General features: G+C 47.8%; 5 protein-coding genes across 5 annotated transcripts in view; all 5 read right to left on the reverse strand.

Moving 5' to 3' along the window:
- Positions 1–4,990: 4,990 nt before the first annotated feature.
- On the reverse strand, positions 4,991–12,120 carry LOC113878333 (keratin, type I cuticular Ha7-like). The gene is made up of 7 exons (XM_027519348.1): positions 11,692–12,120; positions 9,419–9,501; positions 8,288–8,444; positions 7,813–7,974; positions 7,599–7,724; positions 6,692–6,912; positions 4,991–5,111 (listed from the first exon to the last, which is right to left on the reverse strand). Exons 1-7 carry the CDS (start codon positions 12,118–12,120, stop codon positions 4,991–4,993), a joined length of 1,299 nt encoding a protein of 432 aa, XP_027375149.1.
- A 155-nt stretch (positions 12,121–12,275) lies between these two features.
- Positions 12,276–28,074, reverse strand: KRT38 (keratin 38). Its single transcript, XM_027519349.1, is given in 10 exon segments — positions 12,276–12,292; positions 23,973–24,064; positions 24,066–24,101; positions 24,707–24,906; positions 25,375–25,500; positions 25,589–25,750; positions 26,115–26,271; positions 27,302–27,384; positions 27,582–27,917; positions 27,919–28,074. Coding segments are annotated over 10 exon segments (1,365 nt in total).
- A 15,667-nt stretch (positions 28,075–43,741) lies between these two features.
- KRT32 (keratin 32) lies at positions 43,742–51,947 on the reverse strand. The gene is made up of 7 exons (XM_027519115.1): positions 51,517–51,947; positions 50,873–50,955; positions 50,532–50,688; positions 48,852–49,013; positions 48,646–48,771; positions 46,843–47,063; positions 43,742–44,198 (listed from the first exon to the last, which is right to left on the reverse strand). The coding sequence occupies exons 1-7, from the start codon at positions 51,853–51,855 to the stop codon at positions 44,069–44,071; spliced, it is 1,218 nt and encodes a 405-aa protein (XP_027374916.1). The 5' UTR covers positions 51,856–51,947; the 3' UTR covers positions 43,742–44,068.
- Positions 51,948–55,783: 3,836 nt separating this feature from the next.
- Positions 55,784–60,088, reverse strand: LOC113878201 (keratin, type I cuticular Ha5). The gene is made up of 7 exons (XM_027519116.1): positions 59,580–60,088; positions 58,694–58,776; positions 58,342–58,498; positions 57,913–58,074; positions 57,499–57,624; positions 56,861–57,081; positions 55,784–56,282 (listed from the first exon to the last, which is right to left on the reverse strand). The coding sequence occupies exons 1-7, from the start codon at positions 60,048–60,050 to the stop codon at positions 56,135–56,137; spliced, it is 1,368 nt and encodes a 455-aa protein (XP_027374917.1). The 5' UTR covers positions 60,051–60,088; the 3' UTR covers positions 55,784–56,134.
- An 8,086-nt stretch (positions 60,089–68,174) lies between these two features.
- Positions 68,175–69,782, reverse strand: part of KRT36 (keratin 36) — a 3,997-nt gene continuing 2,389 nt past the window's right edge. Inside the window, exons 4-7 of the mRNA XM_027519117.1 lie at positions 69,577–69,738; positions 69,351–69,476; positions 68,963–69,183; positions 68,175–68,563 (exon numbers count right to left, since the gene is read on the reverse strand). Coding sequence (XP_027374918.1) covers positions 68,392–68,563; positions 68,963–69,183; positions 69,351–69,476; positions 69,577–69,738 — 681 coding nt within the window. The 3' untranslated portion in view covers positions 68,175–68,391. The remainder of the gene's footprint in view (positions 68,564–68,962; positions 69,184–69,350; positions 69,477–69,576; positions 69,739–69,782) is intronic.

Genomic DNA, 69,782 nt, shown 5'->3' on the forward strand with positions numbered 1-69,782 from the left:
TGGGATTCCAAGATTATAAGGTCTCCATGGCCTCACACAGATTAGTAGTAGACTTCATGTACTCTCTTGATCTCCTAATTGAAGTACTTGCAGAGTTTATTCACTCAGAGAGAAACTGAGCAGTCCAGGACTATCAAACCCACAATTTTACTTAGTTAAGTTTTTTCAAAGCACGTTTAAAGAGCAGCTTCTCCATGCTGGGCATGGGATGAAACTGAAATGGAATAATCACAGTTCCTGTAGCAAATTATCATTTTATGAAAAACTCAAACTAACATGGGTTCCCCAAATATATGAGAAATGACAAGAAGATGAGGAGAGGAGATATTTTAAAGGTATACGGACATTTGGAAATTTATTTGTATTTAATGGATTTAGAAGACTGTATATATGATGTTAAGGACAGTAATCACTTTTTGAACTTCTACCAAGTGCCTGGCATAGTCCCAGGACTGTGGGATTGGGGGTTGAGGGCCAGGGTGGGTGGAGAGGGGATACTTGTGGGGGACAAGCAAATGATGTGGTCTCAGTCCCCCTGAGCAGGCAGTCAAGCCTATAACTAACTCTAATGTACGGTAATATAATTGAGCCCTTCACCTCCTCTCCAAAAAAAAACAATTCCTTCCTTCCCCCTCCCTCTTTTCCCACACTTGTTCCTGCCCCAAACTCCAGTCAGGCCATTTCAACCCAGTTCATGATTCTCAGCCAAGAGGTGACGGATGCAGCCATTTCAGATTATCTCCTTGTCCCCTAAAGGAAATTTATTGGTGACTCTACTCTCTAGGTGACTCAGAGGTTGGTTTCAAACAACTGATCTCACTAATCCCTAATCCCTTTAAGAATCTTTTCTTCAACCAGGCCTGGTAATGAGTTATTTTATTTTAATATCAGTTCTCATTTCTTGGTGGTTCTGAAGCATCCCTGTAGAATCTGTGGTCATTGAGATGAGTTTCAAAGCAGGTGAAGGAGGCTTCAAGGGATGGGGCATGGGACAGAAGATAGAAAAGAGGCAATGCTGAGTCAAGCAAGTGTAAGAGCTTCCTCTTTTTAGAAAAGGGAACAATATTAGCAGGGAGAAATAGAGGTGATGGGTGACCCTGCTGGTAGGTGGACACAGTGGCCACCCTCAGAATCAGAGAGAGATACTGGTGGTGGAGGCCTCTTGGCAGAGGGCCTTGAAGCTAATGTGAATGAACAAACCACATGTTTAGGATGTCTGACAAGCTGGGGGAGGAAAGGGGAAGGAAGGCAAGAGAAGTGTGGGTACAAAAACTAGCCTAAAGTGGGAGCCTCAGCTGAAGGAGGCCAGGAGACTCAGCCTGCAACGTGGTGGGCAGGGAGGACATTGCAGGGTGAGAGGATGCACTGGGAAGATTATCCTTTGGGGGATTCCCAGGCCCTGCAAAATCCATCTCAGCCAGCTCCCCCCAGACTTATTGCTGTTGTTCAGTCCCTCAGTCATATCCGACTCTTTGTGACCCCATGGACTGCAGCACACCAGGCTTCCCTGTCCTTCACCATCTCCTGGAGCTTGCTCAAACTCAAGTCCATTGAGCCAGTGATGCCATCCAACCATCTAACCATCCCCCCAGCCTTGGAGAGAGTCTAAATCTAAAGTTTTATCCAGAGGTACCTCAGTAAAATGCTTGGCAGTTTGGTTCAGGGTAATGCTCCAGGAAGGAGAAGACTTGGGCTTGAGTGCATCCCTAACTTTGAACTTCTTCTGCTGCAAAATGCAGATTGCGGAACCTGTTCTGTCTCTCTCAGGGTTTGGGGGTGGGGGCTCCAGTTGGATAACAGATGTGAAAGCACTTTGTAAATGGTAAAATGATGAACATACATACAGGGTTCTATTTCTCTTCTCCTTCTCTACCTCAATGGACAAAGTGGTCCTAGTAATGGCGGAGAGTGACTAGCCTTCTTTGATGATTTCCCACCATCACAATTGCCAGGCTTCTCATGCTATTTTCATTTTATGGCATAAGTTCTCAGATATGAAAGGATTCTCAAGCATAAACACTGTCTTATTCCCTTCAAGGAAAACAAATCAAAACATTGGTGCGATTACGGTTCTGTTGTTCTGCTGACACAAACTGAGATTTGGCCTCTGTACAGCACAATGGTTGGAAGAACAGTTGCTGCAGGAAGACTACCTGGATCTGAACCCTGGCTTCCCCACTGAGTAGCTGTGTGTCCTTGGGCCTTTAGCCTTTCTGTTATTTAGGCTTTCAGCTGTTATTTAGCCTTTCTGAGCTTTGGTTCCTCATCTGCAAAATGGGGATAACAATAATATTGGCTTCATAGGATTGCTATAGGGTTAAATGAGTGTATGTATGTAAACTTATCCCTAACTTAAATTAGTGCCTGGCTAATTAGTAAGAGCTCAGAGAGTGTAAGCATCAGTGATGATGATAATGATGAAGATACGTAATGACGATGATGATGGTAGCGATGGTGATGATGGTGATGGTGATGATGAAAAAGATAATTGTGGTGGTGGTGATGGTAGTGATGATGGTAATAAAGGATTGTTTGGTTTCCAGGGAAGCTCTTCACACCTTCCCAAGCATAATTATCTCCTTTACCCAGCATTTCTTCCCAAACCACTTCACACATTCACACACAGACACACACACAGACACACAATGTCTCATCAAAGCTAATATTTTAATTATAGATGACAAGGCATTGTATATGAACTTAAGAAACACAGGTCAGTCACCTTGAGGCCCCACTGACTCATTTCATGTCACCAGAAGAATCCTTCCACCACTGAATGACTCACCTCCTCTCCATCTCCTTACATGGGAAGAACAATGCTTCCCTCCTCTCTCATGGTGCAAGAGTAAGTGGCTTTATTTTGTTAAATGGCTTTGAACTTGTTGGATGAAAGGAGCTATATAAGTACAAAGGAGAAGCAAAGGTGTTTGGGCTGGGGAGCTAAATTAAGACTGATTGAGATTGCTCTTTCTTATTGGGACCCACTCTTGGATATGTGTCTCAGGGATGCATCGCCTGTGCCCACACAGCTCTACACTTGGGAAAAGAGCAGAGGCACAGGGGAGGGGAGGGGAGGGGAGGGAAGGGTGAACAGCCTCTGACCTTCCAGAGCTTCCTACGAAGCAAGTCCTGATGGCTCCCAAGCAAATCAGTCCTGTTTGCAGAGACAGTGGCCAATAGGTAGGTTTCCAGGCTTGAGAGCAGTTGGAGGCACAGCAGCCAGGTTCTGACTTAAAACCATGGAGATCCCTGAGACTTGGGACTGTGGTCACTCCTGCAGAGGATGGGCTAGACTTTGCAAATTTCTCAGCAAGCTACTCTGATTCAGAGAGTTCAAGGGGTAGAGAGGGAAGACAAGAACCAGCTGCTGGATTCAGTGTTTTGGCTCTGCTTGTAGTTTCACTGATTAATAAGACCTAGAAAGCAGAAAGTCATCAATTTGAGGGGCTAGAAGACCCTCTACAACCATCTTATCCAGCTCCATCAGACACCTGAATGACTTCCTCAGTGTCTTCACCATGTGGTTATAAAAGCCCTCTTTGAATGCTTCCAGTTATGGGGAACTCACTACTTACTACTTGGCCAGTTCTGATGCTGCTTTCTGGAGACATGCTCTTTTTAGCCATCACTGCCAAAATATGGAGCTTCTGGTTCATGTGTCTTGGAACCAGAAGACAGTTCTGGAGAATCCCAGGGACGGGGGAGCCTGGTGGGCTGCCGTCTATGGGGTCACACAGAGTCGGACACAACTGAAGTGACTTAGCAGCAGCAGCAGATTGATATAGCGATCAGCTCAGCAATTACCATTGCTCAACATGTTCACCACTAACTCAATGGGATCAAGAGTTCCTCATCCATGAGATCAGGGGAGTAAGGCCCATCCCTTCTGCAGTGATCTCACTTCCCAAATAAACCCCCTAACAGTGGTTCTTAAACTTGATTATGCATAGAATTACCTGGAAGGCTCAATGAAACAGACTGCTTACTCAGAAAGCCTGGGGGTGGGGCCCAAGAAGATGCATTTCCACCAAGTTCTCAAATGATGCTGGTATTACTGGTTGGAGGACCACAATTTTAGAACTACTGTCCTAAATTTTCTCATGTTTAATTTTTGCCTCTTCAAAGCTTCCAAAGTATGGACTTTGGATATAATTCAAAGAAACTGGGCTTCAAGCCTTGATTCAGCACCCCCGCTAAAAATGGTAATAGCCACTCCCTCTTTGCAGGGTTTTTGTGGGACCCTGTGTCCCAGTGTTTATAAAGCCCCAAGACGATGCCTTGCTCATAATGAGCATGTGATCACGAAAACTTACTTAAAGGAAAGTATTCTGGAGGGGCCAGCAGAAGTTCTGATCTGAGTTTTTCCTTTGCTCAAGGACCAGCTGGCTTCATCCAGATAAAAAGGTGGGGGCGTGGGGGGTGTTATTTAGTCTGTATGTTTGTATTTAGCTCTGCAGTTTGGCTCTGTGATCAGGCTTGATCAGGTCAAGAGCTAGGTATTTCTCCCCTGTGCCATTTTGCTGAACTTTCATATTTTAGCCACAGTCCTCACTGGCTTTGCCCTCTCCCAGAACCACCCTGTGAGTAAACCACAATCTCTGCTTCTACACGAATGCCTGGCTCAGGGAGCTCCACAGCATCACTCTCAGCATCACTCAGCATGGGATGAAGGAACAGACCCGCAGGCACTGGGCTCTTTATGCTGCAGAAATGAAGTTTATTAGAAAATTAAAAGCAAGGTCTGAAAGACCAGGAGGCAGCAGAAGAGAGAAAGTAGAGCAGTCAGGACACTCTGAAAGGAGGAAGGACAAATCCAAGGGCCAGGGCTGAGTGGCTGGACCAGAAAGCCCATCAGTAGAGAAGTTCTTCCTGCCTTCAGTCTCCCCATAGGCTGACTGGGGCAGAAAGGCCTGGGGTGGCAGGCCTGGGGGATGGAGCCAAGGCACTACAGGCGTTTGCCATTTTCTGGCTCCTCCAGGTGAGGAGTAATTCAGCATCGAGGTGATGAGCAGGACCCAGCAGGCCCAGAAAGGCAGGGATAGCAGGAGGTACAGGCTGAAGAACCCACACAGGTGCTGGAGACTGGGGTTGCACACGGGTTGCAGGGGAGCCTGTAGAGAGAGAAAAAAAAAAAGTGTTTAAACATTGGCATGAATTGTGGTGCTGGGGAAGACTCCTGAGAGTCCCTTGGACAGCAAGGAGATCAAACCAGTCAATCTTAAGGGAAATCAACCCTGAATACTCATTGGAAGGACTGATGCTGAATCTGAAACTCCAGTATTTTGGTCACCTGATGCAAACAGCTGACCATTGGAGAAGTCCCTGCTGCTGGGAAAGATTGAGGATAGAAGGAGAAGAGGGGATCAGGGGATGAGATGGCTGGATGGCAACACGCATGCAATGGACATGAACTTGGGCAAACTTTAGGAGATGGTGAGGGACAGAGAGGCCTGGTGTGCTACAGTCCATGGGGTCACAAAGAGTTGGACACAACTGAGAGACTGAACAACAAGAATGAATGAGAAGTGCATGAAAGTCCAAAATAAATAGGCACTTTAGAACTGGAAGAGCAGGGGATTTCTCTTGTGGTTCAGTAGCTGAGACTCCATGCTCCCAGTGCAGGGGGCCTGGGTTGAAGCCCCGGTCAGGGAACTGGATCCCACATGCCTCAACTAAGAGTCCTCATGCCACAATGACAGATCCCACATGCCACAGTTTGAGATCCTGCATGCCACAACAAAGACTGAAAATCCTATGTGCTGCAGCTAAGACCTGGTGCAGCCAAATAAATTTAAAAAGAATTGGAAGAGCAAAGCGGAGCTTAGGCCATACAGGTCCCTCTAAGCCTAGAAAGGGGAGGGACTGTTCCGAGTTCTCAGTGAGGCTACAGCCAGAGCTTAGAGCGCCTTGTGCAAAGCCAGTGTTCTCTCCTACGAGGAAAGGAACACAGCGGAGATAAAGGCAGAAAGCAGGTGGAGCAGGAACAGGCCAAGGCCAGCCACCCTCTCAATTTCAACACAGCCACTGGGGGCTTCCCAGGTGGCTCAGCGGTAAAGAATCCACCTGCAGGCACAGGAGGCCCAGAAGATTCGGGTTCAATTCCTGGGTCAGGAAGATCCCCTGGAGAAGGAAATGGCTACCCACTCCAGGATTCTTGCCTAGAGAACCCCAGAACCCAGAACCCCAGGAGCCTGGTGGGCTACAGTCCATGGGGTCAAAGAAAGTCGGACACAACTGAATGATGAAACAACAGCAAAGCATTTATAAACACAGCCCCGACCCTGTTCCTGACTGCTCGGAGGGGTACACCATCTGTCCACATATGTCACAGTCCTACTGAGAGACTAAAAACGAGAGAATAGGTACCAGTGCTCCACGCAATATTTTTAAATGCTGAAAGTGACGCTCCTGGGATATTCCAGAAGGAATTTAGCAAAACCTAAATGTACTGAAGCCTGAGTATGTTAGCCCCGGTGGGAGTGACTAGCACCTGGAAACGTAACATGGATGGCGTGAGTTTCAGAATTCTTACACACCTTCCTCCATGTCCAAGCAGCACCAGGCTTCCTGGGGAGCAAGTCTGTCCTCAGAGGTAGAATCTGCAATGCCACTCCCTCCTTTTAGTTCATTCCCACTAAGAGGTCTCTGCTTTTACACATGATATTGATATAAACAACATCAGGCTACGTACTTGCAGTCCTCGTTTTCCAGAAGGTTCCGGTATGTGGCAATCTCACACTCCAACTGGGCCTTGACATCCAGCAGCACCTGGTACTCCTGGTTCTGCCGCTCCAGGTCAGCCCGGATCTCAGACAGCTGCTCCTCTATGTTGCTGATGAGGCTCTGCATCTGGGCCAGCTCAGTGCCGAAGTGGGCCTCAGATTCACCCAGTGAGTTCTGCAGACAGTCCTTCTGTGATACCAAAGAAAGAGGGGAAGAGATTAAAAGTCACGGACCCTGTCCTCAACCCCTTCAGACCATGACACCCCAAGCCGTCATTAGGCTCAGAGAGCAAGTCCTCAGCAGCAACAACTAACAACACGCTGTGGCTCTTCATCATAGACCCTAGAAGATGTTTGCAGAACCTCCCTCACTGCATGAATGTTCACTTCCTCAGCATCCACACACACTAGAGAGTTCTTGCAAAGGCAAAGAAAGTGAAAGTGAAAGTCACTCAGTTGTGTCCAACTCTTTGCGACCCCCATGGACTATTCAGTCCATGGAGTTCTGCAGGCCAGAATACTGGAGTGGGTAGCCTTTCCCTTCTCCAGGGGATCTTCCCAGGGATCGAACCCAGGTCTCCCACATTGCGGGCAGATTCTTTACCAGCTGAGCCACAAGGGAAGCCCAAGAATACTGGAATGGGTAGCCAATTCTCTTCTCCAGTGGATCTTCCCGACCCAGGAATCAAACTGGGGTCTCCTGCATTGCAGGCGGATTCTTTACCAACTGAGCCATCAGGGAAGCCCAAAGGCAAAGAAGTCAAGGTTAAAGCTGGGTCCTTGGACGATATCTAAGTGAGGCATGTACTGAACCTGGGGACTGCCCATGAGAAGCGGGAGCCCACCTGAGTCTTCCACGCTCCCAGAGGAACTCACCAGCGTGTGCTGAGCCTGCAGCTCCACCTCCAGGGCGTTCACTGTGCGTCGAAGCTCCAGGATCTCCGACTGGCAGCACTGCAGCTCCTCTGAGCAGGACATGGCCTGCAGGCTGATGCCTTCAGACTGTAGCACAAACACACAGAGAAGTGATCGATCACCTCCCTGGCCAGATGCAGCCGGATCCCTCCCTGCTCCGCAGCACCTCCCTCACCTGAGTTTGGAACCACTGCTCCACGTCACGGAGGTTGGTCTCCACCATGGCCTCGTACTGGCCCCGCATCTCTTCCAACACCCTGCCCAGGTCCACAGTGGGCTCCACGTCCAGCTCAATCTTGAGCTTATCTCCCAGCTGACACTTCAGAGTGTGGACTTCCTACGGACACAGGAGGACATCCCGTTGGTGGGGCTCCTGCTGCCCTCCACTCAGAGCCTCACCTCCTACTTCCCATTCGCTCCAGTGATTTCCCTGCACTCCTCTGAGGACGAGGCACTGTCTGCATCAGTGTGGTAGTTTCTGAAGCCATTCAGTGGGTGGGCTCCCCGTGAAAGCCAGAACTGCCCTTTGAGGCTTAACCACAGAGCACAAGTATCTACCCCGAGCAGGAGGAAGAGCCTCATTGCTTCCTCTGAAGAAGCCTGAATTCACCCCAGGACATCTCCATGTGCCACCCAAAGGGCCCCAGCACCTGCTCATGGTTCTTCTTGAGGCAGAGCAGCTCCTCCTTCCGGGACTCCAGCTGGGCCTCCAAGTCAGCTTTGGCAAGTGTGAGGTCATCCAGCGCCCTGTGCATCCCGCAGACATCAGCTTCCACCAGCTGGCAGAGGGAGTGCTCCGTCTGGAACCTTCACCAGGGCAGACGCAGGGATTGGGGTTAAAGAGAAGAGGGCCCATGGGACACAACCCACAGGGTGACTCGCTGGCCTTCTCTCTGCTGTCCAGTCGTGAGTTGGCATTGCCTGGGTCGTGTGCTCACAGAAACTGCAGGGTGATTCTCACTCATTCAACACTAAGCACCTAGGACAACCAGGCAGAGCGGCCGGTCCTGAGGATACCAGCATGGCCCGCGGACACTGCTGCCCTCGAGGGAAGATGGCCAAAGGGGAAGCGGCAGAGTAGACCCTCATCTTCCATGCCCCCCAACTGAGATGGACCTTGGACTCTGTCCCAGATTAGGAGCCAAACCGCCAGGATGGGAAGAAGCTTCTTTCACCCCGGGGGAGTGAGGCGTCCACAGTGCCCAGAAGAAAGACAATAGACTGTAACGTCCTTCCTGCTGCCCCGCTGGACCCTCTCAGGGAATGTAAACCCTCTGACCTCCACATGGCTCCAGGCTCCCGATTTCTATCATGAATTACTAGAGCTCACAAATTGGTGGAGCTGCATTGCAGAGATACATCTTTTACCAAAGCAGCAGAATTTCCTACAAAATGACCTCGGATAGGAAATGAGGGGGCGAGTTCTGGTTCTACTGCTCAACAGCCATGTGACTTCCAGTTGGCAAGTTCCCTTGCGGCTCTGGGCCCCATGTCTTCAGAAAGCAGACACCAGCACTGCCCTGCCCGCCTCACCGGGGTCTTCTTACACAGAATCAAGTGGAGGAAGCATTTCAAATCACACTGTAAACTATAATGGCTAAACAACTGCAGAAGGCCAGGGGTGTTTTCTCAAGACCTTGAACTTAATGCCCTCTGTTTATGTCAGCTGTAACTGTTGGTTTGGGCCCTTGGTTGATTGCATCTCTGATGCCAGGTGCATCACCAGAGAGGCATCAAGGTAGGCATCTGGATCCTCCCCCAAGCGTGCTACCCCAACTCACTTGGTCCTGAAGTCATCTGCAGCTAGTTTGGCATTGTCTATTTGCACGACCAGCTTGTTGTTCTCAGATTTGACGCACAGGATCTGAGGAAAGAAAGCACACTCAGGGATTCATTTATTCCCAGAGTCACCTATGGCCTCAGTCAAAAGAAGAGCCATTGGCTGGGTTCAATCTACAACATCACCTTGACAACACAAACTCCCAAACGTGTGAGCAATGCTGCTGTGGCATGGAAGGGGCACACGCAAGAGGGTGCATGGCAAAGGGGAACGTGTAGAGCCAAAGGAAGCAAGAGGTGGGAGATAGTAGTAAACTGAACACATAGCTAAGACTTATTATTTTGCCAGATCTGAGGCTTAATCTGATATAAACAAGAAGAGCCAGAATCTAGGCCACAGAACAATGGGCTGGTTATGAAAGTTTCAGGTAAGATGGGATCCATTCTTTTTTAACTTTTTTTTCCTTGAAGTATAGTTGATTTACAATGTTGTGCCAGTCTCTGCTATACAGCAAAGTGACTTAGTTATACATATATATACATTCTTTTTTATATTCTTTTCCATTATGGTTTATCACAGGATATTGAATATAGTTCCCTGTGCTATATATTAGAACCTTGTTGTTTATCCATTCTCGATGTAATGGTTTGTCATTAGCCCCAAACTTTTAGTCCATCCCTCTCCCTTCCCGCCATTCCCTTGACAACCACTACTCTGCTCTCTATGTCTGTGAGCCTATTTCTGTTTTGTAGATAGGTTCATTTTGCCATATTTTAGATTCCACATATAAGTGATATGATATGGAATTTGTCTTTTTCTGACTTACTTCACTTAGTGTGATAATCTCTAGTTGCAACCATGTTGCTGGGAATGACATTATTTCATTCCTTTTATGGCTAAGTAATATTCCATTTTGTATATGTACATCTTCTTTATCCATTCATCTGTTGATAGCCATTTATATTGTTTCCCTGATTTGGATATTATAAATAGTGCCGCTATGAACACTGGGGGTGCATGTATCTTTCTGATCCTGAATTATATTTTTGTCTGGGTATATTTCCAGGAATGGAATTACTGGATCATATGATAATTCTATTATCATAATTCTATTCTGTTAGAATTAGTTTTCTGGGAACCTCCATACTGTTTTCCATAGTGGCTATACCAACTTACACTTAAGGTAGGATCCAGTCTTAATAAGTTGTCTCTACCACTGGTTGGTCAACCTCCTCAAAGTTCTTCTCTGAATCTAGCCATAGCTCCATGGCCCTTATTCTGACATTCTCTGTCTTTCTGTTTCCAAAACTAAGTAAGCTCTACAGAAGCATTCTATTTATAATTGAAGGGGAGAGCAGATATACATAACAGATCAATGCTACTGAATACACTGGCTCTTAAAGGACATAGAACATATATCCCTGACCCCTTTAACAGCACCAGAACTTAACTTGCACTGTTTTTGCAACTACAATTGAAGAATTGTAAGTTATCATAAACTCAGAATCCCAGAGAATCAAATGCTGGATCTTATCCTTTACATATTCACATTCACCTTCACTCAAGAGACTCTCTTCCCCCCAAGTCTGGGGTTAGCAGGTGCAAACTATTATACAAAGACTGGATAAACTGTACAGCTCAGGGAACTATACTCAATATCCTGGGATAAACCATAATTGAAAAGAATATTTAAAATAATATAGGGACTACCCTGGTGGTCCTGTGGTTAAGATTTCTGCAAGAGGTGCAGATTTAATCCCTGGTGGGGAAGCTAAGATCCCACATGCCTTGCAGTCAAAAAACCAAAACATTAACAACAGAAACAGTACTGTAACATTTCAATACTTTTAAAAAATGATCCACATCAAAAAAAAATTTTTAAGAATATTAAAAAGTATATATACATATGTATAACTGAATCACTTTACTGTACAGGAGAAATTAACAGAGCATTGTAAGTCAACTACACTTCAATTAAAAAAAAAAATCAGCTACAGCTAATCCCACCATCAGTCCAGGCCCTGAACATTTAGTGCAAAGGTCAGTCATGTAAAAGAGCCAGACAGTTAATCCTTCAGGCTTTGCAGACCATGTATCTCTATCACGACTACTGGACTCTGCCATTGGAGCATAAAAGCAGCCAGAGACAGTACCTCAGTGAATGAGCATGGCTGTGTACCAATAAAACTTTATTTACAAAGTCAGGCAAGAGGTTGACTTTGGCCTAAGAACTGTTGGTTGCCCACCTCTGATGGGAAGCATCACAAACCTCACCTTCTGCTGCAGCTCCTCGATGATGCGGAAGTGGCTCTGATAGTCCGGACACACGGTGGACTCAGGGCATTTGCTCAGCTCTCGGATCTGGCTCTCCAGCTCCGCGTTGTCCCGCTCCAGCCGGCGCACCCTCTCCAGGTAGCTGGCCAGCCGGTCATTCAAGAACTGCATGGTCTCCTTCTCATGGCTGTTGAAGAAGCCTTCGCCGAAGGTCCCGCAGATTCCGATGTTGCCTGGAATGTCGCAGGTGCCCGGCAGAGGGCAGGCAGCGTTGCAGCTGTGGGGCAGACAGAGGCTGGGTCGGCCGAGGGGGGTTGTGCCCACTCGGACTCGGTTGGCGTGTGCCAGGGTGGCCGAGAGGCCCAGGGGGGCTGCCCCGGCCTGTGAGAGCGGCCCACTGAGGAGAGAACTGCAGCTGATGGAAGTCATGGCCAAGACTCTTGCTTTGTCCACGGTTGGATTTGCTCGAGTTTGAAACCTCCCTCTTTCCTAGACCTTATATAGGCCTATCGTGGGCGCTGGTACAAGAAAACTGGCGTTTTCCTCATGAATATGTATATGGATTCTTAAACAACCGCTATTATTCAGTTGAGTTTGTCCCCTGTAAAGAGTTAATGAGCTCATGAAAGAGGCCATGACCCACACAGCCTCCCCTGACCGCAGGGTCCTAGAAAACAGGGAAAATGAGGTCGTCTTTGAGCTGCCACCTCCTGCGGCTTTTGTCTCTCACCCCTCTGTCCACTGATCCCTGTGAAGGCACGGAGAACCAGAGCCTCCAACAATGTCCTCAAAATTGCTCTCACTTCCATACTCTTTTCCTGCCACTGAATGTTCCCATCATGGCAAGTTTAAAATATTAATCCAGTGGGCACACTGAGGAAAGGAAAAAGTCAGGAGTTCATTTCAGCAGATTGGTGTGGACTATGCATTGTGGGACACTGCTGGAGGGAGGGAGTTCTATTTTAATAAGAAGGATAAGAAATTTAGTGATCTTGATATTAAAAAGGTAATAATAGAGAATGCTAGAAAATAATTTTTTAATTAAAAAAATTCTTAAAGAACTATGATGATTTTAAGTAGAAGAAAACACATGGACAGACCAGAAAGACTTCATGGAAAAGGGAATAGTTAAATTATTTTTCTATTTATGTATTTTTGGCTGTGCTGGGTCTTCATTGCTGCATATGGGCTTTCTTTGTTTGGTGAACAGGGGCTACTCTTTGCTGTGATGTGCGGGCTCTAAGAACACAGGTTTAATAGTTGTGGCGCACAGGCGTAGTTGCCCTGTAGCACGGGGGGTCTTCCTGGACCAGGGATCGATCCCATGTCCCCTGCATTGGTAGGCAGATTCTTAACCACTGGGCCATCAGGGAAGTCCAATAGGAACACTTAAAATGTGTTTTGGGGACTTCCATGCTAGTCCAGTGGTTAATACTTTGCCTCCAAACACAGGAGGTGTGGGGTTCAATCCCTGGTCATGGAGCTGAGATCCCACATGCCTCATGGCCAAAAAATCAAACATAAAACAGAAGAAATATTGTCACAAATTCAATAAACACTTTAAAAATGGTCCACATCAAAAAATAAAAATAAATGTGCTTTGAATGATGGCTTCCAGAAAGGGTTGGGGGGAAGAGCATTTCTCATACAGAATGAATGAACAGAATGAAACACGTTTGAGAAATGGAAAATAGTCTACCTGTGTGGGCACTTACTGTGAAGACTATATGCCAACACTGGAAAGCTGTGTTTGGTCCAGGTTGTTGGAAGCCTTGAATGCCAGGACCATTTCATATTTAGTCTTCAGTTAAGGGGAGTCAAAGACAGGACACTTGGCCTGGAAGCTGATTCTCCTCAGATCTAAGGAAAAATAAATATCTGGGTTCCTTTAGAACGAAAGTAACAGAAAAGAGATGGAAGTTTCCTATGTAAATATGAGGGGAAAACACTAGGCCAGACAATGAAAGAGAAACCTAAATTCCAAGCTGATTTTGGTGGTTGAAAACTGAATAACACACTTAAAAAAAAAAAAAAAAGTTTTATTTTGTATTGGGGTATAGCCCATTAAACAATGTTGTGATAGCCGCAGGTGAACAACGAAGGGACTCAGCCATGCATGTACATGTACCCATTCTCCCCCAAACTCCCCTCCCACCCAGGCTGCCACATACATTGAGCAGAGTTCCATGTGCTCTAGAGCAGGTGAAGGGACAGTTAGGGAGTTCGGGATGGACATGTACACTCTGCTATATTTTAAATGAATAACTAACAAGGACCTGATAACACACTTTTTAAGAATCCATGCGCCAAAGTCAAATGAGAAATTAAAGTATTTTAAACTAGATTAAAATGAAAATACAACTAATTTTGGCAATTTAGACGTTCCCTACACAAGTGTAAAGCATAATTTTTGGAATTGAGGGAAAAAACTAATGAATGAAACTAGGTAATTCAAGATTCTCAAGAACTTAAATTATGCTCCTGTGTATTGGTGTCCATAGGCTAATTAAGGTGGGCATGGTTAGTATTTTTTGATGTCTGTTCTCAGATGTCTCCCCCTGCTTTCTGGCATCTTCCCTTGTTAGATACTGGTCCTCTCATTGACTGACTTCTTCCTCATCTTATTTAAGAAGATATACATTCAAGAACTTTGATCTTTCATCTTTTGAAACTTCCTGTATTTTCTTTGAAAGTCACTTACCTTGGTTGTCTGTGACTCTAGGAGACTCTAGAACAAAATTTGAATGTCCTTGATCTTCAGACACACTCAGAGGATCAGAAGCTTTATGGCCTCTTCTATTCCTCAAACAAAGTGTCCTGTTGTTCAATAACCCCTGGAAAAGGGCAGCCAGCCAGCTTCCAGGCTATGCTAACGAAGATGCTACCTTGACCCCACTCCTAAGATGAATGAATTCACCACGAGGGCCCCTGAGGCAGCAGTACATATTTTGCTGTTGTTTAGTCACTCAATCTTGTCTGACTCTTGCGCAACCCTGTGGACTGTAGCCCATCAGGCTCTTTCTGTCTGTGGGACTTCCCAGGCAAGAATACTGGAATAAGTTGTCATTTCCTTTTCCAGGGGATCTTCCCAACCCAGAGACCCAACCCACCTCTCCTGCATTGGCAGGCACGTTTTTAACCACTGAGCCACCAGGGAACTTTAAAACATGGACTCTCCAAGCCCAAAGAGATCTCAAAGTCCTCTAGTCTAGGAGCCTTTAGCATTGTGTGTGTATGTGTGTGTGTTTTTTATGTGTGTTAGTTGCTTAGTCGTGTCCGACTTTTTGCAACCCCATAGACCACAGCCCACCAGGCCCCTCTGTCCATGGGATTCTCCAAGCAAGAACACTGGACTGGGTTGCCATTCCCTTCTCCAAAAGGAATTATAGAAAGAAAGAAAGTGAAGTCGCTCAGTCGTGTCTCACTCTTTGTGACACCATGGACTGTAGCCTACCAGGCTCCTCCATCCATGGAAGTTTCCAGGCAAGAGTACTGGAGTGGGTTGCCATTTCCTTTTCCTCCTTTAGCATTCTGCTGCTGCTGCTGCTGCTAAGTCGCTTCAGTTGTGTCCGACTCTGTGCGACCCCATAGACGGCAGCCCACCAGGCTCCGCCGTCCCTGGGATTCTCCAGGCAAGAACACTGGAGTGGGTTCCCATTTCCTTCTCCAATGCATCAAAGTGAAAAATGAAAGGGAAATCGCTCAGTCGTGTCAGACTCTTAGCGACCCCATGGACTATAGCCTACCAGGCTCCTCCATCCATGGGATTTTCCAGGCAAGAGTACTGGAGTGGGGTGCCATTGCCTTATAACCTTCCAATTCATTGTCTCACCTACCACTTTCAAAGATGGCCCATCCTGTCACTGGCCACTTGACTCCTATAGCTCATGGTTTCCTAGGCTTTGTGCAAGGCACTGGAATCAAGAAATAAATATCTTTCCATCTGTTTGTATCATCTTCAATTTCTTTCATCAGAGTCTTATAGTTTTCAGAATACAAGTCTTTTGTCTCCTTAGGTAGGTTTATTCCTAGATATTTTACTTTTTTTGGTTACCAAAAAGAATTTTCTGGTCTTTCACTGTTAGTATATACACTATAGGAAGGCAAGAGTTTCTGTGTGTTACTTTTGTAACCTGAAACTTTACCAAATTTATTGATGAGTTCTACTAGTATTCTGGTAGCATCTTTAGGATTTTCTATGTATAGTATCATGTCATCTACAAACAGTGATGGTTTTATTTCTTCTTTTCCAATTTAGATGCCTTTTATTTCTTTTTCTTCTCTGATTGCCATGGCTAGGACTTCCAAAATTATGTTGAATAAAAGTGGTGCCAGTGGACATCCTTGTCTTGTCTCTGGTCTCAGAGGGAATGCCTTCAGATTTTCACCAACTTACCATATAGCACAGGGAACTCTACTGAATATTCTGTGATAACTTATATGAGAAAAGTATCTAAAAAAGAATGAATATATGTGAACATATGAGGGCTTCCCAAGTGGTGCTAGGGGTAAAGAACCCGCCTGCCAAAGCAGGAGACACAAGAGACTTGGGTTTGATCCCTGGGTTGGGAAGATCCCCTGGAGGAGGACATGGCAACTCACTCCAGTATTCTTGCCTGGAGAATCCCATGGACAGAGGAGCCTGGCGGGCTACAGTCCATAGGATCGCAGAGAGTCAGACACAGTTGAAGCACCAACTAAACACACGTGCACGCATGTATAAGTGAATCACTTGATGTGTACCTGAAATTAGCACAACATTGTAAATCCAAACATTTTTTTGAAAAAAAAAAAAAAGATAAATACCAGCTAGCTCTGCTTTAAAGGGGCTTTAAACAATATAGGAGATTGTTAGAAAGTTCTTTATGCAGAAACAAATCTACCTCCTTCCATGATATTTCTGCCTATTGCTTTCATTTGTTCTTTCATTCATTCAACAAATATTTGTTGAATACCACTGCTGTGCCAGGCAGGTTTGGGTGCTGGATATTGGTGATATATTAGCAAGTAAGTCAGAGAGTTTGCCCTTTAGTTAATTTAGTTTCTAGGTCTACCCATGGGAGCTTACAGAAGATAAGTACAGTCCTTCTGCCACATGGGCAGACCTCAGCTCTTCATGAAAAGGTTGCAATTTCCCATTCCTGATTCTTCCTTTAGCAAGGTTCTAAAGCCCCTTACCAGTTTGAAGCTATTCCTCTGAATACACTCTGTTGTTCCTATACTCTGCAGTGGGGGCCCTAGAATGAAATTTCTGATGAATTTGGATTTAGAGGCAACCAGCAGATTCCCCAGAAAAACCTCTTGTCCAAGCCTCTCATGTGAACTATGCTGACGTCACCACCATACTCCTGGGCACCAGCTGGTTCTATATACGGTTAATGAGACCCCTGGGGACATTTCCCCATAACTACACCATGTACAGATGTAAGCAATATTCACTGAGGTGCCTTGTCCCAGTGACCTTCTCCAAATGATCTATTACTCATGAGCTCCTATCCCAGCAAAACCCTTCCCAAGCACCAGAGGCAAAGCAGAGAACTCCCACCTCTCAAAAAACTCAGAGCAGAAAGAGGAAAAGGTCATGTAACTCAGAGAAGGAGAGGTCATGGAGAGATAGAAAGGTAGAGGGACATCAAAGAGACTGGATCTGGAACCTTAAAGATAAGTAGATTTGGACAGGCAAAGAGGATTTTCAAAGAAAAAAAGAGGCAAGCACAGGCACTCTCAGAAGCAGAGCTATGCACACGGGCTCAAGAGAAGCACTGTGCAACCTCAGAAATGTGAGATTGCAGCCAGCAGGGGTCTGCCCCTGAATGACACGAAAACACAGCTCTGAAGACTCACAGGTTGCGCTAGTGGTAATGAACCCACCTGCCAATGCAGGAGAAATAAGAGACCCAAGTTCGATCCCTAGATCAGGAAGATCCCCTGGAGGAGGGCCTGGAAATCCACTCCAGTATCCTTGCCTGGAGAATCCCATGGACAGAGGAGCCTGAGAGGCTATACTCCATAGGGTCGCAAAAAGTTGGACACAATTAAAGTAACTTAGCCCACACGTAGAGAGTCACAGAGCATTTCTAAGGCCAATTTAAACAAACTCAGGCTAATTCACGGCTAAAAATGTGGTCTCCTATTTTTGTAACATCTGCACAGGTGATTCTCACACTTTCACCAACATCAGAATCACCTGGAGAGCTTACAAAATGTAGATTGCCAGGCCCCACATCAGAGTTTCTGATGCAATAGGTCTGGGGTCGGGCCTGAGAGTTGGCATTTCTAACAAATTCCTGGGTGACACTGGTCTGGGGCCAACACTTTGAGAACAGAAGGGCTGCTTTAGGAAGATAGATGAGCTTTGTTGTGACTATCATCCCGTGTACATGAAGCCCACTGTACCAAAACGGTGTTTCTGAGTGCAAGAGGAGCCAATGTTTGAATGATCACATTTAAAATCTGTTAGCCTGTGTTTTTGTCAATATAATAGGCAAGTTCTGTTTGTTTTCCTAGTTTTCTCTTCTTTACCGAGGTTTGTCTCATGAGAACATCTGAGATGGAAGAGAGGAGGGGCAAGAAGGGAAACCCATACAGTGCTTGTTAACCTTGTGGGTAAGAAACAGGTGCAAATGAAACAATGCTTGTGGAGGACAGACAGAGGTCAAGTTTGCACCTTCAGTTCAGTTCAGTTCACCTTGACAAACGTCAAGAAGCAACATTTATTTACATCTATTATGTGCTGGGAATCTCATCTGGCACTTAACATACAGGATGGCCTTTCTTTTCTCTCTCTCTGACACACACATACCCCTATATATTCAAAGTTGATATACTGTATTTGACTATCTCCTATGTGCTTCCAAGTAAGGTACACCATGTGCTTCACATATAACCATCTCTCTTTTCTAAATACATTATTTTAATTAACCTTTACCACTATTGCTTTCTTGCTGTTGTTTCTTTTGTGTATGTGCTCAGTCGTGTCTGACTCTTTGCAACCCTATGGACCGTAGCCCACCAGGGTTACAGAGGGTGCATGGACTCTCCCAGGCAAGAATACTGGAGCTGGTTTCCATTTCCTTCTCTAGGTAACCATATCTTAATTATAATCACACTGCAGAGTAGTTTCAAGCGTCCCATTGTAGAATAAGGAAAAACTCAGAGCAATTAGTTAACTTGCCTGAGCTCACAAACCTTGAAATATTAGCTCAAGTCTGCCTGACTCTCAAGTCCAGGTTCCTTGTCTCTGAACACCAAGTCAAAGCCACTAGATCTCAGCCACAGAATGTCCAACAGACCCATCTGATCATTCTAATCATTCAACAGACAGGTACCAATTTCCTGCTCTGGACCACACACTCATCTAAGCAGCTGGAAATACAGCAGGGGACAGAACAGAGTTCTCCGGTGGTTTTTGAGCAAAAGGGAGCAATGATGAAAATAGCAGTTCAGGAAACTTAACTAGTACTAGTACGCACCCTGGGGTAGGAACACTAAATCTCCATTTTGTGTGCTCTCTAGTACACAATGCAGCGCCTGGTACATAATATATGCTTAAGACATGTTAAATGGAAGAGTAAAGGGCTGGAAGTGTGTGCAGGATGAACTTGGCAGAGAAGGGATGAGGCAGGAAGAGGCTTTTAAAGAATCCAGACAGCATGTGATAGAGACCAAATCCAGCCACCTGCAGTGCCATCAGAAAGAAAGGGATGGAGAACAGAGATTACAAAAGAATGCTCCAAGTCTGGGCCATGTACTCTATATGGGGGTGGGGGTCAAAGGAAGGACTTCCTCAGAGGAAGGAGGACCCCCAAAAGTGTGCTTGAGGTCACCTCTGGGTTCCTGGGACAATAAGGTAATGTGAAAGGAAACTGAGAAGTCAAGGCAGAGAGCTGGCTTGAGAAGAAGAAGCTGAGTTCAAGTTTGGAGCCAGTGAATGAAAGGTCACCGCCCGGCAGGGGGTCAGAGATAAAAGCCTGGAGCCAGGAGAGATCAGTCTGGATTCTTTGGAGGGACAGGGAAACTCTTTGAAGATGCAGATACTGATATTTATTACACCTAGCAGGCAGGTACAATGGCTAGATTTAGCCCAGGGGCTCGTATTCAAGCCAGCAGTGATGGTCAATGAGAGTCCCTCCTCCCCTTGGTAAGACTGGAGGGGTGGCAGTCTCCAAAACAGGTGGCAGGAAGATAGTTTGCTTAGAGGGCATGGCATTTGAAACCAATCACAATCTGTATTATAACTGAACTGTCACTAGTTTGTATTTATATTTTTGAAAGTTAAAACAATTTTAAGTAAAAAGGTGGGGTTTTTTCCCATATATATTAATTGAAAAGGCATGGTTGAGAAACATGTAATTAGATAGGAAAAAGACAGAAAAATGATTCAACAAGATGAGCTCATGGAAATTATTGTAAGTGGGCTTCAGAAGAGGCAAATTTGATTTTGTTCTTAGGAAGATGTTGTTCAGGGGCTAAGTTGTAGCCAACTTTTTGTGACCCCATGGACTGCAGCACGCCAGGCTTCCCTGTCCTTCACCATCTCCCAGAGTTTGCTCAAACTCATGTCCACTGAGTCAGTGATGCCACCCAACAATCTCATCCTCTGTTGCCCCCTTCTTCTCTTGCCCTCAATCTTTTCCAGCAACAGGGTCTTTTCCAATGAGTTGGTTCTTCACATCAGGTGGCCAAAGTGCTGGAGCTTCAGCACCAGTCCTTCCAGTGAATATTCAGGATGGATTTCCTTTAGGATTGACTAGTTTGATCTCCTTGCAGTCCAAGGGACTCTATAAAGGAGAGGAAGACGAAGTGGAGCCTTAGAGTCGCATATCAAGGGCCATCCAAAAAAATGGTGTCCAAATGAAAAAATGCTCGTATTATGGAAAGTCTAGAAATCCACCTCAGTTTTCTTGTCCTCCCAGCATAGACAGTGGTGGGAGCAGAAGTGTGAGTTCTTTCCCAGAGCTCTCTGCGTGGGCCAGCATCCACCACAGGGACCTGCAGGCAGTCACACTTACTCCCTTCCACTTTGCTAGGATTTGGGGTAAATGCCATTTGGAGTCAAAAAACAGGTGATGAATGGAGGGGCCGGCAGAGACTTAATTGGTATTATTACGTGAAGTTTGGAAAGAAATATTACAGATGAGCACCTTGGTAATACAGGGCTGATAAACAGAAAACTAATGGCCTTACTTACGAGGTGGCTCAAAACTGGATGTGGTCCCAAGCCAAAGGAGCAAAAATCTCAGGGGAAAAAAATAATCAATCCACATGGCCCAAGTAAAATCAGATACTGAATTCAGGGCCCATATCAGTCTAATCCATGAGGGTAGTGTGATACGGGGAGACCAGAGAGAGGAACCTAGTGGGCAGGTGGGAGAATCACCTGTAAGAAGAGGAGGGCTTGGGATTTGGTACCAAAGGGAGCCCTGAGTCCTCTGGTTGCAAGAATGGATGTGAGTGAAAGCACAATGTCCAGGTGTCTTGGGCCAGAATGGTCACCACCTGCCAGCCTCCCCGGCCTGCAGTCCCCTATATCTGAATAGCCTTTTCCTTCACACCTCATAGCCCTGGGGTCCCACAATTAGAGTTCATTCAGGATGTGGCCTGGTCAGGCAAGTGGGGTACAGGCCAGACTTCCATGGCCAATCACATGGTGCTCATGGCCACTCCTTACAACTTCTGACATTTGAGTTACTTGTTAGAAGAAAGCCCACAAGAGCCCCCAGGACATTATTGTCCCCTGACTGCCCATAGAAAGCTTTTTGATTTTGGTTAGGCCACTTGGAGTGGAAAACTGAGCTCCCGAAGTGATAGTAGTTTATTTCATTATTGTTTATAAGTGGCCAAAGAATACAGCCAAGCTTCCAGTCCACCCACATGGGAATGTATGGCCCCCCGTGCTGCTAATGGGTTCTGTGACCACCTCTCTAGCTCCTCTGTCCCTCTAAGAAGAAAAAACTATCCCTGCAGTTTTCCCGGGAACCCCATAAACAAATATGCCACAAGCACCTTCCGTATGACAGGAGCACTATATGGATTATCCCTCAACAACAGCGAGAGGAAAGTACAAAGTTTCTAATTTTACCACTGAGGAATAGGTCTCAAGAGTGTGTAGTGACCTGGCCAGTTTCACTCAGCTAGTGTCACAGAGGTCGGACTGGAGCCCAGGTCTGTCTGACTCTGGAGCACATGCTTTCTCCCCCACACTATGGTACTGTCACCAACCAGGGCTCGTAGCCTCCTGCAATCAAATTAAATTGATAAGAGGCCAGACAAGAAATTCACGTAAGGCATTATGGGACTCCTGCAGCCACGGGAGGGAGCAAAACAAGTTGACAGGTTCCCTTATTCACTGCCCAAGGAGGGGCAAGCTGGTTCCTTAACATGCAGTGAGAATAGGGGTGTGTCCAGGGGCCACACCAGAGTGGCTTAGATGGTTGGCCCACCCCTTTGGAGGTGTTGAGTGTAGGGGCATTTGCAGTACCCTGCTTTCCCGACACCCTGTTTTTGTCACCAGCTCTTCAGAAGCAACAATTGGTCTTTTTGGTCTTTTTGCTTCTTGTTGTCTAGGCTTTGCCTTAGCTGGGCATGCGCGCAGTTATTTTTAGTCCCTTATAGTTTCTTTGTATTCTGTTGCCTGAGGAGACATTTGTCTAGGTGCATGGCTTCCCAGATAGTGCTAATGGCCGAGAACCCGCCTGCCAATGCAGGAGAATGCAGGTTCGGTCCCTGGTCAGGAAGATCCTCTGGAGGAGGGCATGGCAACCCACTCCAGTATTCTTGCCTGGAGAGTCTGATGGACAGAGGAGCCAGGTGGGCTACAGTCCATAGCATAGCAAAGAGTCAGACGCAACTGAAGCGACTTAGCACACATGCATGCATTGCAGTCGAGGGTCCCAGGTCCCAGCTTGTCTCACTACCATGAAGAAGAATCGACTCTGCACTGGTCATTGGACCAGGGTTCAAGAGGAAGCTGAGACCTGAGAGTTTCATTCTTCTGGACCCACTCAGCATAAATATGCCAAAAGCTAAATTGACTAGCTCCGCAAGGAGAGAACAGAGCCTCTCGGGTGCTTTTCCCTGTCTGCTCTCTCACTGTGTCTGGCTGAGAACCATCTTGGCCAGGGTCAGAGCCATGTCCAAAAAGCAGACAGCATTCATGCCAACTGCATTCCTCACTCTAGTACTTCGAAGGCAGCAGCAGAGGAGATAAGCCTATACAAAAGTGCCAGCATCTGTCTACAGAAAAATATAAACAAGAGGTGGGCCAGGACCAAGAAAACTGTCCCCGGAACCCAATCTGGGCTGCCATGTCTAAGAGAATCGATGAGGATCCCATGCCTTCATGAAAGTGTAGTAGTGCAGTGTTAGCTGCTCAGTCATGTCGAACTCTTAGCAACTTCACAGACTGTAGCCCACCAGGCTCCTCTGCCCATGGGATTTTCCAGGCAAGAATACTTGAGTGGGCTGCCATTTCCTCATCCAGGAGATCTTCCTGACCCAGAGATCGAACCTGGGTCTCCCACATTGCAGGCAGATTCTTTACCATCTGAGCCACCAGGGAAGCCTGCCTCTATGAAAAGGACCAATTCAAACAAGAAGAAAAAACTTGGCAACTTGGCCAAGGCAGCTCTCAACACGACCTCCCTCTGACCAGACTGGAACTCTGAGTTGTGTGATTTTTGCTCTTGGACAAAATACCAAGAGGCTGAAGATGCCAAAAGCACAGTAGGGACATGTTAGTTCTGAGCTGTTTTGAAGGAATTCGGGTTTGGCAACGAACACCGCTTCCCTTCACCAGTCAATTGAGATTGATGGGCAAGGTATGTACACATCCCAATGTCAGCAAAGGGCCTCCATCCAGAGGCTAAGACCCCAGTGCCCCAGAGAATTCCTGGCAGCGACATGCCAGGGCCGGTGACCACCCAAGGTCTTGACAGCCAGGGCTCTTTATCACATCACATACATTGCCAAACACCAGAAGCATGTCATACAGGAAGGAGGTTTATTGACCACTGAATACAGGAACACAATTAAATTTGAGGAGATTCTGAAGCACTGGAGTAGAACCAAAATCCCAGAAGAGACCCTGGGAAAAAACAATAGTTTTAGTGAAAGACCATTACAACATGGAAACAAAGGGAAAAAATACAGCTTAAGGAACAAACAGGAAACCACTGCTCAGAAGTTATCTGTTATCCTATGATTCAGTGAAAATGCCTCCAGTGGGTTTGGTCTTTTTGGAAGGAAGACTAAGCTGGTGAGGGCAATACTAGCCCCGGTACCAGCAGCCTGGATCTTCTGCACTGGGCACAGACCTTCAGAACTGGCTCTTAGTGCCAGTGCAGGCAGGCAGAGCACTGCTGGGATGAAGGGTTCTAGAGGCAGGCGTAGAGCAGGGATTACAGGGGAGTCTGCAGGGAGAGAGAGAGAAGAATGAGCTTGACCTGGGAGGTGAAAAGTATCTCAGTGATGGACAGAAAGGTAAGACCAAAAGTCTTAAGGACAGGTCCACCAGCAACAAATTACACAGCCCAGTGGAATCTACAGAGCAGTCCCACTTTCACTCTCACTGTATCTCTCCACATCCAGGAGTCCCTTGGTCAATGTGGCTTAGGGACCCTGCTATCATTCCTGAAACATTCTATCAGCATTGCAGTCTGCACGCACCAGGAGAGGTGAATGTTTCACTGAGAGAGCACGCACAGGGAAGCTTGTTCTTTACAACGAGATCTTGAACAAGCTCTTGAGTGCTCTGTGGAATGGCATGGCCAGAAATTGCCTAGATCAGCGATCCCCAACATTTTTGACACCAGGGACTTGTTTTGTGGAAGACAATTTTTCCAAGGACTGGGACTCGCGAAGAGGGGATGGCTTGGGTGGTAATGGGAGCGATGAGGAACAGCAGATGAAGCTTCATTCATCTGCTGCTCACCTCCTGCTCTATGGCCTGGTTCCTTATGGACCAAGAACCAGGATGGCCTGGGGCTTGGGGACCCCTGGCCTAGATCATACATACTTGCAGTCTTCACTCTCCAGAAGGTTCTGGTATGTGTTGATCTCACACTCCAGCCGGGCCTTGACATCCAGCAGCACCTGGTACTCCTGGTTCTGCTGCTCCAGGTCAGCCCGGATCTCGGACAGCTGCTCCTCCACGTTGACCAGCTCGGTGCCGAAGCAGGCCTCAGATTCACACAGTGAGTTCTGCAGACAGTCCTTCTATAATGGGAAATAACAGGGTGAGAGACCTAGCTGCCCCCAAATCATGCAGTGAAAATCCTGGCCATGCTCAGCCACATGGGACAGATTCCAAGAAGTCATAGGACACTCCTGAGCTCTGGATAAACCACTGTCAATACAGCCAAGACTTTTCACCAAAAAAAAAACCTAACTCGAATGGTGTCATGGTTACCCATGCATCCCCCAGGCCTGACATAGACATTCAGTAAAATCATGTAGAATGAGTGCCTAAACCACCACACCTGATGCTGAAGGAAGTGACTTTTAATGGAAAGCATCCTCTGGGTCAAAATAACCTTGAGAACAAGGCATCAAGTTTCAGAGGACTCAGATCCTGAGCTCTGACTTAACTGTTAATGAAACTGATTAGTGAGACATCTAAGGGATGCTGCTGTGAGCCCCGGGCCTGGGGCCCTCACAGCGTGGTGAGGGTGAGGAGGACCATACCAGGTTGTGCTGAGCCTGCAGCTCCACCTCCAGGGCGTTCACTGTGCGTCGAAGCTCCAGGATCTCCGACTGGCAGCACTGCAGCTCCTCTGAGCAGGACATGGCCTGCAGGCTGATGCCTTCAGACTGTAGCACGAGCACACAGAGAAGTGATCGATCACCTCCCTGGCCAGATGCAGCCGGATCCCTCCCTGCTCTGCAGCACCTCCCTCACCTGAGTTTGGAACCACTGCTCCACGTCACGGAGGCTGGTCTCCACCATGGCCTCGTACTGGCCCCGCATCTCCTCCAGCACCCTGCCCAGGTCCACAGTGGGCACCACATCCAGCTCAATCTTGAGCTTATCTCCCAGCTGACACTTCAGAGTGTTCACTTCCTACAGAGACAGAGAGACCAAGACCTGCAGTAAGAAAAGGGCATTGCAGAGAGCACCTGAGCCCCCTCCCCAACAAGCAGCATGAGATGCGACACCACACACACTGATGTGAGACGTCTTGCCCTGGGTCCAGTGGGAAGGACCCACCTGGAGACCTGCCTAATCTTACAAGGCATACCTTTAGAGAAGAAACCCCACTCTGCCACATCCCGTTGGGCCAGTCTGACTCTCAGGCCCAGATCAGTCCTTTATCCTGCTGCCACCTGAGCCTAGACTCTAACCCTGGAGACCCTTGGTGGGAGGCGCTCCCTTCTCTGCCCAGCACCCTCCCCTCCCCATGATGTCTGCAGCTGTAGGACCAGACCTGCTCGTGGTTGCTCTTGAGGCAGAGCTGCTCCTCCTTCAGGGATTCCTGCTGGGCCTCCAGGTCGGCCTTGGCCAGGCTCATGTCGTCCAGGATCTTGTGCAGCCCGAACAGGTCCGCCTCCACCACCATGCGCAAGGAGCGCTCACTCTCGTGCCTTCCATCACAGAAGGCGAAAGTCAACTGAGATGCCAAGGAGAGCCCCTCTCAGCTGGCCCTGCCCCCACCCTCTTTACCAGCTTGGACCCTCGTTTGCTCATTTGGCTCAGCACTGGCCTTGGAGATGACTTAGACACAGTGCCCACTCTCAAACAGCTCACCGTCTAGTGAGACATTCACAGCACTTAATCATTTTCACCACTGTGAAATGACGCAACTTTGGTTCAGAAAGATTAACTGACCTGCCTAAGATCATGTACCTTAGGACCCAACACAGGGTTCATGCTATTGTATGAGCTCTTAGTTAACTAGGATAAGCAATAGCCAACTGCCTGGTCATTGATTTGCTCCTTTATCCCTTATGTTGGAACATTTTTCCATCTCTATTTTTCATCTTTGTTTAGTGGAAACACCTGGCACCTGAGAGCTCCATAGATTGCTCCATAGGTAAACCTGGACCCTGGCTTATCTCTAAGAGGCTCCCTTAACTTATATGTGAAATTCAGTGGCTGTCAATGGCTCAGTTTATTCTAGAAATCACTTTATTTTGCTCCTGGTTAATGAAGTCAGACTGCCTTATCACAACCATTTTAGGAACCATAAATGAAGACAGACTAATACCAAACTATAGATACTCAATTCAATCTACCTTCTATTAGTTTGGTTTGTAAAAGTGAGAGAACCCCAGCAAAAAAAAAAAAAAAATTTAATAAGGAAGAAAAAGGACAGTAATTCACTCATCCAGCAAGTATTTGGACATTGGGACTCACAGTGGAGGAAGGAGTCACTCTGAGCCCTCCTTCAACCTTACTTGTTAGTCACTCAGTCGTGTCTGACTTTTTGTGACCCCATGGACTATAGCCCGCCCGGCTCCTCTGTCCATGGGATTCTCCAGGCAAGAATACTGGAGCAGGTTACCATTTCCTTCTCTGGAGGATCTTCCCCACCCAGGGACTGAACCCAGGTCTCCTGCATTGCAGGCAGATTCTTTACTACTGAGCCAACAGGAAAGCCCCAACCTTACTTACTTGATTCTAAAGTCATCGGCAGCCAGCTTGGCATTATCCACTTGGATGATCAGCCTGGTGTTCTCAGCCTTGCTGCACAGGATCTGAGCAAAGCCAGGAAGATAGTTCACATAACAGAGCATCACGCTCCAGGTTCCTGCTCTACGTGTGATGTCTATGTTCATGCTCAGGAGACTCCAAGAACCCAAAGCTCCTTCAGCTCTTGGTGGGTGTTTGCCTTCCATGCCCTTCTACCTCCCTTGGTCCCAGCACACCCCACCCAGGCTGCTCCACACCTCACCTTCTGCTGCAGCTCCTCGATGATGCGGAAGTGGCTCTGATAGTCTGGACACACGGTGGACTCAGGGCATTTGCTCAGCTCCCGGATCTGGCTCTCCAGCTCCGCGTTGTCCCTCTCCAGCCGGCGCACCTTCTCCAGGTAGCTGGCTAGCCGATCGTTCAAGAACTGCATGGTCTCCTTCTCGTGGCTGTTGAAGAAGCCTTCACTGAAGGTTCCGCAGATTCCGATGTTGCCAGGAATGTCACAGGTCCCCGGCAAGGGACAGGCGGTGTTGCAGCTGTGGGGCAGACAGAGGCTAGGTTGACCCAGAGGGGTTGTGCCCACTCGGACTCGGCTGGGCATGTGCCAGGGTGGCCGAGAGTCCCAGAAGGGCAGCATTGATCTCTGCCCCAGGCTGGTCTCCAGTGTCAATGGAGGAGACGCAGATGTTTCTTGCTCCAGGAATGTTGGTGCAGCCCAGAGAGTGGCATGAGCTGATGCAGGAGGAAGTCATGGTGGACTGAGGATACACAGGAGGTTCAGAGCCACTGAGAAGGCTGAGCCACTGCATCTGACAACCCTCTTCCCTCCCGGCCCTTTTATACCCCATCCCAAGTGGGTGTGGGCTCCATGCTTTGACCTCCCTACCTTGATTCTCTACCTACTGTTGTACCGTCATCCTGTTACTCAGCTGTTGAGTTTACCATTAAGAGTTCCTCACCTCATTAGAGGAATGTTGATGAATCTGAGGTGCCTCCTGGCTCTTTGATATCAGATGAGCTGTTGGTGGGCTGTCAGAAGCTTTTCATTATTTTTAAAAGAACAAAAGCCCTTTCAGTCATCAGATGGTTGGCCTCCTTAGTGGTATGTCCACACTGAACACATGACTATTCCTGTAGGTCATCAGAGCAACAAGAGAGACAAACTTCTGTAACTACAGTGGCACTGACCTGGGCGAAGACTCAACCAGCCTTCCCTATCCAGGGAAGAAACTGGTTTTGGCAGATGTTATGGGCTTATTGGTTATCGAGAAGTTTTCTATTTCTTCTTTCTTCAGTTGTTTGCCTTTCTGCTCCACTCTAAGGGGCAGTAAGACTTCTCTGAAAAGTCCATTCATTCAACACACATCTCCTGATACATCCTATGTGCCAGGCTCATACCTGACACACAGTTGGTTAGGCACGATATCATTTCTGTCCTTCAAGAAGCACTATAACTTGGGTAGCCATGGGTGTTTTCAATAGTGTCTGGGAAATCATTAGTATAAGGGTGACTCTGAAAACCTGATCTAGACCAAGAAAAGTGAGCACAAAAAAACAATAACAAAGATTATTGATAATAATAATAATCTTTTTGAATCTCATATAAGAGATTCAAATAATCTTTTTGAATCACATGAACTTGACCATGAAATGCAAGAGTCAAAGTCACTGATGTCTCTCTTCCAGTCTTACTTGCTTGATTCTAAAGTCTGTTTTGGAGCACTTATCATGTGTCTTAGGGGATTTATCAATTATATTGTCTATATCCTTCCTACATTATGTGAGGCGGGTATTCTTATCTTAATTTTACAAAAATAAATAAATAAGGCTTTTTAATTTTTTTTTTTTTTTTTACTTTACAATATTGTATTGGTTTTGCCATAAATAAGGCTTTGGGGACCAGAGATGTGAAGTTGTTTTTCTCTGATCAGGCCAATTATAAAGTGTCAAAGCTCTCCTCAGTATGTTTCTTTCCACTCCAGAGCCTCTTCTTATTCCCCTTGATCCCCCACCCTAGCCCCCAACAGGAGAACAACTGGGTCATTGCTAGATGAAGAAGGATTAAAAGGCTCAGAAACTGAGCAAAAAGTTGAAATTAAAAGAGAAAACAAGAATCTGATATTCTATATTGTTCTTTTTTGGTCTATATTGTTTCTCCCAGAAAATACAAATGCTGGGGTACCAAAGCAGTAGGGGTTCTCCAAGGACTATGCAGGAAAATGCCCAGGGGAAACATTCCATCTCCAAAATAGTTATACCTATCAAACACACCACTAGCTCTTAGTACCAGGGAACCAAAACAGCTGATGGCTAAGGTCTCAAATTTTCTCAAAATTTTTGGCAGACTATAGGCCCCTGGTACTAAGAAAGATCTAACATGGGCCCCCGAGGTGGTTGTAACTAGATCTTTGAGAAAATGAGTATTAGGCAGGGCTCTGAGCATTAAACAAGCACTGAACAGACATCTCTATAGGGACTACATACATAGAATAGAGACTAGATATAGAGACATCTATAGGGACTAGATAACCCTCTCTCTCTCTCTCTCTCTCTCTCTCTCTCTCTCTATATATATATATATATATATATATATATATATATATATATCTGCTTTCCAGATGCATGTGTGCATGCTAACTCACTTCAGGCATGTCCGACTCTTTGCAACTCCATGGGCTGTAGCCTGCCAGGCTCCTCTGCCCATGGGATTCTCCAAGAAAGAATGGGTTTCCATGACCTCCTCCAGGAGATCTTCCCATCCCAGATATAGAACCTGCATCTCTTTCGTCTCTTAGGTCTCCTGCATTGGCAGGTGGGTTCTTTACCACTGAGCCAGGTGCCTCAGTGGTAAAGAACCCACCTGCCAATTCAGGAAAATGAGGGTTTGATCCCTGGGCCAGGAAGATCCCCTGGAGTGGGAAATGGCAACCCACTCCAGTGTTCTTGCCTGGAAAATTCCATGGACAGAGGAGTCTGGCAGGTTGCAGTCCATGGGGTCACAAAAGAGCCAGACTAAACAACAACAACAAAATGAATTTAAACCTATCTCCTGTAAGGTTTTTATTAATTAGACTCACAATGTCAGGTATTCACATGTCAGAGCTTCAGACTATTCTGAAATGTGTCTTAGTAGGTAAGAAAGAATTCACTTCTAAAAGTCCTTAACATCTTCAAAAGCAATTTACTAACTAAAGTGACTTGGAAGGAAATTCAGGAAAAAATAAATGAGAATGAAACCTCTTTACTACTTTGCGTTCTATCAAGAAGAAATACAGAATTCAGAAATTCCATCTACATTCCCCCGAAAAGTCAGCTCTGGCCTAAGAGTCACTCAGAGTTCATCAATGAATAGCCCTTTCCAGACACCATAGGAGGCATCACCAGGCCAGGCCATCCCATCCTTCAGAGGTCTCTGGATGCAATCTGCATAGGTTACATCTTCAAACACTCCTTTGTTACTCTCCTCCACTTCATTGCATAGCAACTCGATTCCCTATAAACCAGAGAACTAGACTTTTAAAGTCATTTCATTTGACTTGCTAAATAGAAGGTATCTTGACCTTATGCTCTGACAGGATTCATTCCATTGGCTAAAATGCATAGTATCTTTCATCTCAAAGCACACTTATTACTGCATTACATCACTTCTGAAGATTTGTATGTCTGGATGATGCTCCTCCCTGCTAGAGTTTGATCATGGTCTTGACATGGGTTTCTACTGGATACACTATCTTGTATAATGACACTGACGTTCCCTTGTAAAGTTGCTTGGTTCCACTGATCTGCATTTTTCTCAAAGGAAATGAGTATGGGTGAGAATCCTAGCTCTCATACCTAAGACTGCCTTCCTTCCCAGTTCTTTAAAAAGAGTCCCTGTGGCCCTTGGTGATCAAATGTGAACCAGGTTCCGTAACAAGAAGTGGTGAACACAGAGCATGAAAGAGGAGAGTATGGCCCTCCTTCTTTCACCTATGTGCACGAAGTTCTCTGCACTGAGTCTAACTTTAGGAATACTGATATCCACAGCCAGGAAGTCTACTGCAGACAGAAGTGAGGAGCTGTGTCTTTGGGGTGCTATCTTCAGATACAGTGTTGATACATGGGGATGCATCTCAACCAGTGGGAGAGAAAGATGTGGAGTTGCCATCTAGAACCTGGAAATGTGCCTCACCCACAAACCTACCTTTTCTATGCCTGCCCTTTGCTGCAGGAAGATGCATGAGGGCATCCAGGGGGTTGTTCTCTGAATAGGGACATCACCATCACACATTGTGATGGATGTAAAGATAAAAGACAACTATTATATGGAGAGCTTTGCATGCCATGTCTGCTAGGTATTAGGAAATGGTGTCAAAGGTAATCATAGGTCAAGAAAGCCATGAAGACTCAAGAGAAGAGGCTGAGCATAGCAGCCTATTATAATAGCATATCATACTATTATTCTAAGTATATGACACTTGAGACTTCAATGATGGAAAAGGCGCTTCTTTTTCCAATTAGATAAAACTTTGCCATCTGATGTCTTAGGTCCAAGCCCCATAATCCACAAAGTTTAGTCATTTATCAATGTTGTTTTTCCACCCACCATGAAATAGCCTAGACGCTAGGAGTGTATCAACAAAAGCCATGGTCCCTTAGTTGAAGGGGAGACATTAGTAGCAAGTCTCCACCCTGGATCCATGGGGGTGGTGCCACACTTCTGAAGTCTTTAGACATGTCATTGTCTTTCTTCCCATTATTCTGTTCGTAGCCCAAGAGCAGATCAAGACTGAACCTAGCTTTCTTTGCAACTGTCTAGAGAAAATATGCCTGGTTTTTCTTTACTTGTCCACTTATAATATTTCTGGCTCCTGATGTATGGGTTTTCCACATGTTAGGCAATTCTCTGCAACACCAACTAGATGTCCTTATAATTCAATTCAATTCTGATACTATCTACCTGGAGTTAAGTGTCAGATCCTGAAAATTAAGGGCTCAATCCCACAAAACTTCTCCCACTCCAGACACTAATTCCAAGTCCCAGATTGTTACCTGTGCTTCTGACCAAACAACTAGAAATCAGAGTTCCCACAGCCTCCTCTGTGTGTTTAATAAATTGCTAACATGGCTCACAGAGCTCAGGGAAACACTTCCCTTTACTAGTATATTATAAAGGATATGATAAAGAATACAGATGAAAAGGTACAGAGGCTAAGGAAGGTAGGAAGGGGTTCAAAGCCTCCATCCCTCTCCAGATCACCACTCTCCTATCACCTCTGCATGTTCACCAAACTGAAAGTTCTCTAAACTTCACATTTTTGGGATTTTCATGGAGGGTTCATCATGTAGGCATGATCAATTATTAACCATCTCCAGTCCCTCTCCCTTTCCCAGAGCATGGGGATAAAGTGGAAAGTTCCAAGCTTCTAATCATGGGTTGGTCCTGCTGGTGACTAGCCATCATCCTAAGTTTTGCAGGGACCCGACAAGAGTCACGTCATTATAACAAAGAACACTCCTATCACCCAGGAAATTCCAAGAGATGTAGGAGCTCTGAGTCAGTAACTGGAGTAGAAGATCAAATAGTAGAACAAAAGATGCTCCTGATGTTCTTATCACATGGAAAATCACAAGAGCTTTAGGAGCTCTCTGCCAGAAAACAGAGACAGAGATCAACATATATATTTCCTGTTACTTCACAGCAACAAAAATAGAAAATACCAAAACCTCCATTTCTGAGCTGCCTGACCTCAACCACATTACCTAACCTTTAAAAGCAGCCAGTTTGTCCTACGTTGTCGTTCAGTCGCTAAGTTGCGTCTGACTCTTTGCAACCCCATGGACTGCAGCATGCCAGGCTTCCCTGTCCTTCACTATCTCCCGGAATTAGCTCAAACTCATGTCCATTGACTCGGTGATGCCATCCAACCAACTCATCCTCTGTCACCCGCTTCTCCTCCTGCCCTCAATCTTTCCCAGCATCAGGGTCTTTTCCAGTGAGTCAGCTCTTCGCATCAGGTGGCCAAAGTATTGGAGTTTCAGCTTCTGCATCAGTCCTTCCACTGAATATTCAGGGTTGATTTCCTTTAGGATTGACTGGTTTTATCTCCTTGCTGTCCAAGAGACTCTCAAGAGTCTTCTCCAGCACCACATTTCGAAAGCATCTATTCTTCGGCACTGAGCCTTCTTTGTGGTTCAACTCTCACATCCACACATAACTAGAGGAAAAATCATAGCTTTGGCTATATAGACTTTTGTAGGAAAAGTAGTGTCTCTGGTTTTTAATATGCTTTCTAGGTTTGTCATAGCTTTTCTTCCAAGGAGCAAGCATCTTTTAATTTTGTAGCTGCAATCACTATCCAAAGTGATTTTGGAGCCCAAGAACATAAAAATCTGTCACTGTTTCCACTTTTTCCCCATCTTTTGCCAGGAAGTGATGGGACCAGATGCCGTGATCTTAGTTTTTTAAATGTTGCATTTTAAGCTAGCTTTTCCACTTTTGTCCTATGAACATTTACAGTAATATTTATACACAGGGCTACTGGTAGGAATAAAGGACACCAAGTGGCAGACCTCTAGCATAATACCTAGCACACAGTAAGCACTTAATAATGTCAGTTCCCTTCCTCTTCAGGATCTCCAACCATCACCATCACCCCCTTAAAAATGTTTCATGTTTTCAGAAAAATAAAAATAAGAATGGCTTAATATATGAATGGATGTTCACTGATGATTAAGAAGTAGAAACTAAAATAGTAAGGAGAAACTACTTTCTCCTTATAGGATTAATTTAATTGGATAGTGCACAATGTTGGTCAGAGTGTGGGAAACAGGTCTTATGGAATCCTGGAGATGGGGATGTTAACGGGTGCAGTCATGAGCTTGCACCTCCGCTCACAGGCAGAGGGAGTGGTGGTGCCTGTGAGCCTCTGATTCCACCCTCTGCTCCTCCAGGTGATCTGTCCTCCTTGCCCTGGCCAAGATGATTGGAGAAAAGTCTCCAGAAGGTGGATTGGTAGAGTTGTGGTGTCCCCATTAATCAATGCTCCAGGGAGGGAGGAAACGCAGAATTGTGTTTCAGCTAGACTAAAAATAGATTTTTGACATAGATCAAAGATTTCGATGGTGGGAAATAGAAAGGTACTGGAAATGGCTTTATTTTGCTTATTATAGATCCATTATTACTAGATATCCTGAGTCTGAAACACCTAGAGGGCAATGACTATCACGAATGAATGAGCTCGTGGGCTCAACCACACTCCCTGTGAAGCCTTCCTGAGCCTCCCGGGCAGGTAGCACACCCCTGTCTGCACACTCCTTCCATCCCTGAAAATTATGGGCGTGCCCCCCCACTACTGAGTGGGGAACTCTTTGAGGTCAGGGAGTCTATCTTGTTGCTTCTCTTCCTTCATTTCTGTATCCCTAGAACCCAGCACAGAGCCTGGTCATAGTCTATAGAGAGACTAAGTACTCGATGGATGTGCATTTAAGTGAGTAGAGAATGAGAAACATCCTGTGATCACTCGAAGGTAGTTGTATGTTGAACCAGTGAAGTAAAATCAGAGATTCTTAACGTGGAAAAACGTATACACCCACCAGGGGTGCACCAGTAAATTAGCTTTCCCGGAGGGGTAGGAAGCCCCAATTTCTAGCTTACGCCAATTTCTGTGCTGCAAATACTTCCGTAATAGCCAATATCAGGTACCCATATGATATCCCTGAATGTGGAGCTGGGAAGAATCCATAGGAGTCAACTCCATGTACCACTCAATGCCACTTGCCCAACCCAAATTGACGGCAGTATATTTCTTACATATTCGTTTATTTTATAAACCTACATAGAAGTCAAGTCAAAGGTAGATCACATTGAATGCACATTCAACAGATCTGCCCTTAGAAAAACAGAAGGCAGTGTAGCCATGGGGCCGGCTACAACTGTTTCATCATTTTATCACCTACTGACGTGCCATGCTTCCCTTAGAGTCCAAGGTCCCAGCTGGGCCTGGAAAGGGTAGAATCCACTGGTTGGTTTGCGTGTCTCAAGAAACAGCCTTGCTCTGATAGTGCCATGTGCTCTATGCAAGGGCCGTCTTCTGCATTTCTCAGATTTTGACACTGACCCATGAAATGTACTAAACCAAGTGAGGCTTTGACAAGGGTAAGGCAGGGATGCACCAGCACAGAGAGGTGCTTTTTGATAAGAAAAGCTCCAGAGCTATGTTGGTTTCCACACTGCGCTAAAAAAAAAACCCAGGGTCTGGACATTTTCTAACCTAGCTTTGTCAGCCTCCAGGGCAGTGATTCTCAAAGTCTGATTCTCTGGCCAACAGCATTAGGATCATCTGGGAACTTGTCAGGATACACATTTTCAGATCCAACTCCAGATACACAGAATTCAAAAACTCTGGGGTTGGAGCCAAGCAATTTGTGTTTCAAACGCCCTCCAGGGGATTCCGAAGGATGCTCAAGTCTGGTAACCACTGCTCTAAGAAAGGGCAACTCTCCTGAATGTGGCAGTTAGAAACATCTGGAGCAAGTTCTCCCCCCTTAAAATCCCATCAAGAACAACTTCTAACCTTAACTGCGCAGTAAGATCTTCTAGGAAACATATAAAGATTCTGATACCCAGACCACACCCAGACCAATAACTTCAGAATCCCTGGACATGACAGGGACATCAGTATTTTTTAAAGCTCTCCAGATGGTTCCAGTGTGCAGCCAAGGTTGAGAAGCAGTGACTTGGAAGAACAAGAAAAGAGACCATGGAAATGTGATATAATGAAAACAAGCACTTTGAAATCAAGCAGAAGTGTAGGTTCTGGCTTTAAGCCACAGAGCTTTCATTTTCTGTTGTAGGAAATGAAGATTATAAAATCTGTCCTGAGAGTTACTGGGGAAGAATCATATCCCAGAAAGCAGAATTCAGGGGAAGCAGAGAAAATAATGGTATAGTAGAGAGAGCGAATTCTTTATTTACCATAACAGGAAGACTAGATAGCATCTAAACTTGAAGACTCCAAAGTTAACCATATTCACATATTATTCAGCATTATAGAAATGTATACACACCAGAAGAAAGAGCTAAAGGCTGAAAACAGTTGCTTCTGGGAAGACCAATTGATGGGAGAGGTGAACTGCTATATTTTGATATATGCATTTTAGCAAAATTTGAAGTCTTAAACTATTTGCAATGTATTAATTGGATAAAATTAAAATTAATTATCTTTAAAATACAAACACTACTTTTCCTAAAACAGTAGAAAGCCACAAAGAGCTTATCTGCAATTCTGAAATCTAAAAAATTCTGAAGACTGGATGTTTCCTCGTAACTCCCTTGTCTTCATATGGTGTTTATTTAACCCACTTTGTATCACTAGCCACACCCTTCATAGGAGGAATTAGTCATGTTTTACAAGGTCTCTCCCGCCCCATCAAAGGTGAGGGAGAAAGAGCTCAGCATGGGAGCACAGACACTGGGACTCTGTGAGGAGCTGACTCTCATTCCGAGGGGACTGGAGTGTCGAATCCGACGTATGGATGAGTCTGTGACTGTAGACCCACCCCCTGTGGCACATGGGAGCCCACCTGACACGTCCTCACCTGCAGAGAAGGGTCATTCCCTGAAACAGAAGAGGCATTTCTGGACCCCCAGAAGTCTTGTTTCTGTAATGGAGCTCCTGGGAGCATCTTGGGCTGGGTACTGCTTCCTGCCCGCAGAAGGAAATGGGAGCTAGAAGAAGGTAGGTCTTAAGACAAGCTTGTTTCCTGGAAGGACCAAGTGACTAGGACAAGACAGCAGCAAGCCAGCTTATCTAGACTTGGGATCCATAGATCCCCGTTGTTAATCCTCAGCATGGGCCTGAGTCTCCTGTCAACCACCACCCTCTACCAGCAGTGGGGGTCCTTTGTCCAAGTCCTAGATGGGATGCTTAGTGACAGTCCCCCGGGCAGGCACGACCAAACCACTCGGCCACTTCTCCCCACAGAGGAGAGCCTCCTTCGAGGGCAGACAGGGCGGGATTAGGGTTTTGTTCTCATTTAAGAGGCATCTCTGTACAGGGTCTGCTCCCAGCAAGGTCACTCACTAGCCAGATGGCCCAAAACTAGTCAGTGAGCTCTCTCTGGTCCCTGGTTTCTCATCTGAAAAGGCAAGTTCTGGAACAGACCATGAACTTGAACTCCTGGGCACAAATCAAGGAAGAATTACACTGTATGTTTTGCAACCCAAGACTAGTACATATACATAAAGATTCAATTTCCCATAAAAATGCTTCTTTTCTAATTTCTATTGTTTCATTTCAATCTGTGTGTATGTGTGTATCTCAAGCTGATTAAAATCCAGTAAAATGACTTCATAGACCACCAGTGACTCACAGCCATCATTTAAAAAACACTGGACAAGTGCCCACTGTAACTCAGTGAAATAACCCAACAACGGTAGATTCAGATTCAACATGCAACCTCACTAAATTATTCATTTCATTTATCAGCTAGGATCCAGAAGAGAGAGATGCAACTCCCTGTGTGCTGCAGAAAGAAAGTGGCTCCGCTAATAAAACTTGAAAATCAAGCCAAGCCACAGGGAATCCCCCCGGCCCCCCATCAGAGATGAGCCACTTGCGAAATCGGCTTCAGTTGCTTCCCACCCTACTCTCATCTGCAGTGACAGGAGAGTCCCCACCGACCCCTGGGTGACCATTAGAAGGACCAGGCAGACCTGGCCATAAACCGCAGGCTCTGGGAAGATTCCTACTAGCCTGATTACTTTCTCAATTAGGTCCCATGCAATGCTGGAGGCTGAAGGTCTCCCTGGATCTTAGCCTCTCTGGGGCAGACACCTGCCCCAGCCTCCCTGCAGTAAAGACAGCTTTTCACAGAGCCTGAAGAGCAGGGGTTCCTGCTGCACTAGAAGCCATGGTCCTAGAAAGCCCAGCTACGGATTAGTGACCAGGGCCAAGCAGGGCCAAGCAGACAGCTAATTTCTGCTATCTAGCAAAGAGATCCAGTTATACATATACATATATATATCTACATTATTTTTAATATTCTTTTCATTATGGTTTATCATAGGATATTTCATTTTAATTCCACAGGAATAATTTTTTAATATTTATGTATTTGGCTGTGTGGGATCCTCGTTGCGTCATGAGGGATCTCTCACTGCAGCACACACTCTCCAGCTGTGACGCCCAGGTGTAGTAGTTACAATGCACAGGCTTAGCTGCTCTTTGGCATGTGGGGTCTAAGTTCCCCGATCAGGGATCGAACCTACGTCCCCTCCATTGCAAGGCAGATTCTTAATCACTGGACCACCAGGGAAGGCCATATCTTAGGATATTAATATGGTTCTCTATGCTATACAGTAGGACCTTGTTGTTTACCCACTCTCTATATAAAGGCAAAGCAGATTTTCTTTAAGCAACATTTACCGAGCACTTACCCTGTAGGCATCATGATAGGCCTTTTCACATGCATTCTATCCCAACAAGTCTGTGAAGGAGGTAGAATTATCCCCATTACCACAGGGGAGAAGGAGACAGAGATGCACAGAGGTTAGGCTATCTGCCAAAATCACACAGCACGTTAGTAATAGAATTCGAACTCTAGCCCACGTTTTCTAAAGCCAGTCACTGATTATTTCCATTATGGCAAGATGCTAGTTTGTGTGTCTGTCTGGTTACTTATTGATGGCTAAAGAAGAGGACTATTTGGAAACACACTTATCTCAACCAATTTTTCAAGAAGATAGACATCAAACGATCTTAGGAACTTCCTGTTTTGCCAAACTGAGATCACTGCATTTATAGACTAAAATTTATGAAACCCAAAAAGAGAAATGTTTCATTGTGACTGATTCTCCCAGTTCTCACCTGGCATATCCTGTTTTGATCATATTGTGAAAGCTTTCTTAACAAAGTAGGCAGGGTACCATTAAGCATAATTCAGTCCACAAATCACCCAGCCTCTTCATCACTGTGTCTGACTCCTGGGCCCTTCTCTCTGCAAGTATCACCTTCTGGCCAGGCTTCTTGAATGGCTCCTTTGCCCCAGTGGGCCCCCACTCCCACCCCATAAGGAGGCCTTGTTCTAGGACTATGAGTGGTGGCAGATGTGAGGCCCAGTCTCCTTAATATTTTCAGGGAAAGTTGCATCTTTGAAACACAGGTCCTTTCTTTCCTAATCCCCACTCAGGGAGTATCCTGCTACCCGTGGGAGTTTCTCCCAAACATCAATTATGCCAGAGGCTTTATTACTTTGCTGTGGCCCTGCCAAGGTTCTTCTATAAACCTGAGTTAATTAAATCCAGAGGATTTGATATGAGTTCCTCTGAGAATCCCCACATGTGTAGCCTTGGGTCCAGTCTCCAGGAGGTCCTGGTGCTGGTGGGCAAAAAGCCTTTCCAGAGTTTATGCCTGGGGCTTCCTCATCCATCAGACAAGAGAGATGGGTTGGGTGGGAGGATCCCTTGTGGTGTTTCTAACTTGGAAATTCAAAGTGTTAGTTGCTCAGTCATGTCTATGTGACCCCATAGACTGTAGCCTCTGTCCACGGGATTCTCCAGGCAAGAATACTGGAGTGGGTTGCCATGCCCTTCACCAGGCATCTTCCCAACCCAGTGATCAAACCCAGGTCTCCCATAGTACAGGCAGATTTTTTACCATCTGAGTCACCAGGCAAGCCCATTGGAAGGACCATCCAAACGCAAAAGATAGTGGCCATCTGTGACCAGCAGGGGATAGCACTCCCAGCCCTGGGCTGTGGGCCTTGGTTTCATATTAAAAAGCTTGAATGAGCATTTGAGTGGTCAGACAGGTCTTGGCAAGTCAGAGTGACACACAGGTGTGGAAACAATGACCAGGTTGGATTAAACAATATGTGACGGGGGACAAGGAACCTACAGAGGCCCCCAGAATGTCTAGGGGCCTGGACTCCTGGTCCTCAACTCCCTGTATGATTACTTCTGCTGCAGCACTGGCTACAGCCTAAGGTCCAGGCACCTACTGAGTCAGATGTCAAAAGGATAAGGAGAGACAGAAAACAACAAAGTCTGTAAAGCGATTATCCTTCAATAAAAAATAAATTCATTTTAAAAAAGGATGAGGAGATTCTGGGTTTGGTGGTTTCTTTGTTTGTTTTTAATTTTTGGCTGCTCTTCGCGGCTTGCAGAATCTTAATTCCCCTACCAAAGATCAAACCCATGCCCTCATAAGTGAAAGCGTGGAGTCCTAACCACTGGACTGAAAGAGAATTCTCAGGTAGTTGCTAGCTCTTTTTGAAAGGAGAATTATATTCCCGGGAAAGAGTTTCAGCACCTCAGGGGGGAAATAAGTCTCTATTCTTAGAGATGTGAAAGCAGGAGAAAGGGGAAAATATTCATTAACCTGAAAAAATAATAAAACTAATTTTTTAGTTTTTATTTTATTTTTATTTTAAAAACTTAGCGCTTGGAGAAAGCATACAGAGCTTAGAGAGACCTGCTAGGCTTGGTGGCGAAACCCTTGGCTCCAGTTTCCGCCTTTTGGTTGTATATCTGTGAGCACATCTTTCCATTCCCCTAGGCCTTAGACTCCCTGTCTGTACATGGGAGAGATTGGACCAGCTCATCTGTAAGGCTCTTTGTGATTCTGACAGTTCAGGACTGTGGCATCCAGTAGAACTTTCTACAATAGTGGAAATATTCTATTTCCTGCACTGTGGTACCACCAGCCACATATAGGTATTGGGCACTTGAAATGTAGCTAGTACAACTGAGGAATTGAATTTTTCCATTTTATTTCATTAAAACTTAAATAGCCACATGGAGGTAGTGGCTACAGTATTGGACAGCAAAGGCCCAGGATTCTAGAACTGAAGAAGATTTGGTTCTGTCCAGTCTGTTGTGTTTATCAAGCTAAGCACATTCTAGACAAATTTTGTACAGCAATAGAAAGTAAAAGGGCCTCCCTGGTGATAGCAATGGTAAAGAACCCACTTGCCAAGGCAAGAGATGTAAGAGATGTGGGTTCAATCCCTGGGTCAGGAAGAGCCCCTGGAGGAGGGCATGGCAACCCACTCCAGTATTCTTGCCTGGAGAATCCCATGGACAGAGGAGACCGGCAGGCTATAGTCCGTGGGGTAGCAAAGAGTCGGACATGACTGAAACGATTCAGCACGCACACATGGAAAGTCAGAAGGAAGTCTTGTTTGCACTCAGTTATTGGAGCATCCAATTAGGTAGAAGCCCCTGTCCCTTGACATTGCAGCTCACTGAAGTTACTCCAACCAGTAACCACAGCTGGCTAAGCAGTGTGTTTGTGTCTCCTGCCAGGCTTATGACCCAGTCTGCCAGGCATGCATGCAGGATCATGTCCAGAGAGTCCCAGACAGCTTCAGGATCCAATCCATTTCTCATCACTTCTTGGCAAGTCTTGAGGGCAGATCCTTAATAGAACTATCACCTCAGCTCATTAAAGAAGGACTATGTATTTGGAGGATGAGGTTCAGAAAGGTATTCAAGATTCCAGCTCTCTCCTCTTCTTCCACGGCCAATCTGTTGCCTACTTGGCTCCTTCACTGAGTTGCTCAGATTGACCCTTCATTTTTCCATTCCCACTGTCCTTTCCTTAGTCAAGACCCTGTTAGTTTCTTCCACTCACTTTTCTCTGCCTCTCAGCCACCTTCATTATATTCCTTGGTGGAACTTTCTAAAATATCACTCCATTCATGTCATCCTGGGGCCCAAATCCTGCAGCCCTCCCACTGCCTTCAGAATAGAGTCCAGGCTCTTCGGAGGGTACCTGAGGCCTCCCAAGGGCTGATGCCTTCCTACCATTTGAACTTTATTCCCACCAGTCTTTCCCATGAGCCTGCTGCTTCAGTCAACAGGTCCATTCAAAGCCTCCTGGGCCTAATTCCTGTTTTCCTACAGACCCCAAATACCTATTCCTGTCCTTTGCTCTGTAGACATCCTAGTCAACTTTCCAGGCCCATCTCAAATACCACAGGCTACATGAAGCTCTTCTGCTCTCCCTCAAGCTAGTACCTCTCCCAATCTTTGTCTTTCTAGGTGGGAATTTGGGGGTGTAGCAGAGTGGCTAGAATAAGGCTGCAGTGGAGCTGGGTTCAAATCTTTGTCCGTGCCTATAACCTGGGGCAACTGACTAAACCACTCTCTGAGCCTCAGTTTTTCATCTGTAAAATGAACATGATGGCTGACGCCTACCTTACAGAGTGTTTGTGAAAACTGCATAAATCAGTTCACGCAAGGTACTCAACACAATACCAGGTGCACTGTGCGTGCACGCATGTATGTGTGCATGCTCAGTCACGTCCAACTCTTTGTGACCCCACAGACTAACCAGCCAGGCTCCTCTGTCCATGGGATTTTTCAGGCAAGAGTATTAGAATGGGTTGCCATTTCCTACTCCAGGGGATCTTCCTGACTCAGGGATCAAACCCACATCTCCTGCAACTCCTGCGTTGGCAGGTGAATTCTTTACCACTGGCAGGAGGAGAAGGGGACGACAGAGGATGAGAGGGTTGGATGGCATCACCGACTCAATGGACATGAGTTTGAGTAAGCTCCAGGAGTTGGTGATGGACAGGGAAGCCTGGCATGCTGCAGTCCCTGGGGTCACAAAGAGTCGGACAGACTGAGTGACTGAACTGAATTCAACTGAACTGAGCCACCAGCGAAGCCCATCAGGGGCAATATAAGTGTTCAATAACTGGTAGTATAGTTATTATTTTTTTTTTATTGGTTCATTGTGAAAGGAGTGTGGCCTTACACACACTGGTAAGCTCTCTCTAATTATATGTGTCTGGACTGTGAAAATTGCTTTGCTTGCTTTTTTTCTATCCCCTGCTCTCAGCTGTGTTTGTGATTAGTGGGGACAGAGAATATGAATTGCTTGAGTATCTCTGGGACCTGAAAGTCTATATTTGAGTCCTGGGTGCACAACTTACAAGCTGTGTGACCTTGGGCAAGTTTCTTAAGCTCTCTGGCCTCAATAATGCTACATTTTTCACAGACTGTTTCAAGGGTTAAATGAAGTATTAACAAGGTTCTGGAGGACTACCACAGTGGGTTTGTCAGCCCCTAATATGGGACCTGCATAAAGGTTTTTTGAATGAATGAATGGTCCCATTGTACCAGGTATAATGAGATTTGGGGGTGGGGTTATCAGATAGTCAATTAACAGTAGTCTGGCATAGGATTCTGGCATCATGACCGCCCCCTTCTCTTTATTCTTTTATTACTTGGCTCTGGATGGATGGCCTGGTTTTAACTGGTTTGTGGCATGCAGGTCTTTTTAGTAAATGCTGTTCAAGTCCCTGTAGAAGCAGAAAGGGCATAAAAATTAAAAAAAAAAAAAATTGGCCACATTCTTCTGGAGCCCAACTGAGCAGAATTGGCTGGTGGATACAGCAGCATACGTGACAAGGAGAGGGAGACAGGTGTACAGGTCACTGGGTGAGGCTTTATTTACTAGTTAACTAAGAACAGTGCTCCAAAGTGCAGCACGGACCGCCAGAAACACCCATGAAGAGAGCCATTAACCCATAGAAATAAGAGCAGCCATTTCTAAGAGGCGGGAGCTAGAGCGCCCCCTGCAGTATCAGAGTGCAGTTGCTGACAGCTCACTTCCTGGTACTGCTAGTGGCCTTCCTTGCCCCCAGGGGTTGGCCCTGCTCTTTTGGTGGCCGCTGAACTGCAGTCAGGCGCAGCCTCAGGAAGCACCAGCCACCCAGTTGGCATCCCTCAGGATCCAGCATCGCTGAGGGATTTCAGTGGCAGCTCGGGTGGCAGGGCACACAAGGCACACAGACAGTGCGGGGCACGCAGAGGGTCCGGGGCACACTGGGGGCAGGCGCACAAGGAGGCTGGGAGGGAGTGGAGCATGGGTTACCCGGCAACCTGAGGAAGAAAGGCATGTGGGAAGGTTTAGAAAGAAGCCCAGCTCGGCAACAAGTCCTGTCAATTCTGCATCCCCCACTCGCACCTTTGTGCCTTCCAACGGCTCCCAGTGGCCACCATCTCCACTGTTTTCCCTATCTTACTTCATTGTCTTCACCTATGTGAACCCAACAGCTTCTTAACTGGTCTCCCCAACCCCCCACTCACCCCTCCTAACCATCCAAGCATCCTCAGTTTCTTAGCCAGAGTGATCTTCTAGCATGCCCCTCCCCTGACCAAGGAGAGTGGGGAGACAGAGGTTGAGATGGTTAGATAGCATCACTGACTCAGTGGACATGCGTTTGAGCAAACTCTGAGAGACAGTGGAGGACAAGAAAACCCGGCATGTTTCAGTTCAAGGGATATCAAACAAGTCTTAGCGACTGCACAACGATCTCTGTCCAAAACCTTAGTGGCTCCCCCTTGTGCCAGGAGGAAGAGCAGCCTCCTTCAACTCAACTGCCACAGCCTCCCTGAAGCCTCCCCTGATTTCTGACAAATCTCCCCAGGGCACCATGTCCCTCCTTCTGGAGATTTCTGTCATTGTTCTACTCTGGTCTGTCTCCCCACTAGCCAGAGAGATCAGCAGTCCCTGTGTCCACCCTGCATACCTGGCCTAGAGCTGGCACTTGATAAGAATATTTAGAATAAGATGAATTCATCAATTGCTAGAGAAGGAATACAAAAGGATGATCTCAGAGACTGACAGGTGTGGGTTCAAAACCAGCAACAACACACTGGATATAGGATGGAAGCAAATAGCCCAGAGACTGGATAGGCAGCCTAAGGACCACATCCAGCATGAAGTGTGTTCCATTTGGCCTGGATTTTTTTTTTAATTTAATTTGAAAGCACTGGGTTGTTTTTTAATTTGTTGAAAATATTTAAAAATCATGAGGACTTAACATTTAAAAGAGAAGCAGCTTCCCTTGAATAATGGGAAGATCCAACAATACTGAATCTTCATCTCACGTGGTAGAAATGGCCCTGAGGGGGCAGCACTATCCTCATTGGACAGGATAGAGCTCCCTGGTTCTCCACCATCCCTCAGTGACCCACATCACTCTGGTATGTTCTTGGCCTAGTCCTTGAAAAAGATTTGACTCTGCAACTCTTTGCTCTGGAGGACAGGATTATAAATGATAGAAAAGCAGGGCTGAATGTCTACCTACAGTCATCAGCCCACCTGGTATCTAAGGCCCAGAGATATCCTGCATCCAGACAGCCACCAACCCTCCCAGTTCTACCTGTACCACAGCTGGGAGTGGATGGCTCCACTGCCTGGATTCAGACACTCCCCATTTCTTATTACCTCCCCCCCATTTCTTATTGGAGAAGGCAATGGCACCCCACTCCAGTACTATTGCCTGAAAAATCCCATGGACAGAGGAGCCTGGTAGGCTGCAGTCCATGGGGTCTCAAAGAGTCAGACACGACTGAGCGACTTCCCTTTCACTTTTCACTTTCATGCATTGGAGAAGGAAATGGCAACCCACTCCAGTGTTCTTGCCTGGAGAATCCCAGGGATGGGCGAGCCTGGTGGGCTGCCGTCTATGGGGTCACACAGAGTTAGACACTACTGAAGTGACTTAGCAGCAGCAGACCATACCCAAGGCCTCCTGAATGGCTCCCCGCCTGCTCCTCCTCCTTCTTTCCACTCAGTCCTTTCTGCTGCCATCTTCTTGAAAAGTAGCATTGAGCTCTCATTGGCTTGATCATTTTCTGAGCATTCACTATACCAAGTACCAGGTACAGGGAATGAAAATATCTTCTCTTGGGCTTCCCTGGTGACTCAATAGTAAAGAATCCACTGCCAATGCAGGAGACATGGGTTCCATCCATGACTGGGGAAGACCCCACATGCCACAGGGCAGCCACAACTGTGAGCCACAACTACTGAGCCTGTGCTCTAGAGTCTGGGAACCACAAAAAGAGAAGCCACTGCAATGAGAAGCCATGCACTCTGCAACTAGAGAGTCAGCCCCGCTCGCCACAGAGAAAAGCCTCCACAGCATCAAAGACCCAGCACAGTCAAAAATAAATAAAAATAAGCATTAAAAAATAAGTATTTTTTTTCTTGTCTTTGAGTTCAAGGGAGTTAGTCAGTTAAGCAAATTTTATCATTTCCTCCTCAAAAAAGTAAGGCCTCCCAATGGTCTATTAAATAAAATCCTCCCTCCCCAGCATGGACCTTAGTGGTTCTCCATTGAATGAGGCCCAATTGACCTTTCCTGTCCTCCCTCCCTCCACAGCTTATCACATGAAGTTACATCATCCTCCCAAGTGTCAAAGACATCCCCCCACACACACCCGTATGATCTCCAGTGGCCCGTCTGTCTCCCTGGAGATGGAAACGACCTGAGAATAGATGCTCTGTCATCATCCATCTCAGTTCCCCTGTGCCACCTGGCACAAGTGGACACTTGGAAGGAGTTTGTCAGCTTGGAGCAGAATGGTCCCAATGGGCCAGGGGTGGGATGGCACCATGAATACCTGCCTGATGTCTTCGGATCATGCCAGCTTCCTAATCACTTCTTAATCATGGCTCTATATTATGGGCAATTACTTCCTATAATCTCTCCCAAACCTCACACATGCCACGTACTTGCACTCCTCGCTGTCCAGCAGCCCCCGGTACGTGTTGATCTCCGCCTCCAGCCGGGCCCTCACATCCAGCAGCACCCGGTACTCCTGGTTCTGCCGCTCCAGGTCACAGCGGATCTCAGCCAGTTGGGACTCTACGTTGGTGACCAGGCCCTGCATCTGGGCCAGCTGGGAGCCGTAGCGGGCCTCTGTCTCTGTCAGGGTATTCTCCAGGGAGTCTCTCTAAGGCAAAGGGAAAGAAAATAACTAATAAGAATGGGCCTATTTTCCATGGCCTGGCTCAGAAAGAACCAAGAAGCAGTCACTGTGAAAGAGACAGTATGGAAGTTTCTCACAAAACTAAAAACAGAACTACCATATGACCCAGCAGTTTCACTCCTGGGTATATATCTGAAGAAAACAAAAACACTAATTCAGAAAGATACATGGACTCCAATGTTTACAGCAGAATTACATACAATAGCCGAGACATAGAAGTAACCTAAGTGTCCATCGACAGATGAATGGATAGAAAAGATGTGGTCCATATATACAATGGAATACTACTCACCTATAAAAAGATAATAAAATAATGCCATCTGGAGCACCATAGAGGGACCTGAAGAGCATTAGGCTAAGTCGTATGTCAGATACTGTATGATATCACTTATGCATACATGCGAAGCCACTTCAGTCTTGTCTGACCCCTTGTGACCCCATGGGCTATAGCCCTGCAGGCTCCTCTGTCCATGGGATTCTCCAGGCAAGAATACTGGAGTGGGTTGCCATGCCCTCCTCTAGGGGATCTTCCCAACCCAGGGATCCAAACCACATCTCTTATGTCTCCTGCATTGGCAGGGAGGTTCTTTACCCCTAGTGCCACCTGGGAAGCCCATATCACTTATATGTGGAATCTGAAAAATACAATAAGCTAGTGAATAAAACAAAAACAAAGAGGAATCACAGATATAGACAGCAAACTAGTGGTTACCAGTGGGGAGAGGAAAAGAGTGAGGGACAATACAAGGGTAGGGCAAAAAAAGATTATTATAGGATTATATGAAATCATGTGTGTGAAACTATTGAAAATTGAAAAGCACTATAGAATTTAAAGAAACTTCCATTCAATTAAAAAAAAAAGAGAGAGAGAGCCAGGGAGAACCTAGGCAGGGATGTTCTGCAGAACTGAGGAAACTGAAGCCCAGAAAGGTCAAGGGACTTGTTCAAGGTTAAACAACTAGAGACAGACCAGGATTTGAACCCACGTTCATGTGACCCTAAATTCCATATTCCTTCTTCAACCTTAGGCTTCAGGCCTTAGATCTGAGGTTCACCAGGCTCCTCCCCTACAAGCATCACTGAAATCAGTGGTCTTCAACCCTGGCTGCACGTTAGAGTCACATGGGAGCCTCTAAAAAGCACCCAGGCCCAGGCCCCACCTCCAGAAACTCTGATTAAATTTATCTGGGGAGGAACTTGGGCAGGGAGCACTTTTAAAGCTCTACAGGTAAGGGCGAAAAGCATGGGTTTGGAAGAGCAGGCTAAGCAGAGATCAAGCCTTCTTGGGGAGAGTAGTTGACAGTGGTCACTTAGCCCACATCAGATTTGAACCATGGCCCATTTATCTCTGAGCTGGGTCTTGGGAGAAACATTCCTCCAGGAGAGGTCAGCTGGGCAAGCAGCAGTGGCGGCTGAATCTGGACTTCCTCCCCATCCTCCCCTCCTCCTCCTCCTGCTGCCCCTCCTCCTTCCTGGAAGCCTGCACCCACTCTCCATGCTGCCTGGCATCCAGAGCTGGGGGAGAGGAGCCCATCAGCACACTTACCAGGCTGTGCTGGGTCTGCAGCTCGATCTCCAGTGTGTTGACCGTTCGTTTCAAATCAATGATATCTGACTGGTAGCTCTGAAGCTGCTCGGAGCTCATGACCACTTGCTGGTTAAGCTCTTCCATCTGCAATGGGGGAGACAGGAGAAGTCTGGGAGTGCCTCTCGGGGACCCTGGGGAAGCCAGCCCCCCTGCGAGAGACCCACCTGCTTGTTGAACCATTCCTCCACATCCCTGCGATTGGTCTCCACCAGAGCCTCATACCGACATCGCATCTCTTCCAGCACCTTGTTCAAGTCCACTGGGGACACAGCATCAACCTCAATGTTAAGGCGGTCCCCAAGCTGGCATCGGAGAGCACCAACTTCCTGAAAAGATGCAAGAGCACCGGGCAAATATGAAGTCACGTGATCCTGGCACACCTACCCAGGGAGATATGAGAAGATGAAGCAAAGGATGCTAAAAATCTCCACGTTAGAGGGGCCCTGTGAGGACTGCGGCCACTCTGAAGCATCCCAAGGGTCTTTCAGCTCCACCTGGACCTCTCTTTGATGGGAGAGGCTTCCTGTTGCTTTGGCAGAAGCTGAGAGCAGCATCAGGGTTTGCCTGATCCATTTGGACTAAAATGGGACAGCTGTGCCCTGTCTCCCCTGCCACCATCCCAGCCTGCATTTGTCTGGGAAGGAGAGCAGCGGGAGCCTGGCTTTACTTGGTTCAAGGCCCCAGTTACAGCAGGCACCTCCCGGGCTTGGCAGCCAAGGAGAGAAAGTTGTCACTGAGGCTGCCAAGACTCGGTGATAGCTCCTCATTAGCGGCCTCTTGGGGCAGCTCCCAGTTCTCTGATTTAGATGGGATGAGTCAGGTGCCTTCAGGCATTCGGCGAGTATGTGGTAACTGATGGTTACTTTTCACTTCAGCCTAGGAAACCCAGCCAGGATTCAGACACTTGTGCTTTCGCATCCCAAGTCAAGAGGTTGAGTGTCAACCCAGGGAACAAGGGAAGAAAACACCAGAGCTCAGGTAAGCTTCACAGCACACAGGTGCCCAGGGCAGAGGGGTTTCATACCAAGGACCTACAGTAGATGAGGAAGAGTCAGAAAGCAGAGGGTCAACCCATGCCTTTTGGATGAAGTATATTATGTATAAACAGATGAAAGGAAGAACAAGGATGGGGAGAGAAAGCAGAAGAAAACCACTGCCTCTCCCTTAGAAGAGGCGGGGGCCACCTCACAGTCCAGCCTAGCAGAGATAGACAGCCATTTCATGTCAATTCTGGAAAATAACCCCTCCTCATCCCTACTGGGCCACTCTACTGCCGGTATGTAGTTCTTGTGAGAAAAGCCACCACAAGTACTTGGCAATCACAGAAGTCCAAGAAATGCAGAAGGGAAGGTTGTTAGCATTTCTTAGCACCAACCAAGAGACAGGCGTTTGAGAACCTGTGCGTGCGTTCGAAGTCACTTCAATCATGTCCGACTCTTTGCAATGCTATGAATGCAGCGCACCAGGCTTCTCTATCCACAGAACTCTCCAGGCAAGAATACTGGAGTGGTTTGCCAAGTACTCCTCCAGGGGATCTTCCCGACGCAGGGATCAAACCTGCGTCTCCTGGGTCTCCTGCATTGGCAGGCTGGTTCTTTACCACTAGCGTTACCTGGGAAGCCCTTAAGACCCGTAACCTCACAGAATTCTCGCAGCAGCCTTGTTGATAGAGCCAGCCCCATTTTACAGATGAGGACACTCAGAAAGTTGTAATAAATTGGGCAAAGTCACAGATACAATCTGTGGCCAGCCTGGGAATTTCAACCCATGTCTAGCCAACCCCAAACCCCAGGTTCTCCCCACTGGGCTCCCCAGGGCCACCTTGGTTGGACTTCAGGCCTCACCTCCTCATGGTTCTTCTTGAGACACATCAGCTCCTCCTTCAGAGACTCCACCTGCATCTCCAGGTCAGCCTTGCACAGGGTCAGCTCGTCCAGGATCCGGCGCAGGCCGTTGGTGTCAGCCTCCACCAGCTGCCGCAAGCCCAGCTCCATCTCATACCTGTGTAAGAACACGGTCAGCCACTGAGGGCTGAAACTGAATACCAGACCCAGGGATGACCTGGAGCCGCTGGCACTTTTCCAACTGTCGTGAAAATAACAGAATGCTGTCCCCAAGCACATGCCAGGAGAGAGGGCTCTCCCTCTACCCCCACACCCAACCCCATCCCCTGGGCCAAACTCACTTGCTCCTAAAGTCATCTGCAGCCAGCTTGGTGTTGTCAATTTGCACGACTATCCTGGCATTCTCTGCCTTTGAGTACAGAATCTGGGGCCACAGCACACAGAAGGGATCGATCCAGGACAAGAAGAAGCAAAAAGAACCCAAGTGAGTCCTGCAGCCAACCCTGCCAAAACCCCTGGGACTCTGGGGGATAGTCATGGAATCTGAATGCCTTGCTTTGCAGGCAATGAGCAACAAGGAAGGACAGACTTTATTAGACATGACATAAGGGTCCTTAACAAGCCTTCACGTTTACTGAAAATTCACAACACATCAAGGGCTATGCTAAGCACTTTACCTGTATTTGCCCATAGAATCTTCTAGACATAAGGACCCTTATTATTCCCATTTTCCAGATGAGGAACCCGAGGCCCAGGGAAGGGACATCCTAGAGTCAGGTAATGAAGCAATGACAGAACTGAGACTAGATCCCAAGCCTCTTTCCACATGAAGGACTCTGGCTGAGCACTCGAACTATGAGAAAATGCTGCGCCCTAGGGAGGTTTCTTTTCCTTGAACATAGCTAAAGAAATGAATGAGATTCAAATCTGGATCTCAGCTCTTTGGGTCGCCCTCCCAGCGAGTCTGTTCACCACTTGCCCTTACCTTCTGCTGGAGCTCCTCAATGATCTGGAAATAACGAAAGTAGTTAGGACCCACAGTGGGCTCTTGAAACTCACAGGCCTCTTGGAGTTGTCTCTCCAGCTCCACATTCTCCCGCTCCAGCTGCCTCACCCTCTCCAGGTAGGCAGCCAGGCGGTTGTTTAGTAACTGCAGGGTCTCCCTCTCATTGCTACTGAAGACACTTTCATAGAACAAACTGTTGGAACCCATGGAGCTGAAGATGCTGCTGGTTGGGTGGTAGGTGGTGGACACAGACAGAGAAGGTACACACGTCCCAGGCTGGCAGATGTAACCCAGATACCACTCTGGCCGGCAGCTCATGCAGCTGGAGCCAACAGAGGAGGACCAGGGTCAGCTCTTGATGGAGGCCAGGGAGCAGTCAGATGGCTTGTCAGAAAGGCTGCAGCTACCTGAATTGTAATGTGGTCTGCCAACCGCATTCTGCTCGAGCCTTTTTATACTCATGGAGTGAGGGGCCTTTTGCTACCAAATCATTGTGGAGGGGTGTTGATGTTTTGACTCAATCCCAGAGGAAGCCACTAATTAATTTGTAATTTGGTTTCCAATAAGGAGTTCCTTTCCTCATAAAAGAGGCCAAGCTTGTCATTTGGCTAACGCGGGACTCTGGTCTTCTATCATTGATCAGGGGAGAGAGCTCCAGGATATATCTTCAAAGGACCAACTCCAGGCCCCAGCCCTCATTTCCAGGCCAGGGCTGCCGGGCCTGACCCTGGGCTGCCAATGACCTTGTCCCCTACGCCCCTGCCTTCTCCAGCCCAGAGACAGGCCACAGTTCTGGGACAGAGGCTTTTAATGAGAGCATCCTTTGTGGGAAGAGGAAGCCTGGCCCCTTAAGGAGGAAATGTGTGGGTGACAGAAGCTGCATGGATCCTGGCAATGGTATAAATCCAGGGAGGAAGGAAAAACAGCCTCTGAGTCTCATTCATGAGCATCATCTTCCTCCCAAGGGAAGAAAAAAATTAGAGGAGAGAACGAACTCAGCACAGGGACATCATTTCAGCTGGACACTACTGAGGAAAAAAGAGGTGAGAACCCTACTCTTGGGAAAGGAGGTCAATGTCATGAGTACCTCTGTGAGCAGAAGCTCAATTTAGACCTTCTCTGGATCCTCCCCTTTCTTTCTCACTGCTCCACATACAGAGAGTTCGATTACTGTTTGTTGAAGAGGCTGAAACAGGTTCTGCTCTCACTTTCTGCAAAAGCTGGACAGGCGGTGGGGTGGTTTACTTTGGGACCTCAGAGACCAGAGGCAGAGTGAATCAGCTTTCTCAGGAAATGACACTGCAGCACTGGGATGAGTGGAGCCAGGAGAACAGAAGCAGGTGTCTCTGATTCTAGAAGTCCTTGAGCACTTCCCAAGAAAGCAACCTAAGGAGAGACCAGTGGTTTTTAGGCCCGAGTGCAAAACTCATGGGCTCACACACTTTGTGTTTAATATGTGTGTGTTATGTAGTCACTTTTTATTCAATGCACCTTCTCAATATAATATTGAAGTATAAGTATTTGTCTTATTTTTCATGTATTTCTAGAAGAGTTGGTAAAGGGGCAGGGAAGGAAAACTGCCACCCAGCCCTATTCCCTGAAATATGTTGCTTAAGAAAAGTCAAGATAGAGACCTATCTCCCTGTGTGACTTGGGAAAGTCACTCTACCTCTCTGGGCTTCAGTTCCCTCCAGAAAATTGAAAGGGTTAGATTAAATCATCCCTCAGTTTAATTTTTTGCAACAACCATAAATTCTAGGTCAAGAAGACAGAAGGAAGGGTATTATAAATACCAGCTACATGGAATGAGACACATCAGACCAGGCTTCAAAATCATCCCCAGTGCTTATGGAATGTGTGCAAGTACCGGGTACTGTGCTGGGTGTTTGGCATTAAATTGTCCATCTGATCCTCACCCCCAGGGTTTCCGTGGTGGCCCACTGGTTAATAGTTCACCTTCCAATGTGGAGACACATCCATGGTCAATCCTGGTTCAATCCCTGGTCAGAGAGCGAAGATCCCACATGCTTTGCAGCCAAAAAACCAAAAACTGTAAATATAGTTTGTAAAAGATGCTAACATAAAACAGAAGCAATATTGTAATAAATTCAATAGAGACTTTAAAAATGGTCCACATCAAAAAAATCCTTTTAAAAGTCCTCATTCTCAAAATATAAGATATAGTTATACCCTGAAGATATTGCAGGTTTAGTCTCAGACCACAGCAATCAACAGGTCACAGGTTAATGATGCAGTTTCTCGAGTTCATCCCAGACCAGCTGAATCAGAAATTCTGAGAATGGGACCCAGTCATCCATGTTTAACAATCCTCCAGGTGGTTTTGAGAACCACTGAGTGATTGGAACATAAATATCTCTAATTTTTTAAAGTATAATTTCCATTTTATTGTTTTTTCAGAGAACAGTATTTCTTCAGTCTTTTAGGGCTTAGCTTAGCTCCACAGGTCTAAATGGAAGTGGAGGTGCTTGGTCCTTCCAGGTTTCACAAGAAATGATGCCTGACTACCCTGGTGTGAATGGCGCAACTCACAATGTAATGAAATTCCACATCTAGCTTGGGAAGTGCATAGGTGTCAAAAATGCTCACTTCAGAAATGTCCTTGCTGGTACCATGTTTGGAGCTTCCCAAGTGACGCTAAAGAACCCACCTGCCAATGCAGAAGACATAAGAGATGTGGGTTCGATCCCTGGGTTGGGAAGATCCCCTGGAGGAGGACATGGCAACCCACTCCCGTATTCTTGCCTGGAGAATCCCATGGACAGAGGAGCCTGGCGGGCTAGAGTCCATCGGGTCGCAGAGTCGGACACAACTAAAGCGACTTAGCAGGTACACACAGCACAAGGTGAACTCTACTGGGTACTCTTAAGGGCTGGGGGAGTCTCAGGATCACCTCAGTCAGCATCTTTCATCAAACTGTTCTCCACCTCTGGCACTGTCACAAGTGATGTCTCTTGACATCACTGAAGTTCCTTAGTGGTGCTCTTCACATCTTTTGAAGAGTATGTGGCTATCTGGGAACAACTTTTCTTCCTTTATGTCTCAAGGAGTTTAGCCTTCCTCCTTCTCCATTTCCAACTGGGATTGGCAGAGCTTGCAATTTGCCTGGTCTGTTGAAGAAGGACATTCTGGGCACAAATGAGTCTTTGGTCCAAGAGACTGAGAGCTCCCACTTCCATGTGGAAATTCCTTGGGACCCAAAGGCATCATGTACCTCATCAGAGGTCAAGAGAACTCCAGAGCATGATGAGTCTCTTAGGAAGAAGACTCTCTGAACTGTGGGAGGAAGCACAATGGCAGGCTCACTCCCCCATCTCCTGATTTGGATGAGCTGTGGGGTTTGGTTTGGTTTTTTGTTTATTGATTTATTTGGCTATACCAGAGATTAGTTGTGGCACTCAGGATCTCTGATCTTTGTTGCAGCATGCAGGATGTGGGATCTAGATCCCTGACCAGGGATCGAACCCAGACTCCCTGCATTGGAAGCACAGTCTTAGCCACTGGACCACCAGGGAAGTCCCTAGGCTGTGGGGTTTTAAGAGAGATGCTGAACTGGAAGGGTTGTGTGAGGGACTGAAGATAACGCATTTCTAAAAGCATGGGACTCTGGTGTGAGATTCCATACTGCTGCTCTTATGGCCACAGGCATGAGGCCAATGAAGTGGCCTAAAATGCTTCACATTATACTGATATCAGTGTTAACCATCTTCCCCTGGAACCCCAAGTCGACCATGTATACTAAGGGGGTAGGAGGGGCTTGTAACACATGTCACCACAGTAGAACCTTGGAAAGACAACGTTAGTCGCTCAGTCGTGCCCGACTCTTTGGGATCCCATGGACTGCAGCCCACCAGGCTCCTCTATCCATGGGATTTTCCAGGCAAGAATACTGGAGTGTTTTGCCATTTCCTTTTCTGGGGGATCTTCCTGACCCAGGGATCAAACCCGGGTCTCCTGAACTACAGGCAGACTTTTCTGACTGAGCTACCAGAGAAGCCCTTGGAGAAGAATCTTAAACAGGAAAACTGAGCTAAACATCCCACTGTAGACTGCTAACACCCCAAAGAGGGACATAGAGACCCTGTCATCCCCAGGGTCATACATGGCCAACCTCCCCCACTCATCTGCCTAAGAGCCACCCCTCTTCACCCAAACCAACAGAGACCCAAGCCAACAATATCAGACCAGAGCTGGTTAGGCATAGAGAACCAGAGCAAACGTGCTTTATTGTTGTACAATAGAAGCCCTTTGCTGCATTTCAGATACCACTGAAATAGCACCCTTTTGCTGCATTTCAGATACCACTGAAGTAGCACCCAGTAGGAAAACCTGACCCAGGAGGCAGCCTGAGAACAGAGGCGCTGGCCCCCATCAAAATGATGAGGAGCTGAGGCCTTCGAGGTCTTTGCCACTAAGGCTTCCAACCCTAGTAGCAGGCTTTGAGAAAGATAAAGTATGTAATTGTCTGGGCCTAGGCTAGGCACAAAGTTACAGGGGATTGGGCTTTAGGGTTACAGTTGAATTGAGGCCAAGTCCAAGCCCTGGATACAATGGCCTTGGCTTTCTGGACTAGTCACACTCAGAACCGGCTTCCCGGGCAGGGCACACAGATGGGGCGGGGGCTACAGGTGGTGCGGGCTGTGCCAGGCCCACAGGAGGCCGCAGGAAGACAGGGGAGGCAAGACTTAGAGGGCGAGTGGTCCGGGGCACACGGGTTACAAGGGAGCCTAGGAGGAAAAAAGAAAGTCATATCACTATGATTTTCCAACTGCTGTTTTTCAATCACTGGGAGCCCCTTAAAAATCCCTCAAGTCCTGGGGCTCAAGGATTTTGCACATGAGCCACCTGTTCTCCTTGATGGCCCTGCAATTAACCTTTCTCTGCTCCTGACTCTGATGTTTTGCCTTGAACTTGCATTCAATCACACTTGTCAAAGAAAGAAGCAATTAGAATGCATCATGTAGTTCAGCTATGAAAAATACAATGATGTCATAATGATGAAAACTCTAAATATTGATTTAACAAAAATGAAATACATAATAATAAATTACATTCAAGAATTAATTTAATAATTTTTTTCAAATTAATGAATGAAGAAGAAAAATAGTCTTCTAATCCTGCCCCCTCATTTTACCAGTGAGGAAGAGGCCCAGAGAGTAAAGGAAATTGCCAGGGTCAAAGGATGACTATATAATAAGACCTAAACCAAAACCCAGGGCCACTGAATTCAAATACCAGGCTCTTCCCAGGCCACCACGCTGTCTCTCCAGGGCTTCATAGACCAGAGAGCATGCAGGGTACTCACTTGCAGTCCTCGCTGTCCAGCAGCCCCCGGTACGTGTTGATCTCACACTCCAGCCGGGCCCGCACGTCCAGCAGCACCTGGTACTCCTGGTTCTGCCGCTCCAGGTCACAGCGGATCTCTGCCAGCTGCGACTCCACGTTGCCGATCAGGCCCTGCATCTGGGCCAGCTGGGAGCTGTAGCGGGCCTCTGTCTCTGCCAGGGTGGATTCCAAAGCATCTCTCTGTGAGGGCAAGGATTGTGTAGGAAGGAAGAATCACTTCAAGCCTGGATGAGCCACAATCAGATATCTCATCTGAGATGAGTCAGTTAGCCCTTTAGCTTCCTGATATAGAGAGGAGCTCCCCTGTTAATATTTCTGAGTCACTGATAATTACTCAGAATGAATCTGTTCTCACAAATACAGGAGATGCTGCCAGGACAGGCCAAGTGCTACTAGTTACCTGTCTTTTACCCCCTGGGACCTTGGTGAACGGGAGTTGGGCCCTCCTTCCTCTTCTCTGCACAGAAAATCCCTGACACTCAATAACTCGACCCTCTGGAACCTGCCCACGTGGTCAGAGCATGGCGGCTGGGGTGGGCAGGCCCCTGCACTGCTAGGCTTGGTCCAGCCACTGCCCCAAGCCAGCCTCGGGCTCACCATGCTGTGCTGGGCCTGCAGCTCAATCTCCAGGGCATTGACCGTGCGTCTCAGCTCAATGATCTCCGCCTGGTAGGACTGCAGCTGCTCCGAGCTGGACACCACCTGCTGGTTTAGTTCCTCAGTCTGAAACACACACACACGGGACCCAGTCAGAAATACCGGGGACTCGGCTTCAGAAGTCGACAGAAGCCACTTAGAATCATGAGCCAAGGACTGTCCAGATCACCCCGTCCACCCCATTCATCTCACCCTTGAGATCACTGTCACCTTCAGGACAGCAATATGCCCGAGGTGCACAGTGAAGTTGAAACAGGGCTGGGACTCAAACTCAGGTTTTTGATTCAGAGCCTCAAGGTCACTTCTGTGACCTACCATGGGTCTCTATTGCACTGACAGTTTCCAGGTACCCACCTGGGTGTTAAACCAGTCCTCAGCCTCCCGGCGGTTATTTTCCACCAGGGTCTCATACTGGCACCTCATCTCATTCAGAACACGGTTCAGGTCAACGGGTGGGGCAGCGTCCACCTCGACGTTGAGTCGATCACCCAGCTGGCAGCGCAGGGAGTTCACTTCCTGTAGCACAGACCAGGGTCAGCACTAACTTTCCCAGGTGGATGCCTCCCCCATGCCTACCTGCTCCCCATGTTCACTTGCTCCCCGTGCTCACCTACCCCCCAACCTCACCTTCTCTCCCAGTTTCACCTGTTCCTCATGCTCACCTGCCCCCCATGCTCTTCTGTTCTCCATGCTTACCTGTCCCCCAGCCTCACCTTCTCCCCCAGCTTCACCTGTTCCCCATGCCTACCCTGGCTCCCCATGCTCACCTGCCCCCATGCTCACCTCCTCATGATTCTTCTTGAGGCAGAGCAGCTCCTCCTTCAGGGACTCCACCTGGGCCTCCAGGTCGGCCTTGCACAGGGTCAGATCATCCAGGATCCTACGTAGGCCATTCATGTCTGACTCCACCAGCTGCCGCATGGATACCTCGGTCTCGTACCTGGTAGGTACATAAGAGGATGCCTGAAGCTGTTTTTTCCTTCTATTATCTATGTCGGATCCCACCCCAGACTGGCCTGGTGCTGTGTGTCCTGCCTTATGTCTCGGTGATTCAGGGCAACCCAAAACCTGAGTCTGGACGCCACCCATGTCCAGCTGTACCAACCCCAACCAAAGGGCAAATGGGACAGCTCACTTGGTCCTGAAGTCATCTGCAGCCAGCTTGGCATTGTCAATCTGCACCACCAGCCTGGCGTTCTCAGACTTGGTGCACAGGGTCTGGGGAAATAAAGAAGTGACTTCAGGGAAAGAAAAGGCATTCTGCTGGCAGGAGCTCCCCATTCTGCTGCCCTGCTCAGCTGGCATGGGCTGTCTTTGGAGGGAGAGGGTCACCCATCCCTGGGCTCTTGGCAGCTGAGGCTCCATGAAGCTTATGGGCGTGCTGTAGGGATCACAGCGGGAAACCCTAAGGTCCCTAGCAACACAGGGCATCTCAGACCTGTAACCTGGGTTAGAGACAGGGACACGCTGCAGGGAAGACCTGACACGGCGGCTTCTTCCTGTCTTCCTGTCTCCCAGGACTGGAGGGGTCTCTCAGTAGGTCATTAGCAAGAACATACTCTATGATTCCCTGGACACAAATGCTCCCTTCCAGGAGTTGGCTAGGACTTTCTGGGGATGCGGGCTGGGCAAGAAGGAAACTTATGAAAGGCTCTCCCAGAGTTAGTTATAGGAAACCTGGTCTGCACCAAACACTTCAAGCCCAATCCCCTTACCTTAGAAAAGAAAGAAAAAAATAAATTCAAACCCAGAGCTTGTGGTATTACATTAAAGGTCTCACAATCAGTTAGTTCATAGAGTTTGTACTCAGGCTCAGACTCCACTAACCACCCCCTGGATCAGTCAGTTAACCAGCCTGAGCCTCAGTGTTCTCATCTGTAAAATGGCCAAATGATACCTCCTTGGAAGGAGTGAAGGAGGCCACAGCTGTGACCAAGCTTTGTGACCTCTGAAGTGTCCCATGGGAACAGAGGTACCAGGCTGGTGCTGGTGGCCTCAGGCTCTGTCTCAGACCCCCTCACCTTCTTCTGGAGCTCCTCGATGGTCTGGAAGTAAGACTGGTAGTCGGGGCACAGGTAGGGCACCTGTTGCTCACACCACTCGTGGATGCGGCTCTCCAGCTCCGCGTTCTCCCGCTCCAGCTGCCGCACCTTCTCCAGGTAGCTGGCCAGCCGGTCGTTTAGGAACTGCATGGTCTCCTTCTCATTGCCTGTAAGAATGCCCTCACCAAACCAGCCCCCGGCCATGCCGTAGCTGGTAGCAAAGCCTCCAGAGGGGAGGCAGAGAGCAGGCAGGCAGCTGGCGGCCCTGCAGCTGCTCTTGCCCAGCCCGACTGAACAGGCAGAGAAACTCCGAGGCCCCCGGGAGAAGCTGGGGAGCTTGCAAGAGCTGCTGGAGAATATTGTGGACACGCGAGCCGAGCCCCCACCAGCCCCTCCCGGGACCTTGAGAGACCCCGACGAGAAGCTGGCCTTGAGGCATTTGGAAGCCATGGCTTGGACAGCACACGTGATGGAGCTTCGAGCCCGGAAACCCCCTGACACAGAGAAGCAGCTTCTTATGCCCGGGTTTATATCTCCACCCCAATGGGCGTTGTTCTTTACAAAGTGTTTTCTCCTTGTTAAAGTTAATACCACTTTCCATCAGAACCCCTCATTAACCTCATGTTTAGCTTCCCATGAACATTTCCCGGCCTCATAAAAAAAACCAGCCCTGTTGGACCGGGGGCTATGTCAAGACTCATCTCCAGCTCCCCATGTCCCCCGGAGGACCAAGTCTTCATCTGTTCTTCAAAGAAGCCTGTCATCAGCGTCCAGAGGTGTGGGAGTCCAGCCGCTCTCTCAACTTTCTCCAGCAGCGTCTCCTTTGATGAGCCCTAGGGCATACAGGAGGTCTCAGGCTGGCTCCTGGGAGATGGACGAGCAAGCCTGATGGTTGTAGAAAGATGGGGACCTGGTGCCTAGGGAGACACAGAAGGCTCTAGAATGGGCTGAGAAATATGACTCTGGTGACCAACTCTCCCAGTTTCTCCAGGATTGTTCTGGTTTCTGTGATAAAGTCCCATGTCCCAGGAACCCCTTAATCCTGGGGAAAATGCGACACTTGGTCACCCCAGATACAGCAGAGCCTTGAGAAACACATCCCTGCTCCCTTTCTTGTCAGGAAATCTCCTCCAGTTGTGTAGCCTCAGCGCTAGCCCAAACCACTAAAGGTCGGCTAACTGAGCACCTGCCCATGGTGACCCCTCCCATGTGTAGGAAGGTATGCCTCTCCAGGCCCTGGGTAAATAATGGAGAAGGCTTCTCTTCTGGTTGCCTGGGGACAGGGGAGCGGTCCTGTTCACAGCCCCCTCAGAAGCACATAGAGCTTGACTTTATCTCTGCTATAGTTGTCTGTTTCCCTGATAGCTCAGTTGGTAAAGAATCTGCCTGTGATGCAGGAGACCCCAGTTCAATTCCTGGGTTGAGAAGATCCCCTGGAGAAGGGGTAGGCTACCCACTCCAGTATTCTTGGGCTTACCTGGTGGCTCAGCTGGTAAAGAATCTGCCTGCAATGCAGGAGACCTGGGCTCAATCCCTGGGTTGGGACGATCCCCTGGGGAAAGGAAAGGCTACTCAGTCCAGTATTCTGGCCTAGAGAATTCCATAAGCTGTATAGTCCATGGAGTCGCAAAGGGTCGGACACAACTGAGCGACTTGCACTTCATTTCATTTCATAGTTGTCTGGACTGATGCTGACAGCTTGACAAGAGTGGGCTACTTTTCAGCAGATCCGATCTGCAAGCAAGGGAGACCCATAAGAGGGACCAGGAACTGAGTCAGTTTGGGAGTATCAGGAAGAGCTCTGTAGGACTTGCCTTCTGGGTGGCCCTGCCATCTTGGTTCCTGCTCACTCTTCCTATTATTGTTTAGTCACTCAGTCGTGTTCAACTCTTTTTGCAACCCCACCTACTATAGTCCACCAGGCTCCTCTGTCCATGGGGATTTCCCAAGCAAGAACACTAGAGTGGATTGCCGTTACCCTCTCCAGGGGATCTTCCCAACCCAGGGATCAAACCAGCATCTCTTGTATTGCCAGGTGGATTCTTTACCACTGAGCCACGTGAAAAGCCGACTCACTCTTCTGCTGCTGCTGCTGCTGCTGCGTCACTTCAATTCAGGAGAGCGACCATCAGCCAAGTGCTGCATTAGTCCTCACATTGCCTTGTGAGCCCTGGTGTATCATCTTCATCTCAAAGCTGTGAAAACCAAGACCCAGAGTTAATTAGAGCTCACCCGAAGGCCTCCAGCTACAAAGCCAAGCTGCCAATCTGAGTCCAGCTGAGCCCTCTCCACTACACTGCCCGCCTGCACCTCTGCTCTAGAACCAGCTATTGGACATGGTCGGGCTCATGCAGAATGGAAAGGACAGAAAGGAGTGGCCTTCATTGGATGGTCAGCAGCCTCTGTTGTCCCAGGAGAAGCAGCACAGCATTGAGGTTATGTGTAAATCCTGTGAGTTCAGATCCCGGCCCCACCACGTCCCCAATCGCGTGCCTTCACTTCTCTCCACCTCTCTGTTTCCTTCCCTGTGAAATGGGAGGAGGATAATATACCCACTTCCTAGGGCTGCTGTCAGGACTACATGAGTTTAAAGAACTAGAACAGTCCCTGCGCATAGTAGGTTCTGTGACAGCAGCTGCTATGACTGCCAGTCCCCACGTGGGTGCAGTCTTGTCCTCAGACCAGTGACGCTAAGCTCATGTCATGGGAGAGTATGGACAGGTTCTGAGGACACAGGCCACCATCCCATGGGCCAGGTGTGTGTGTTTGGGGCCCTCAGGTGTAGAGCTCCCATGAGTCACTGTGCCCTTCCCATACCCAGGGGCCTGGTGTGACCAGCACCCGCCCGGCACAACCCCAGGATCCCATTGGCTGCCTCAGCCTCTCCTGCTTGGAAATCCATGCTCCAGTGCAAAGGATACAGCTGAGCTGGAAGCCTGGCTGCACCTCCTTGGGTGTTTGCCTTTCCCACCCATGGGGGTATAAGGCCCCACCCAAGCCCTCCTAAGCCCCAACCTCCTGAGGACGTGATCTGGCTCAGCAAGGGCTACCCTGGAGCCACAGGACCCAGAGAAGCTACAGCCGCCAAGGCCTGGGAAGCCTCAGGCTGTTTACACAGCTTAAGGGCCACATGGCTTCCCAGGCAGGGCCCCACAACTGTGCTGCCTGGAAAGGGTTCCTTTGCCCAGCCAGCCCTGTTATTAATGAGGCTAAAGGGACCAGCCATTGTTCACCAAACTCTCTTTGCTCAACCTCTCAACAGCCTCATGAGATGGCGTCACCAATATCCCCCTTTAGCAGTGGAGTAAACTGAGGCTTGGAATGTTCCAGGAGCCAACCTGAGGTCCCACAGCTGGTGAGCATTCGTACAGGCATTCCAGGGGCATCTTTCCTTTAAGCCCCCCACACACCCTGAAACACAGGAAGACACTGACTTCCAGGGCAGGGGTTGCTTGCCAACATTAATACAGTCTTCTTCCCAGGGAGACTGAAGCCCAAGCCTTCTGGCTCCAGATGGAGGCCCACCCCATTGCCACTGGGGACCCAGCCCCAGCCTGACCTTCCCCCTAGAGCCCACCCCTTACCCCAGCCCCACAGTCCCTCCCGGCTCTGATCACCCAAGGCAGTGGCCAGTGGTTGACCCACTAGCCTTCCATTCACTTGTTGCTGTTCAGTCGCTAAGTCATGTCCAACTCTTTGTGACCCCATGGACTACAGCACGCCAGCCTTCCCTATCCTTCACTGTCTCCCAGAGCTTGCTCAAACTCATGTCCATTGAGTCACTTAGGACATCCAGCCATCTCACCCTCTGTTGCCCCCTTTTCCTCTTGCCCTCACTCTTTCTCAGCATCAGGGTCTTTCCCAATGAGTCAGCTCTTCACATCAGGGGGCCAAAGTATTGGAGCTTCAGTTTCAGAATCAGAATCAGTCCTTCCAATGAATATCCAGGGTTAATATCCTTTAGGATTGACTGGTTTGATCTCCTTGCTGTCCAAGAGATTCTCAAGAGTCCTCTCCAGAACCACTTTCAGCTCTCAGCCTTCTTTATGGTCTGACTCTCACACGGGTACATGACTACTGGAAAACCATAGCTTTAACTATACAGACCTTTGTCAGCACAGTGATGTCTCTGCTTTTTAATACACTGTCTAGGTTTGTCGTTGCTTTTCTTCCAAGGAGCAAACGTCTTTTAATTTTATGGCTTCAGTCACTGTCTGAAGTGATTTTGGAGCCCAAGAAAATAAAATCTGTCACTGTTTCCACTTTCATTGATATCTTCTAGTTGTTTCATGTCCCAACCCTTTCTGCCTAGGGAGACCATAAGCACTTGGAGGCCAAGGCTGACCTCGCACTTCTCATGAAACCTCCACAGTGTCAAGCACTGGGCTTCCAGATGTTTCATAGCAAATGAATGGATGGGTGCTTTCTGTTTGGTGAATTGTGCTAAATAAGGAAGCAAAGAAAGAATTTTTTTTTTTTTTTTTGACAGATAAGGAACACAGAAAGGGAGAGAAAGAAGAAGAAAGAAGAGACAAAGTGAGTCGAGAACAGGGAGTGAAAGATACTTCCAGAGTCACCCTTACTATCCCTACTCTGACAGATGGGGAAACTGAGGCTCAGGATGGCGAGAGATCAAGCATTCCTGTGGAGGTGCTGCACCGGCCCAGAGTGACCAGCCCTTCAGCAAAGAGCAAAGTGTTCTCTCGGCCAAAAGCCAGAGGGAGGCAGGCCCATAAGCCAACCCGGTGCCAAAGGTGTGGCTAAGAATTCTTGATCGGTGTTTTTAGATAATTTTATAAAACATATCAGTAATATTTGTGTAAGGAAAAGTGTTTTTACACTGTTCACCCAGCAACCCCTTCTCTTCCATCTTGTTATGTGATGCCTTGAGCTGCAATATTTTTGTTTTGTTTTGATTTGATTGGAGTATAATTGCTTTACTAGGTTGTGTGAATTTCTGCCATACAGCAAAGTGAATCAGCCACACATACACATATATCCCCTTTTCCTTGGATTTCTTTCCCATTTGGTGGTTTAGACCCTAAGTCGTATGCAACTTTTGCGACCCCATGGACTGCAGCCTGCCAGGCTCCTCTGTCTATTGGATTCTCCAGGCAAGAATACTGGAGTGGGTTGCCATTTTAGGTCACCATGGAGTAGAGTTCACTGTGCTATGCAATCAGTTCTCACTGTGTATGTGTCCAACTCTGTGACCCCATGGACTGTAGCCCACCAGGCTCCTCTGTCCAAGGGACTCTCCAGGCAAGAGCACTGGAGTGGGTTGCTATTTCCTTCTCCATCAGTTCTCATTAATCTATTATTCACATAGTGGTGTATGTATGCCAATCCCAATCTCCCAATCCATCCTGTCTCCCCTTCCCTCTTTGACATCCATATGCTTGTCCTCTACATCCATGACTTTATTTCTGCTTTGCAGATAAGTTCATCTGTACTGTTTTTCTAGATTTCGCATATATGCATGAATATACGATATTTGTATTTCTTTTTCTGACTTACTTTATCCTGTATGACTGTCTCTAGGTCCATCTACACCTTTGCAAATGGCCCAACGTCATTCCTTTTTATGGCTGAGTAGTATTCCATTGTATATATGTACCACATCTTCTTTATTCATTCCTCCGTCAATGTACATTTAGGCTGCTTCCATGTCCTGGCTGTGGAAATAGTGTGGCAATGAACATTGGGGTGCATGTATCTTTTGAGCAGCAATATTTTTAAAGCTATGAAATTTTTCTGATCTATTTTCATTTTTATTAGCATTCTTTTTAATACAACAAAATAATTACTTAGAACCTCATTAGCAATAGCTAATGATTCTTTAGCAAGTACCCTAATAACTTTCTCTACAGGACTTTTGCACCCTGCTCAGCTGGAGTCTGTGCTGTCCCCAGCACATACCACGAAGACATTTGGCCATGTCCTCAAATGCCCTTTTCCCTCCTTCCTGCTACTGCTGCCCATCCTTCAAGGTTCCTTATCAATTCTGAATCTCTTCTAAAGCCTTCCCTGGACTCCCCAGCTCTTAATGACCTCCCTGCTCCTAAGAACCTGAAAACCAGCCCCTCAGCCACACCTGCCATCTCTGAAGCTGTGTGGCAGTGCATGGGTGGTATCTTCACAGCGAGAACATTAGTAACTAGCAAACAGTGCCCATTAACCACTGTTTGATCCAGCTGCTTCTCCCACGCCAGCTTACCTGACATAAACTCCTGTAGTAGCATCTTCCATGAACAGGGTGCTCAGTACTTATCTGTCAATAGATTAATTGATCTGAGTACATGTGAATGAGAAAGCCAGCCAGATGTCATAGCTAGAAAGTGCAAACAAGATCAGATGCCTTGAAATGAAGTTTTATATTCACTCTTGAGAAATTTGGTCAAATGTAAGACTTTCTGTCATCTCTCCATTGATGGAAAACACTTGAGAAGGGATCCTGAGTCTGCCACTTGCTGTGTGAATACCCACTCCAAACAGCATGGAACTTTAGTGTGAACGGCTGGAAAGGTACACCCGACTCAGTAATGGGTGTGCATGTGAGGTTGAGAGCAGGGGTTCCTTAACCAACACAGATGCTCTGAACAATTTGATAAAATGTTAGACAAAGCTACATAAGTAAAGCACCCCTGACATGCAGGCCATCTGAATGCATGTGATGAGGCTGTGAAAATACAAACTGCAGAGTTTGCATAAACAGGGCACACACTGTGTGGTTCGAGGAGTTGACAGCATGATTATTCATCAGGTCACAAGCCTGCACAGTCTGTCTACTGCTTCCATGCAGGAGCCAGGCAGCTGGAGCCGTGGCAGGAATGGAGGTTCAGCCCACTCCCATCTCCTGGCTATTTCTATGAAGCAGCACACAAGGGTGTGGTGCACTCTCTGAGCATGCCCGGCTACCCACTTCTCATCACCTGAGCCCTGGGCAGAGTTGGGGTCTGAAGCTGAGCCCATTGGGTTCGCTGTCCAGCTCTGAGGGTGCTGCTGGCCAGCAGTGTTGGCCCCATCGACGTCCCACCGTGTAATCAAGCAAAGAGCCTGAGCCCACACCGTAGGGTTTCCCAGCCCCAACTCTCAGCCTGGGAAACTCTCTTTGTTTAACACCAGCACTTGGAGCTACCACTTCCCAGGCGCTGTCCACACATTGGAGTCTCCCACAGCTCCTTTACAAAGATTCGGGACCAGAGAGGTCACGTGACATGGCTAGGGCTCACAACCAGGCTCCGTGCCAGCTGCTCCAGTTCTCCTGAGAACATCTTCACCCAAAGTCCAGGAGATATTTGAAGCACCTGTGGCTTGTCCAGCAGGTCAAAGATGGATGTTTAGCAACTAATGCCTGGTGACATGGGCTTCCCTGGTGGCTCAGATGGTGAAGAATCTGCCTGCAAGGGAGACCTGGGTTTGATCTGGGTGGGGAAGATCCCCTGGAAGAGGGCATGGCAACCCACTCCAGTATTCTTGCGTGGAGAATCCCCATGGACAGGGGAGATTGGTTGGCTACAGTCCATGCGGTCACAAAGAGTCGGACACGACTAAGAGGCTACGCACACCTGGTGACAGAGAGCAGGACCAGTTTTTTCCCGTGGATCTTGGGTTCAAGCAAGAGCCCAGAGGCAGAGAAGAGAGGGAAGGAGGTCAGGTGGGGGGTGAGGAAGGGAGGAGACAGAGACGGACAACTGGTGGGCTGGGAGGAGCACCTGATTAGACTCAGAATAGCTAAGCAATGGCCTGGTCCCTGCCACTCACTGCTGTGTGACCTGGGGCAAGTCACTGCCTTCTCTGGGCTTATGTTCTCAAAGGAAGAAGGAGTCACAGGGACAAAGGAGGCATGGGGCTCTCAGACTGCTCCAGGTTGTACTTTTCTGATCAGAGGGCCATCCAGAGTCTGGCACTGTTAGACCTGATGCCCATACGAGCACGGTTCAGCCAGCGGAATCCAGGGCTCTTTGACCTCTGCTCCAAGTGAAGTCTGGTTGTCCTCCGCCCTGCTCTGCATCTTACCACCCACTCTTCGCCACTTTACTTCAGCCCTGTTTCCAGTGTTAGGGACTTGGATTCTCCCAGCCCTCTCACCTGCATCTCCCAGCTCACCCGACTCCCCTCTGTCACTGGCTGACCCAGGCTGTCTGCTTGAAGTTTGCCTCTCTGGGTGGCACCCCCCAAACTATCCCCAGTGTCAGGCCTGGGGGTAGCCAGCAGGGTGACAGCAGGAGCTGGACAAGGGAGGATAAGCTGAAGGGAAGAGAAAACCACCAGACCGGGCAGGGCTAGTGAGGACAGCTGGGTGCCTTGGCCTCTTCTGGGGTCCCCTCAGGTGGTCCTCATGGGCAGGCCCAACCCTGTAGGTTATGGCCAGCAGCCATCCGGACTGGGTCAGTGTCTGTTCTCGGGGACCAAGGTCCCAGGTATCCCTGTTATGAAATATTTTGGATCACCCTGTCACTTCTTACCACTCAGAGCCAGAAGAAACAGACCCAAAACCAAAATCCACACTTTTGCAACAAGCTTCGATCAAACACCCCACTAACTAACCACAGAGAATAGACAGAGGCGAGATTTCTATGCCAAGAGAACACACTTTATTGGGTAAATTTCCAGGGAAGCTTAGTTTTACACGGCGTAAAAGCAGTCAAAGCCAGAAACACAATCTAAGAAGTTTTTTGGTAGAAAAATCTGCTGAGCGGGGAGTCCCTCTAGGGAAGGAGAAGTGGGGGTCATTTAGAGCCGGGACCCACAGGGGTGTTCTCCATCCTGTGGGCCAGGGCCTGCCCAGTTACAGCGGCTGCACGTGCTCCCTGGAAGAAATGATCTTCCCATCTCTGATCTCCTCTGTGATGGTGCGGATCTGGGTGCTGAGCTGGGGGGCCGGGGCACAGGGACCGGTTGAGACGTAAGGAACTCTAACAGCAGGCTTGCATTCCGTGGCACAAGGATGGGCAGGCAGCCTGAGGAAATGAGATCATGTCAAGGCCTGTTTGGCATTGGCCGTTGAACTGACTGGCATGTCAAACATACATGAGGGTCAGGTGAGATGGGTGGGAGACCACGACAAATGGCGCAGATGGTGCCTCTCTGAAATCCCTTGAGGGCTGCATAGACAAAGATCAGAAACTCCCAGCCAGAACCAATGGATGGAGAAGTACGGTGAGTGGGACCAGCTTGTCCCCCTGCAAATGCTTAAAGCCCAGGGCCAGAAGGAATGTCTCTCCAGAGGCTGTGATCAAGCCCCCCCTTCATCTGCACAATAACCACTTCAGGACTGATGCCCTCACCGCGGTACTCAGCATTGGGTCCAGGTGAGCCTTTTCCCCAAGTCTGGACCCCCGGGACCCACGGCCACTCACTTGCAGTCTTCTCCCTCGAGCAGGCGGCGGTAGGTGGCGATCTCTGACTCCAGCCGGGCCTTGACATCCAGCAGCACCTGGTACTCCTGGTTCTGCCGCTCCAGGTCGCAGCGAATCTCAGCCAGCTGAGCCTCCACATTGCCAATCAGGCCCTGCATCTGGGCCAGCTGGGAGCTGTAGCGGGCCTCAGTCTCTGCCAGGGTGGATTCTAGGGAATTCCGCTGTAAAGGGAAAGAAGAAGCACTGCCAATAGGAGGGAATTGCCCCTAGAGACCCACAGCCCTGGGTATCTCCATACCACTAGTGATCACCATCCATGATAACCGAGGCTGGTGGCTCAGGGCACCTGCCATGAGCAGGGCCAGCCCCTCAGGCAGGGGCCACTCACCATGCTGTGCTGAGCCTGCAGCTCGATCTCCAGGGCATTGACGTTGCGTCTCAGCTCGATGATCTCTGTCTGGCAGCACTGCAGCTGCTCTGAACTGGACACCACCTGCTGGTTCAACTCCTCGGTCTGAAAAGCGTGAGAGGACCCAGAGCAGAGTCAGAGCAAGTGAAGCCACTGTCAAGGGTGACCCCACCCCACAAGCTTGTCCAGGGCTGGCCTGGCCTACCTGGGTGTTGAACCAGGCCTCCACATCTCTGCGGTTATTCTCCACTAGGGTCTCATACTGGCATCTCATCTCATCCAGGATCTTGTTGAGGTCCACCGGGGGAGCAGCATCCACCTCCACATTCAGCCGGTCCCCAAGCTGGCATCGGAGTGTATTGACTTCCTGCAGAGAGCAGGCAAGATGGCATAAGGTTGTCACAAGGATGT

This window comes from Bos indicus x Bos taurus, chromosome 19 (genome assembly GCF_003369695.1).
Source record: "Bos indicus x Bos taurus breed Angus x Brahman F1 hybrid chromosome 19, Bos_hybrid_MaternalHap_v2.0, whole genome shotgun sequence".
Lineage (NCBI taxonomy): Eukaryota > Metazoa > Chordata > Mammalia > Artiodactyla > Bovidae > Bos > Bos indicus x Bos taurus.

Excerpts from the sequence above, each read along its gene's own strand:
- LOC113878333 (XM_027519348.1), bottom strand. The coding sequence starts at position 12,120 with ATGACTTCCATCAGCTGCAGTTCTCTCCTCAGTGGGCCGCTCTCACAG. Across the intron at positions 9,502-11,691 it reads TCGAGGAGCTGCAGCAGAAG|ATCCTGTGCGTCAAATCTGA; the intron begins GTGAGGTTTGTG and ends TTCTTTCCTCAG. Across the intron at positions 8,445-9,418 it reads GCAGATGACTTCAGGACCAA|GTTCCAGACGGAGCACTCCC; the intron begins GTGAGTTGGGGT and ends GCCCTGGTGAAG.
- KRT32 (XM_027519115.1), bottom strand. The coding sequence starts at position 51,855 with ATGAGCTGCCGGCCAGAGTGGTATCTGGGTTACATCTGCCAGCCTGGG. Across the intron at positions 50,689-50,872 it reads GCAGATGACTTTAGGAGCAA|GTATGAGATGGAGCTGGGCT; the intron begins GTGAGTTTGGCC and ends GTTCTTACACAG. Across the intron at positions 44,199-46,842 it reads CTGGACAGCGAGGAGTGCAA|GTTGCCGGGTAACCCATGCT; the intron begins GTACGTGGCATG and ends TTTCTTCCTCAG.
- LOC113878201 (XM_027519116.1), bottom strand. The coding sequence starts at position 60,050 with ATGGCTTCCAAATGCCTCAAGGCCAGCTTCTCGTCGGGGTCTCTCAAG. Across the intron at positions 58,777-59,579 it reads TCGAGGAGCTCCAGAAGAAG|ACCCTGTGCACCAAGTCTGA; the intron begins GTGAGGGGGTCT and ends TTATTTCCCCAG. Across the intron at positions 56,283-56,860 it reads CTGGACAGCGAGGACTGCAA|GCTCCCTTGTAACCCGTGTG; the intron begins GTGAGTACCCTG and ends TTTTCCTCCTAG.